The 72,089-nt window shown below is 41.1% G+C and overlaps 1 protein-coding gene across 1 annotated transcript; it reads left to right on the top strand.

The window, feature by feature from the left end:
* The first annotated feature begins 18,181 nt into the window (after nucleotides 1-18,181).
* DCT (dopachrome tautomerase) lies at nucleotides 18,182-51,087 on the top strand. The gene is made up of 8 exons (XM_030336706.1): nucleotides 18,182-18,572; nucleotides 27,819-28,118; nucleotides 29,962-30,062; nucleotides 30,196-30,362; nucleotides 32,583-32,762; nucleotides 34,432-34,567; nucleotides 47,049-47,250; nucleotides 50,915-51,087. Exons 1-8 carry the CDS (start codon nucleotides 18,182-18,184, stop codon nucleotides 51,085-51,087), a joined length of 1,650 nt encoding a protein of 549 aa, XP_030192566.1.
* The last annotated feature ends 21,002 nt before the right edge of the window (nucleotides 51,088-72,089 follow it).

The raw sequence follows: 72,089 nt of genomic DNA, 5'->3' as shown, positions 1-72,089 counted from the left end.
TTTAGCTCTCTTCATGCTAAATTTTATTCAGGAGGGTAAATGTACAGCTCCCAAGATTTTCTCCTCTGATTTATTTACTTACGTTTCTTGGACAACCAGGGGATTGAACGGATAATCAGCAAAGTCCCTCTCATTATGCTGGGCCTGCCTGCTCTCTCTCACTAATGGATTAAACATGGCACTTAGTGTCTGGTAGGGTTCCCTCTACACTTATCTACATGCAGCTCTTGATACGCCAACCTTGGTGGTCTGACTCGTCCAACATTGTTCCCTTCCTGGGGGGAAATGAGACTTGTGACTGTCTTGCTGTTGTCCTCTATCCTATGTTTGCTTCCTGAGAATGGCGGCTCTATTTAGGCCTCCAAAAGATAACCTTGTTCTTACAATTTTGGAATCTTCCCATCTGAAAAGTGTAAAGCAGGTGCATTAGTCAGGGCTCTGCAGAGAAACCGAACCAATAGAATGTGTGTGTGTATGTGTGTGCATTTATACATGTAGAGAGATGTGTATATTTCTCTCTATACATATACACATGCATATACAGATACACATATACATTTATCTATGTCTATATCTATATACACAGTCTCTTATCTATCTATTATCTATCTATCATCTATCATCATTTGTCTATCTATCTATCTATCTATCTATCTATCTATCTATCATCTATCTCCCTGCTTATCTTCCTATCTATAGAGATTGTAAGGGATTGCCTCACATGGTTATGGAAGCTGGCAAGTCTAAAATCTGTAGGGTGGGCCAGCAGGCTGAAGACTCAGGAAATAACTGACGTTGCAGTTCAAGTCCAAAGGCCATCTACTGGCAGCATTCCTTCTTGCTCAGCAAAGTCAGTCTTTGTTCTATTAGGGCCTTCAGCTGATTGGATGAGACCTACCCACACTATGGAGAATAATCTGCTTTACTCAAAGTTCACCATTTTAGTAGAGATACATATTCCTTATTTTTCCCTGGCTTATCAACTGAGGTTGTTTTGACATCTTGTGACATGCTGAAGTGAAATTTAGTTTTAATTATGTTAGCGTCTGCTGTTTCTCTTTACAATTACCAAGGGAGAAGATGGATATAATGGGGAGAAAATTACACAGGAAGCATTTTGTTAAAAGAGTAATTAGAAGGAAACAAGTGAAGCAAAAGAAAAATGCAGTCAATGTGTAAATCTGGTTGGCTCCATTTTTGAGACCATTCTGGTTCTGAATAATTTTCTTGGGTTCTGGCCCCGCTGAGGTCTTTTCTTCTCTTTTCCACCAGATTTTCTAACACTTCTGCAACTTTGAATCATTCCTAGGAGCCTTGAGAGTTTTCATTTGTAAAACTTGGGCATTTAGCTTTATTTGAAATCTAGAAGGTCCACCTATGTTTTGGCAAACAACAAGCCAACATTTGGCAGGGGCGTTTTAGAGCCTGACCCACTGCCCCAAGGTACTGGGGATCATGGTGATCTGGGGTAATTGGAAAACCAGCCTAGGGTGATTTGGCTGGCATACAACTGGCCATTCCATTGAACTGGTAACCTTTGGAAATCCGTGAGCGATAGAAGGTAGCAGTAGGACTTTGGATTTATATTGGTAACTGACTGCCAACCAGATTTCACACAACGTTGCCATCTTAATGCTTTGGAAGCTAAAAAGGGATGCTCAACACATCAAATCCAAAATACACCATATGCAAATATCTTCTCTCCTTCACGGCTACTGTTTCTATGCCTTAGCACATTCAAATTATGCACCTTACCACCAGCTCATACTTGAAGGAGATCCATGAGATCTGTACATGCCATTGTAACATCTCTGAGACGGGTGAAAGTGTTGATAACATGCCAGAACCCGTTCCAAAAACAACTAGCGTAGAAAACACCTCTTAAGCCCTGATTTGATTAATCTGGATTGCACTTTACAGGGTTCAGAACAAGGTCAGAAGATAGGGTTGGGCAACAGCATCATGTCGTTGAAGGTAAGTGAAGGTTGTTGACAGAATGAATGGAGAAGGAGAAAGGCAGAGAGAAGAGTTGATTGGCAATGCTCAGAGGAATGCAGGTGTGTTACACCCTTCTGGGAGAAGCATGCTATCTAGGCCTTCTTTCATACCACAGACTCACCATGCAAGGTCCCTGGGCCTTTCAGACTAATCTTTGCCTGGATTCTGAGAAGGTGCCATGTTACATTATTTATAAACAGGTTTAAAAGAAAGGCTTAGACAGTGAAACCATGTTTCCCTCTTGCTTTGAGGCACGGTTACATCTTCTATTCTCTACGGCTGTAGAGTGGTTAATGTAGAGTGGCTAACAATACACATTTAATGGAAATATTATACTACCAATGTCATGACATATTCCATTAGAGTCTCATTTTATATTCTTACTTTCTCTCCAAATTTTTGCATCTTACACTTTGACAGGCACTCTCCAACGCACTGAAGTTTACACTCTGGTGTGTTTTTTGAGTTTTGGTTTTAAGGATGAAATCACTTCTTGGGCACTTGTGTGCTCCACTTTTGGGAGTGGAGATGATGCAATCATTCAGGATTGATTTGGAAACATATAACAAAAACATTAAAAACAAACATGTATTTCAACACAATAGTCCTACCTCTAGGCATTCAACCTTGAAAATGATCGGAGATGAATATAAAAGTTGATTGATAATGATGTTTGTTCCAGAATTATTAGTAGGGTTGAAAAACTGCAAACAATACTAAGTGTTATAGGGGAATCAATTAAAGCAATTATGATAACATCAAAATTATTTATTGTACAGTGAGCTATTGCATAGCCCTTAAAATCAGATGAGAAAGTGCAAATAATATATTGTTCAGTGAAAATAGATTATACTACAGAAAGTAATATGATCACAGTTTTGTTTAAAATTATGTTTATTTCCTGAAAAACGATTGAAAGTATAAATATCAAAATGTAAACCACAGTTATCTTTTTTAAAAATTTTTTTTTTCAACGTTTATTTATTTTTGGGACAGAGAGAGACAGAGCATGAACGGGGGAGGGACAGAGAGAGAGGGAGACACAGAATCGGAAACAGGCTCCAGGCTCTGAGCCATCAGCCCAGAGCCCGACGCGGGGCTCGAACTCACGGACCGCGAGATCGTGACCTGGCTGAAGTCGGACGCTTAACCGACTGCGCCACCCAGGCGCCCCCACAGTTATCTTTGAATAAAGGAATAATGGGTGAATGCCTTCTCCCTTGACTTCCTTAATACATTATAACCTTTCTATCGTGAAATGAAGCCTTCCTTCCTTAGAGGGTAAATGTGAGGTCAGTGCTAGAGAAGGTCACACGAAGCCAGATGGCAAAAAGTTAGACAAGATTTCATACACAGATGCCTTGATTTTGCTGCACAGGGAGAGGTGGGTGTGCATGAGGAAGGGGGGAAGGAAGGCAAGATCAATGAATAATCCCAATGAGGCGTTCTTGAGTAAGATGCTGCCTAGGAAATCTCCAAATATAAAGAGGAGAAACAAGTCTCAGGGAACCCTCAGTGAAATGTATGAGTCAGACTGCACCTAAAATAGACCTAAAAGAACCCAAACAGAAGGATGGAGCCTGGACACAGGCTGACACAGAAAGGAGACCAAATCTCCAAGATGATGTTTCCTGGGGTCTGTCAGGAGCCGGGATGCTGGGACCCCAACCCCACAAGGCAGGTGTCACGGACTGTAAGACTTACAGGGGCAGGGGGCGCAGGGTATGTGGGGCAAGAACTGGTTGTGAGAGCTTGGGGGGTTGTGGGTGGATTTAATGCGGAGTTCCTGGAGTTCCTGGTCTTTTGGGATGAGCTTGAGATTTGAACTTTGAGGTGCAATCTCCTCATTTTATACCTGTTGGCATCTTAAAAGATTTTTTTAAATGAATAGACTATTTGTTTAGAGTAGTTTTAGGTTTACAGAAAAATTGAGCAGAAAATAGAGGGATTTTCCATGCACCCCTTCACCCCGGCCTCCAGTTTCCCCTATCATTCACATCTTACATTAGTGAGGTACATTTATTACAATTGATGAGCCAATACTGGTACGTTAGTATGACTAATGTCCAGAGTTTCCATTAAGGTCCAGTCTTTGTGTTATGCATTCTATGGGTGCTGACAAAAGGTCTGACTTCTTTCATTAAGCACAAGGGAGGGGGAGGCATTTCCCCTGGATTCTGTAGAAGTCTAAATTTCAAGAAGTTGGCAAGTCTCCTGAGGATGCCGACTAATAATATATAGCCAGAGATTTGCCTTAATATCAACTATCCCTTCATTAAATATCTCCTTATATTCGCCTTTGGTTATGAAAATAGCCCAAACTGTTTTTTCCTTCCGAGTCATGTTGCAAAAGAGTCTCCACTCTCTTTAGTACAGACACGAAGCATTTTCAGTCTAATACAATGAACCTTCCAAGCGCAGTGGACCCTCCGGATGCTGCCACTTTCTGTGACTGCCATGTTTTGAAACGACTGACATGATTTTGACTGAGTGAGGCTTTCAGCCCTTCCTTAGCTCTGTACTTTGACAACTGCAAATTGTGGAAAAGCTTTTTTGTTGTATAATTAAATGGAGAATAACAACGGATTATTAAAATGTGTGTACTATAATTCCAATTTGATTAAAAAGACTATTGAGGAAATGAATAGTGATATTCATCTGGAATGATAAACAGCAAAAGATTTATTAGCATTTTTCTTAATGGTGAAAACATGAGTGATATAAATTTTCTTCTTCATCCTTCTGTGTGTTTTTTAAATTTTCTGAAGTGACTGTGTGCTGTCAGAAATAGCGTGAAAAAAAATTTTATATCGAACCCCAAATTTGGGCTTTTGATTTGCAAGAAATCAGCACGTTATTTGGAATAGTTCCCATCTCCAACTAACTTGAACCCTAAGGCAACGAGAATCATTACTTATCATCCATCAGTCATTCATTCACTTACTCCTCCAACAAATATTTTTTATTCACTTGCAGGGTGCCACGCTCTGTGTTAGATGTTGGATATAAAGATGGGGCACGTGGGTGGCTCAGTTGGTTAAGTGTCCGACTTTGGCTCAGGTCATGATCTCACGATTCACGGGTTCAAGCCCTTCATCGGGCTCTGTGCTGACAGCTCAGAGCCTGGAGCCTGCTTCGGATTCTGTGTCTCCCTCTCTCTCTACCCCTCCCCCGCTCACACCTGCTCATCTCTCTATCTCTGTCAAAAACAAATAAACATTACAAAAATAAAATATAATAAAGATGAACAAAATAGTCACCCCTTTCCCTTGGAAAGATCTTTCTAGAGTTAGTCAATCAATTATCCAGGTCACATCACTGGTTTGAACAAGTCAGTCAAGAGAGGTGATTAAGATTTCAACTAGGAAGTTGGCCTTGAACGGGAAGGAGAAATGTGCTGCTCTTGGTTCCCAAGGGTGTGAAGCCACTACGATGGCAAGTGATGTTCTGTATGATGATCATGCTGGTGCTTCCATCGGTCAACCGCAAACACCAGGAAGGGCCTTCACAGTGATTCAGGGCAATGGCAACTTCTGTTCTATCAGTGCGCATGCCCACTCCATTATTCTAGGGATTTTTTAAAGTTAATTTTTACTTCATGCTACTTGTGGATTCCCATGCAGTTGTAAGAAATAACACAAGGAGATTCCATGTGCCCCTTAGCCAATTTCTCCTACTGGTAACATCTTGCAGAAGTCTAGTACAGTATCACACATCCTAGAGAGTTTAATGCTAGGAAAAGGGGAAAAGAGACAGCTTTGACTCCTCATCAAACTTCAAACATAGCAGGTGCCTCTTCCTTTCTTAGCAGGATTCTGCAGCACTGGCTCTTTCTCTCATACTTTAATAAAGGCCTCCCTCAAGACAGATGTTTCTTTACATCTTAAAACATTTAAATATTTCCTTAAAGGGTTATGTGGCAATCTGGATCCTTTTCTTGGGTGAAGTTAACATGTAAATGTGAAAGAACACCAGGTTCTGGGGACCCTGGAAAGAATAACTTCACCTGTGAACAGTTAGTATAGTCGAAGGAAGGAGAGTGATGCAAGGAATATTCCTGAAGGAAATCATTCAGCTGTGCACAGTCTCCAGGGAGCCTTAACAGTGGCAGCCAGAAGGGGATCCAGTCTCCAGCCACTGCTGTGGGGCCATACACAAGAGAGCGGCTCTTTCTTTTGCAAGAAGATGAGAAGCCACACTTAGAGACTCTAAAGAGTTCAGTTCCAGGCAAAAATCTAGGAGGGGAAGAGAGGGAAAGTGGTCCTAGGAGGAGGCCTACCCACCTCCCAATTCAGAAGGAAGTAAAAGGAAGTCCCTTGGTCTTTCCACAGCGGTGGAGATGAAAGCAAGTCAGGAGGCCACTTGGATGCTCAGCGGGAGTTTTAGTTTTAAAGTCACAGTGCATCTTTGTTCTCATTCACAAATGTATTTAATAAATAGTCTTGAGCAGATGCTATCCGTCCATCCCTAACTGTTGAGTTGGCAGAGAGACAAGAATTAAGAGTGACTTTTAAATAGGACATGCTTGAGACAAAGATGAGAGAGAAAGAAGTATCCCTATCAGGAAGGTGATATCTCATATTTTACTTATCCTGATTGCCTAGCGTCAGGAAAAAGCACTGCACTGTGGACCAGGAGACGGAGGCTTTGTTGCTAACTAGATGGGCAGGCCTTGGTTTTCTCAATGGAGAGTCTTGGTCTATATGATTTTTAAACTTCTTATCCAAATCGATAATTGATGAGAAGATATAGGTCAGAGACCATGGGTAGCACTAACTGTAGAATAAAAGGAGCTCCTGGTACTGCCTGACTCAGGTTCACCTTTACAGAAGTAGGCTCCCCTCCACCCAGTCTGGAATTTTCAATGAGACTAAGCAGAGTTCAACATGTCACTAGAAATTAGCTAAGGCTTGCATGATGGTGTCTCCCTGACTTCTCTTTAGTGTCTCTTCCCCATCCGTGTGACCCACACTAACTCTCCATCTAAACCCAAAAGTTTGAGCATGTGGTGAGGGTGACCTAGTTGTGAAAAGAGAATGAGCTTATAAGCTTTGGCGCCCAATTTTACCACTGAACTGTGTCCCCTGTTACCAAACTTATATGTTGAAGTCCTAACCCCAGTACCTCAGAATACACCCCTGCTTGGAAATAGGGCCACTGCAGATCTATTGAGATGTAAGATGAAGTTGTATTCGAGTAGGGTGGGCCCCTAAGCCAATATACTGGTGTCCTTATAAATACGGGAAATTTGGATACATGTGCGCACATGAGGAGAGGGCCATGTGAAGACTGAGTTGTGTTGCCGGAAGCCAAGGAACCACCAGAAGCTGGGAGAGAGTCCCAGAGCAGATCCTTCCCCGTTGCTTTCAGAAGGAGCCTAGCTCTGCCAACAGCCCGATCTCCAACTTCCAGCCTCCAGAACTGTGAGAGAATAAACTTCTATGAGTCGAGCCGCTCAGTCTGTGGTACTTAGTGTACAGTAGTCAAACAAAGAGGTCATTGGGCTGAGGTGGCTCTAATGCCTTGGTAGTCTATGTGAGCAACCGCAAACCTAAGCCAGAGCGAGTGCCTGCAAAAGGTTAGGAAAAACCAGTCACAGATAGCCAAGGGGTCTTTCCCAAAGGATGCAACCACGTAAGCTATAATCAATCAAATGATTTCCTTGCTTTGCTTCCCCATTTTCTGTGTAAATGCCTTGTGCCTAGGTCCTGCAGGGGGAGTGCTCCTAACCACTTCCAGTTTGGGGTTTTGCAATGTGAATCAATGTTGACTCAAATAAACTCTTAAAACTTTTTAAAAGCTTCAGTTTATCTTTCAATAGTTCCTCATGACAGCCATAGCAAACTAATATACCATCTGTGCGGTCTTGGGCAACTCATACAAATTCTATGAGCTCAAATTTTCTCAGTGGAAATTGAAGACAGACAGGGAGGTTGTTTTTTCTTTCATTTTTTTTTTTAATACAAGGTGTTGTTTTTTTGAAAGAGAGAGTGCAGAGAGGGAAAGGGGGGCAGGCAGAGGGGAAGAGAGAGAGAGAGAGTCTTAAGCAGCCTCCACACTGAGTGTGGAGCCCAGTGTGGGACTAGATCCCCACGACCCTGGGATCATAACCTGAGCTGAAACCAAGAGTCGGACACTCAACCCACTGAGCCACCCAGTCACCCTGATGTAAGTATTTTTCTTCAATGTACTTTATTTACTCTTTAAGTCTTCACCCTCCATGGTTCCCAATCCCCTTATGCACCGTGACTTTGCTTGTTCAAGTGCAATTTTATATTTCCTCAGGCCTTCAGTGAGGACAACCATGTTTCCACCAACAACAGTGCTTACCCCTCCATCATTTCTGCATCTTCTGCTGAGTTCTGACCTGGCCTGCAGATCACCGCGCTCAAGATGGAATCCATTTCCGTGGCGTCAATTCAATAGATTTTGTGACCGTAAAAATAATGCTATTATAAGCTTCTTTCATAACTAAAGTGAAACCAAAACCTCCATGAAATTATCTTGTTTTGTCTGTTTTCCTTCTTAGACCAGAACATTTTTTAGAAATGAAAACTTCATAACAGAGAAATTTACATTTAGTAGGCAGCTGTCTGCCATGATTTGCAAGAACATATATATTTTTTTATAGCTCATGAAATGAGTTGGAAGTTTAGAATTATTCTTTTAGGCTGTGTGTGTGTGTGTGTGTGTGTGTGCATGCGCACTTGGCTTATTAAAAGTAGCTGAGGGGCGCCTGGGTGGCGCAGTCGGTTAAACGTCCGACTTCAGCCAGGTCACGATCTCGCGGTCTGTGAGTTCGAGCCCCGCGTCAGGCTCTGGGCTGATGGCTCGGAGCCTGGAGTCTGTTTCCGATTCTGTGTCTCCCTCTCTCTCTCTGCCCCTCCCCTGTTCATGCTCTGTCTCTCTCTGTCCCAAAAATAAATAAACGTTGAAAAAAAAAATTAAAAAAAAAAAAGTAGCTGAATTCGTGCAGCTGAGATTAAATGAGGAGGTCATTTTCAAAGAGAATATCAGACAGACATCATGGTTAGATGTTTTTGACAGCAGTTATAAAATAATGAGCATGGTATGAAGCACCAGATTCAGGTCAAGTATTTTTTTAAAGAAGATTTATTTATTTTTCTTATTTTTAATGATAGCTCATTTTTATCAGCTCTTAAAACTAGTAAGCATGGTTTCAAATTTGGTTTACCCATAGTCTATGTGGCTTATTTAAGATTTGTTCATACATATATTTGTTATAATTGATTCCTAAATTCCAAGGCTAAGAGAATTAGTATACCTATAAACACAACATATTATTTAATTACTCTTGCAGACTCTAAGAAAAAACAGTTCTGGGGCACCTGACCGGCTCAGTTGGAGGAACATGTGACTCTTGATTTCAGGGTCATGAGTTTGAGTTCCAGGCTGAGTGTAGAGATTATTTAAATAAATACAACTTAAAAAAACTTAAAAAAAAACACAGTTCATTTCATTTCTAGGTAGTAACATTGCATTATGGATGAGAACATTTTCCATATGCCAAAGTTAGAAGCACTGATGTAGTTTCCAGAAGGAAACATATTATGAAAAGTACTTATAATTAGATTCTTGGATTAAATGTGTGTATGTGTATATGTATGAATGTGTGTATGTATATATGTGTATTAATTGATAAATCCTGGGATAAAGATTCAGTGGGGAGGAATTTTTAGTATCCTAGTGGAATTTCCCCCCACCTTCCTGGTTGTCCATTGAAATAGAGGAATTATGGGCTATTGATTTAGAAGGTAATGGCTCTCCAAATTAAAAATGACATAATAGGTCAGACTGCAGTACAGAAATTTAAAAGGTTGGCCGTGGCACCAATGGATTCTTCTATGGAAATAATAGTAATTACAGTCACTCTTTGCTGAGTACCTACTGTGTGCCAAGTTCTGCAAGGCAATTTATATGTGGGGTCACTTTTAACCCTTAAAACTAAACTTGGTAGATATTATCATCTTGGATTGATGGATGAGGAAGCTGGGGCTAAGAGAAGGTAACTACGTTGTCCAAGGTCATTGAACTAGGAAGTAGCAGGGTCAAGATCAATAAAACCAATCTGGGTTGTGCCAAAGCCATAGTGCCTTTACTACTTACAGAAAAAGTTCCTCTACATAATGCCATCCTCACAAATGCCCATCATTCTAAATCTTTTAACTTAAGATTTTTAACGTATGATTAAAAAGATAAGTACTGTATAGCCATGATTCAAAATCCAAAATGTACAAAAGAACAAAATAAAATAAGTCTCCTTTCTTCTCTGATTTCCCAGCCTTCTAAGCTCCCTTCCCAGAGACAGCCACTCACCTTGTTTTCTGTGTTTATACACTACATTTACACACAGATAGGCACAGTCTCTCTCTCTCTCTCTCTCTCTCTCTTTCTGTCTTCCCCCCAACACCTTCACATGTAAATGCCAGCACAACGAATTCACAGTTATGTACCTCATGTTTTTCACTTGACAATATATTTTGGTGATCCTTCTAGGGCCCAAACAGTCTTAGTCACACATTTATAAACTCTGGTGGATTTGTTAGTACTAGAGTTGTCCAGAAGAGTTTACATTTTCAGCCTGTATAATTTCTTGCAAATTTGTAAGTGGTATTTGCTGGGTTTGATAAGAAGTGCGCAGGAAAGGGAGTGATTCCCTTCCTTCCAGAGATCCATATTTTTATGATTTTTAGTTTATTTATTTTGAGAGAGAGCACACATGAGCGTGAGTGGAGGAGGGGCAGGGGGAGAGAGAGAAAGAGAGAGAGAGAGAGAGAGAGAGGATCCCAAACAGGCTCTGTACCACCAGTGCAGAGCCCAACTCGGGACTCAACCTCACAAACCACAAGATCATGACCTGAGCCGAAACCAAGAGTCAGATGCTCAACCAACTGAGCCACCCAGATCCCCCACAGATCCATATTTTGAAGGAAGAGTAGCTATATTACCTACCCAAGTAAGTCATTAAATTATACAGGTACACATTAAAAAATCTAAGTTGAATACCTGTTACCAGGGTGAAGGATAAAACCCAAAGGATAAAATAGGACTCGGGGGGCACCAGTGTGCATAACAAATGAATATAAAGATGTGCAATGCAAAATCTGAAATGAAAAGATGTGTTTGATGTATAAACACAGCCTTAAGGAAAGACTATCCAAAAATGCACCCAGTAGGGGAAAACTGCATCCCACTGAAATACCAGAAAGCCACACAGCTCAATCCTAACCCTTAATTCCTCTGAAGAACAATTTACACCACCAAGAAAAGGAAAGCTCTTAGATGTAGAAAGCAAAACCCTTATCAGGACAGATGCCCAGCATTTAGGAAACCATTTGGACACAGGGGAAAAAATAATCTCTTTCCCGCATGATATGGCAGCAGAGAATAGATCAAAAAGCGTTGGGCAGAGGAGTCCAGCAGGGACTATAAACTGGGAGGATTTTCACATTCGGAGACATGCCGAAAAGAGCAGGCAACTCACTGACAGGCAGAAGAAAGATGCGAATAATTTTTCTGTCTTAGCCTTAGCAACAGCTCTAAAAACATTTACAGACCCATTGGATTACTTACCAGGCTTAGAGACGTGTGTGTCTTCCTCCTTTGAGTGTATGAAGCAGGCTTGCATCCTATCTGCAAAGTTTTGCGAACCCATCCTGCCCCATTGACTCACAAACTCCCCAAGCATCTGATTCAATTCACTTCCAGCAGCACACACGGAATCCTTCCACACGCAAGCAGGTTCTAGGGGCCAAAATGCAAAATGGAAATATGTAGGACATTCTTTTCATTAAGATGCTTCCCTCTACTGTAAAACAAATTGCTTTTTAATAAGGTACTTTCTACTTTCAGATTACTTAGCTCTATGATACACAGTCTCCTTCCTCTCTACTGGGTTTCAGAACATTTCTTAGAATAGTCCTTGATTCTATGGCTTCCACTAGCTGTAAATGATCTCAGTTTGCCCATGAGATATCTCCTCCTGGATTCTGCTCTTTAGTTTCCAGCAAAGACTTTTCCTTTTGTAAATAAGGCAATATATAATTACAGCTATGCCCACGATGTGACAACGTCTTAGCTTATCTTGGCTTGGTCCTTAGATTTCTGATTACTTACACCAACTTCTCAGGAATTCTTGGATTCTTCTCTCACCCCTGGTTTGCTCACAAACAACGACTTGGCTGCCTGTTTATTAACTTTGGACTTACACAGGAGTATGTGTGCATCTATCTATTTACCTCTCTCTCTCTCTCTGTCTCTCTATCCTATATATATACATACATACATACATACATATATATATATGTATATATATACATAGTTTAATAGAGACAAAAGTGAACTCTTGCATTTTGACCCTGTTACGGACTGAACTGTGTTCTGTCGAAATTAACATGTTGCAACCCTATCCCCAGTACCGCAGAATGTGACTGTACAAGGAGTCGGGGCCTTTAAAGAGGTAAAGTGAAAATGAAGATGTTGGGGAGGGTCCCAGCCCAGTCTGATGTGTGTCCTCATGAGAAAAGGAGATCTGGACACACAAGGAGACATCAGGGCCTGTGTGCACAAGGAGAGACCATGAGGCGAGACAGCGAAAGGACAGCCATTTGCATGCCAAGGAGAGAGGCTTCAGATGAAACCAGCCTGGTGGCACCTTGGTCTCGGACCTCCAGGCTCCAGCACTGTGAGAAATAAATTTCTGTTTATTGCCAATAGAATGTGAGCAGAAACGAGCGAGATAGTGGCCCATCACTGACTTCTTTGTCAGAAGATGAACAGTATCAAGGGAGTAAGGAAAAAATTCTTCTTTACCCTGAGTCCTGTGGGGGTGGAGGGAGGGGAGGCATTGTGGAGCATAACTAGAGCTGATGGGTGGTAGACGTTGTTTCACAAGCCAATGAGATTTTTGAGGTCTTAACTGCCACGTGACTTAGCTTGGGCTAACAGATACAAAATTGATGAGCGATATGGCTGCTAAGCAAAGCTCATGAGCTATTTTTTTACGTTCATTTATTTATTTTGAGAGAGAGAAAGTGAGAGAGCAAGTGGGAAGGGACGGAGAGAGAGGGAAAGCAAGAATCCTAAGCAGGCTTCATGCTGTCAGAGCAGAGCCAAATGTGAGGCTTGAACACGTGAACTGTGAGATCATGAGCTGAGCCAAAATCAATAGTCAGATGTTTAACCGACTGAGCCACCCAGGCGCCACCCACCACATGAGCTAATTTGTTAGTCGTCTTTACTCAGATTGTATCAGGAACATTGATTTAACTTATGGGAAACATGCATGAAGAGGTCAAATGGCAAACTGAATTTTCCAGAAAAAAAGAGTACAGGCTAATGGGAGGATTTAAAATTAGGTCATATGAAGGGAAAATGGAAGGAACTGAAGAAATGTGGTCTGAAAAAAGAGAAGATAGGGACAAAATTCTATGGAAAATGGACTGGACCCATTCTGGGGGAGTTGGGGGGGGGTGGGTTATTTCCCAAGGGCTTTTGATGGAAACATTGGTGAAGGAAATCTTCCCTATTTATATTCAAATTCAAATTATGTTAAATTTTAAATATGAAATAGTTATTAAAAAGGAAGAATTTCCTAACCTTTAGAACTATTTCTTCAACAGATGTTGGCGAGGATGCAGGGAAAGAGGATCTCTTTTGCATTGTTGGTGGGAATGCAAGCTGGTGCAGCCACTCTGGAAAACAGTATGGAGGTTCCTCAGAAAACTAAAAATAGAACTACCCTATGACCCAGCAATTGCACTACTAGGCATTTATCCAAGGGATACAGGTGTGCTGTTTTGAAGGGACACATGCACCCCCATGTTTATAGCAGCACTATCAACAGTAACCAAAGTATGGAAAGAGCCCAAATGTCCATCAATGGATGAATGGATAAAGAAGATGTGGTATATTTATACAATGGAGTATTACTCAGCAGTCAAAAAGAATGAAATCTGGCCATTTGCAACTATGTGGATGGAACTGGAGGGTATTATGCCAAGTGAAATTAGTCAGTCAGAGAAAGACAAAAATCATATGACTTCACTCATATGAGGACTTTAAGAGACAAAATAGATGAACATAAGGGAAGGGAAACAAAAATAATATAAAAACAGGGAGGGGGCAAAACAGAGGAGACTCATAAATATGGAGAACAAACTGAGGGTTACCGGAAAGGTTGTGGGAGGGGGGATGGGCTAAATGGGTAATGGGAATTAAGGAATCTACTCCTGAAATCATTGTTGCACTATATGCTAACTAATTTGGATGTGAATTTAAAAAAATAAAAAATAAAACAAGTTACTAATAATAAAAAAAGAACTATTTCTTAAAGGGATTTCCTTCCTAGAGGTGTTTAACCAGACCCTGGTGATGGATATCTCATCAGAAATAGTAAGGGGGGAATTTGTTGTTGGTGGTGATGTGGTGGGGACCAGTGGTGGAGTGCTAGATCGGACATTTTTAGCAGTGTAGCAAATCTTATAAGGAACTTTTAACGTGACAGTGGTATTTAGTAGTCTACATTTATTTTATATAGTCATAACATGTAACTTGTATAAAGCCAGTCACTATAATGGTGAGACTCTTCTAATGAACATAAAAAAATTGAAATGAGCATAATTACTCATCAACTGTTATCAAGTAACTTCTCTTTGCCAAGCACTGTTCTTAGCATGGGGGAAAGACAACATGGCTAAGTTTCTTGCTCCCCTGGAATTTATACCAGAATAGAAGAGACAGACTGTCAGCAAGTAAACCAATAAATTCATTTTAGATAGTGCTAAGTGCTCTGAAGGAAAACAGTGCCAGGTAGAGTAGGTGGCTGGATGTGGACACAATAGAGTGAGAGGGTCCTCTCTCACATCCTAACGTGTGAGCTGAAACCTAGGTGACAAGGAGGATCGTGAATAAGAACATTCAAGGCGGAGGGAGTGGCAGAAGAAAGACCAATGTGGAAATGAATGCAACATGGTTGAATACTAGAGTAATTGCTGTGTTCTGTGATCGCAGAACAAGAGGGAGAGAGAGGTGGGCAAGGCACAGATCGTGGAGGACCTTACAAGCCAGTTCTTCTCAAACTGTCCATGGTGAAGAACTTAAAAAATAGTTAAAAAATTTTTTCAGCCACAGGCCAACATGCAATCCAATGTGACTAGTCTGCAGCCTATGCTACCAGATCACGTCCATGCAAGCTTGGCAACCCCCTAACTAGACCTCCTCTTCAATGAGATGAGTCCACAGATCACGTGCTTGAACGTTGTGCCAATGCCAAATTGCCATGATAGTTTCTAAATCCTGACTCTCAATTTCTCTCCTTATTATATTTATTTTGATGCAGACCAGGAACACATGTTTGTGGATACATGGCCCACACTTTGATTAGTGCATGGAAAGGACCTTGGAGTGAAATCCTTATGATGACCTTGGATTTTACTCTAAGAATCCAGAACCACTAATGAGATGGTGGTGGTGCTCTTGACTAAGGTGAGGAGGACTAACGGGGAAGAAAATTGGGTGGAGAGAGCAAAAGTTTACTTTGAAACGTTAAGTGAGAAATGTCTAGGTCTCCGAGTGAGAGGCCAAGTAGGAAGTTAGTTATATGAGCCTGGGGCTCCCAGTTGAGGTCAGGGCCAGAGTTGTAATTTTGGGGAGTCATGATAGCCTGTATTTAAAGCCACAGACTAGGTGAATTACCTAGCGAACATTGTTATGAAAGAAAAGAGAGCCAAGGGCCTAGGCTTGGGGGCATTTCCACATGGGAGTTGTTGATTCCATCAGCGACATTATCTAAGAACTTTGAATCTGATATTTTTGGAGCCAAGGCATCACAAAACATAGAAGGGAATCTCAAAGTGGCACAATGCTGACATGAAGTGGGTCAATAAATGAGTTCAACAACACCCTCCCAACTCTGAGATATTGCAATTCTTATGTTATTCAAGTTTCATATTCATGACATAGAGGGTTGAAGAGTGGCCTCCAAGAAGTTATGTCCATATCTCAGAACCTGTGAATGTGACCTTATTTGGTAAGAGGGTCTTTACTGATGTAATTAACTTAAAATGTCAAGATGAGACCATCCTGGATTATCCAGGTGGGCTCTAAATCCAATGACAAGTGTCCTTACAGGAGACACACAGACGAGAGGCACAGACAGAAGAAGAGGGGCCATGTGACAACGGCAGAGGTTGGGGTGAAGCTGCTTCAAACCAGGGAAACAAGAACGGAGGCAACCGCCAAAAGTTGGAAGAGGCAAGAAAGATTCTCCTCCGGAGCCTTCAAAGAATACAGCTTCATCAACACATTGATTTTGGACTTCTGCCCTCAGAATTATGAGAGAATAAATCTGTTATTTTAAGCCACTATGTTTGTGGTAAATTGTTAAGGCAGCCCCAGGAGACTAACACACATGGAGTCCCTCAGCTGACTCAGTTCCAACATTTCTTCAGGAACTGTGCTTTATTCTAACCCTGCGGTTTTCTACTGTGGCTGCACATTAATATGGCTTAGAGAACATATAGCAAATACTGCCCTGGCCACACCCTCAGACATTCTGCTTCCATGGGCTCGGGTGGTTGGCTGGCATCGGTGTGTAGTCAGAGATGAGAACTGCTACTTAGTCACAATGTCAAGGGCATGACACAGAAATACACAGGGGAGGAACATCTATACAAAAATTGTTTTAGGGGCCCCTGGATGGCTTAATTGGTTATGCGTCTGACTCTTGATTTCAGCCCAGGTCATGATCCCAGGGTTGTAGGACTGAGCCTTGTGTCTGACTCTGCACTGAGTGTGGAGTCTGCTTAAGATTCTTTCTCTCTCTCTCTCTCTCTCTCTCTCTCTTGCTTGCTCGCTCCCTGCCCCTCTCCTGTGCTCTCTCCTTCTAAAAAAAAAAAAAAAATTTAACTTTAGGAATTTTCTTCGGAACGTTCTGTATCTTTATGCCCAAATATAAAGTATTCTTAGAAACTGTCTGAAGCAGTGTCACATTGGCTGTCTACACAGACTCTTAGGGCAGCAAGTCAGTCCTGTTTCCACCATGAAGGGGTAAACAGAGGCTCTAACAGTAGCCATCATTATTGATAGGATGCTCCTCTCGCTGCCCTCAGGAGCACGGGGGAGGCATTGTGTTCTAGGTTGAAGTTTGACAATGCTTAACTTTAAGATAAATCAAAAGCTGCCCCTTGCCACCCCTGGCTCCAAATTGTTCCACTGCCTTCTTTACAATCAGATCATTATAATTTTGAATTTCTGGTGGCATGCTACTTTGTGTAATTTTTCAAAATCTGCTGCCTCGATGTGCTGAATAGGAGAATAGTACATTCTTATTTGGAGGGAAGAGGGCCCTTAATTGTGGAACAAAGCAATTCCTTGTACGTCAGCCCTAAATAAATGTTTCTTTATTTCTGAAGTTGTGTGACCTCCTGTAGTGGTCTTTCCAGCACGTCAGCGAGTAGTCAGGAGTGAATTGTAGTTAGCTATGCGCGCTTGTCTGTAAAGGCCTTTTAACAACAACGGGGAACTCACTGCATCTACTGACTCCCCGGGAAGTCTGAGGTCACAAGTTTGGCCGGGGCACATGAGCCCAGATAATGAAGATGGTTTTGCCCTTTTGAGACAAAGCCAGCAACTGTATGGACTTCATTATGCACTTCGGGTCATGTGCTAACAATGAGGGTTTCTCTAATACTAATCCCCCTAATGATGGCTTCTCCCAGCCCTTACAACAAACCTCACAAGGCCCCGTGGTTTGGCAAGCCAGATAGAATAAAGGCAGCACGGTGTTTGGCTTTTGAACTGAGTTCAAGGCAATTAAAGTTATGGGCTAAAGAGGAAAGGAGGGGGTTTAGAAATACCAGTATAATAAGTAGGATGACTGCAGTACCCCGTAAATTAACTCAATTAGACAAAGCCTGATTTAACGGGGGAAAGATGGTGAGAAGCGCTACCCTCATTAAATCTGGCTGTTAGAGGTGCTCCTAATGGCTTTAAATTTATTTTAGCTGTTTGGATCATATAAAATAGTCTGTGCGTGTGCACGTACACACGTGTACACACGTGGGCTCTGCGATTTTTGTAGGTATTTTTTAAGGAGGAGAGCGCTAGAACGCCAAGCAAAACAATATCAACTCCCTCACCCTCAAAACCAAAAATCAACGGAATGAATGCTCAAGAGCTTAAGAGTGGAAGACAAGGAGAAAGGCAGAGTAGAATCAGGGAGTGGAAAGCAAGAGCAGGTTCTTCTGCTGATAAAGCCATGAGCCCCCTTGGGTGGGGGCTTTTGCTCGGTTGCCTGGGCTGTGGAATCCTGCCTGGAGCCTGGGCACAGTTCCCCAGGGTCTGCATGACCGTGAACAACCTGGTGAGCAAGGAGTGCTGCCCGCCACTGGGTGAGGACCCGGACAACATCTGTGGCTATCTGGAGGGCCGGGGCCAGTGCGTGGAGGTGCAAGCTGACACCAGGCCCTGGAGTGGTCCTTACATCCTACGGAACCAGGATGACCGAGAATGGTGGCCAAGGAAGTTCTTCCACCGGACCTGCAGATGCAGAGGTGAGGCAGGTGGACAAGACGCAGGCATGCTCTGAGCCGGGTCAGGGGACCCCAGGTGGGAAGGGAGCCCCTTCTCAGAAAGAGAAGAGGCTCTTGAAAGTGTTAGACCAGGCTTTAAATGGCCGGCCAAGTTTGTTTTTCATAGGCAACGAACTGGGTAAGACTGATGTCTTGGTTATATTTTTCACACCCTCTAGGACATCTAGTTATAGAAACCAAATGAATATTCCATGGGCCAAGCCTGGTTATGTGAACTCATGCCAACATGCCATTGGCTTGTCTGTTGGAAGGGGAAGCTAACGAGCTCCAGAGTCAGCTTTGAACCTCAGAGCAAGTCCTTTCAAGATTGGTTTGGTGGCCTCTCCTTCTGAAATGGGTTTGCGCTTGTAGAAGAGGGGGTGGGTAACCTTGGCATCTAGAAGACAGGAGTCAAAGGCAGGTGTTCCGCAGTCCTGGTCTCAGTGTTTCTCATGTTTTGAACGGGGCTCAAGCAGAGTACATCTTGCTAGCTAAGGTTATGCTTGGGTTGTCACTTGGGCAAAGTTGGAGGGATGTGGTGGGACCGAGCTTCAGTGAGCTGGGGAAGGAGAGTCATAAAATAACAATGGCTTTTTCTGCTCTTGCCTGGGTTGGATGTGGGCATTTCAAGATTTGCCCCGTGTCCCTCTTTCAGACCTTGGTCTCTCTTTTGCCTCATTTCTTTGAAATCTCTGGGCATTTCTTATTCCTCTGGCTCTTCTGAGCCTTCCCAAATCCTTTTCAGTAGTGCCTCTCTGTGTTCAGCAGCCATGCACAGCGGTGATAAACACTCAAAGGCTGGCAGGGCATTTGAAACACAGAAAACACAAGTGGTAACTTTAGCAAAGCCCTTGGCCACTGTTCTACAGCATCCAGCTGCATAGGAAGCTTTCCTTTTTATTATTATTTTTCATTCATGTTCTCATGTGATGCTGGCACATAGGAAATACAGATAATTGAGCTATGCAGGAGCATAAAAACATAAACTCAGGAAATGTACAAAGGACTGTGATGTCAATGTAGGAATGATGTTAGTTTTTCTAACTTGTAAAAAATTCTGGCTGTACACATCATTTTGTAGCCATCTTGCTAATTCTGTGATTCAAAGCAACCGTTAGGTTTGCCTCTGGTATTCACTGTGACAAAAGTTTTAAGTAGCATGTTGAACATATACTATCCACTTTTTTTCTGAGCTAATTGAGCATTTGCTTCTGTAGACATTATTTCACGGATTCTCACGGCCTTTGTCTGAGAAGCAGCAGGTTTCATATTACCTGTGTGATTGAAACCACACTACATACTAACTTCTTTGTCTATGACTCAAAAATTCTTCTAGAATACTTATTTCTAGGCCAACCAATGATAGAGTGGCACGGCTTACAATGGTTGGGCATCCCCATTTATAGAATCTGGGAGCAGAAGATATTAGGCAATCACATATAACTCTTACTTCTTCTTATCATCATCTACTTTATATTTTTGACCTGGCTAGCAAGTGTTTTGTTTTGTTTTGTGTATTGTTTTTTTTTTTTGTTTATTTTTTTAGGGGGATGGAAAGGACAGAGAATGGCAGAATAGAAGGGGTAATTTTAATTTCCCTTTCCAGAAGAAATGCCTATAACTAGTTCTCCGGAAGTGACAGGAAATTCAGGTAACAGTGACCTGCTTCCTAACATGAAAAGAGATCTCCTGCTCTGAGGAGGATGAACATATGCCTGAGAGGCAGTAGGTCAGAAACAGGGTTTGGCCTATAAGTTCAGACAGTAAGGACATCACATGTCTGTAGACCAGTTCAAGGAAGCAGTTTTCTCAGTGTGTATGGTCTTTGTTTCCTCCTCCATGATTTGATCTGTGTAGACTCATTGAGGACCATAGCTCTTTCCATATGAACGTTGGATGGCTCCACTTATGTTGGCCAGGCCAAGTCCTAGTGGCTGAGCTGGAAACCAATTTAGTATAAACAGTAATCACCATTTTGTGATGTGTCATGAGTCCCAAAGCTAGCCACATGACCTTCATTCAGCTTATTCTCCCCCCAGAGTGAGTTGCTTGTCTTCCAAGGGAAGTTTTTGTGGTTTGGGAGGCAGTCTTCAGAATCTAAACCTGACCTTGAACACCCAAAAGCCCTCCTCTCTGGTATCCTCATAGCTTTTTGTAAATAGGGATCCTGGGATTCTTCTAGGTCACTCAAAGGTTATTAAAAAAAGAGATGTAGTTTAGCTATGGAAAGCAGACTATTGATGACCCTGAACTTTGTTAATGCAATGGAAAATTAGATGCATCATTTACCTGTCAATGGACATTTAGATTTTTTTCCACATCTTGGCTCTTGAAAGCAGTGGTGTAATAGACATGGGGATGCTAGTATCTCTACAAGATCCTGATTTTCATTCTTTTGGATAAATATCCAGAAGTGGAATTACTGGATCGTATGGTAGTTCTGTTTTTAATTTTTTAAGGAAGCTCCATATTGCTGTTTCCACAGTGGCTGCACCATTTTGCATTCCCACCAATAGTGTTCAAGGATTCCAATTTCTCTGCATTTTAGCCAAGTGGTACATACGTCCAACTGAATACTATGCCGTCTTAAAAAAGAAGGAAATCACACAATACGTGATAGCATTGATGAACCTAGGGGGCGTTATACTAAGGAAATGAAGCAGTCACAGAAATACAAATGGGCTACTATTCTACTTTTGTGAGGTATCTAAAATACTCAAATTCATAGAATCAAAGAGTGGAATGGTAGTTACCAGGGGTCCGGGGAGTGAGAAACAGAGAGTTACTAGTCAACGGACACAAAGTTTCAGTTACGCAAGATGAATAAGCTACTGTACCACATTTACCAAGGGTCAACAATAATGTACTGGACACTTAAAAATGCGGTAAAGGGTGTAGAGTTCATGTTAAATATTCTTACCTCCATAAAATAAAGTTAAAAACTAAAAAATACCCCATAGTCTTCACGAACTCGTAGCTGGTAAATGATTATTAACCCAGGAAAGAGAAATAAAAACAAACTCTGAAGGGGGAAAAAAACCCTAAATTATGTGTTCGAGTTCTCTGGAGAGAACTTCTCTATTCTCCGTAGGGATACATGGAAACCAAAAAGTTGCCAAATTTAGTGGTGAGGAAGAGCTGAATTTCAGGAGAAGATGGCGTTAGCTTTTCACCTTACGAGTCTTAGAACATAGCAATTGCAGCTGTGTATTTGGACTTTTGGAAAACATGCACAGCGAATAGTTTTTGAACTGTTGTCTGAGAGCTTCTTGTTTGTACACGAGACTAAGTACCTCCATTTTCCAATCTCTAAAATGGGGATAATGATGAAACCACACTTGTAAAACCTTTTTGAGCTCTGTAGATGAAAGGCTGTATGTGAGCATGAAGTATTGTTATTAAAATAATAGAATCTCTAATTAAAAGGAATAGGCTATTTAGAGCTCCTTGTAAATTCACTAATCGGTGGTCTTTAAGCTTATTTAGTCTAATGGCTTTCTGAGGTTGAGCTGATACAGTTCATGTAGGAACGTGCATGGCTTGGTTTTTCTAACTCTCCATTTTTATCCCAGTCCTAAGTAGGTCTAGGACTTTGTCTTTTAAATTTAATTTTTGCCCAAGGACGTATTCAGTGGTAGATAGATTGGTATCAAGGGACCCTTTCATTTTTTTTCCCCTCTCCATTTTCCAGTAAGATAATGCAATCTTTTCTAAAAGGCCCATCTTCTTCTATTTTTTGCTGCTGCTATTGGTAGATTAGGGGAAAAAATGAACTCAGGTTAAATTGATGTAAGAAACCACTAGGGAATCTAAATTAGAAACATAAATATTTTGTGTGCTGGGCTCTCCCGTTGTTTCATTTTTCAGTTGTCGTCAGCATTTTAACGAATTCTTTAGACCGGGTTTAGAAGCTCAAAACATCAAAGGGGTCTGACTGCAGAGCTTTGGGAGATATGCTGGAAAAGGAATTTTTTTACTGAATACATTTCTGGGTTATAGGTGAGCTCAGATGCAGACAGATGCTTTCTTTTTTTACTTATTGGGGTACAGTTGATATATAATATATTAGCTTTAGGTGTACAACATAGTGATCCTACAGTTGCACAGACTACAAAATGAAAGTTAATACAATAATGTTGACTATATTCCTCATGCTGTACATGACATCCCCATGACTTACTTATTTTGTAACTTGAAGTCTGTACTTCTTAATCCCCTTCACCCATCTCCCCCCTCCCCCCCCCCACCCCAATTCTTTCTTATTGGGAAAATTAGGACCTCTGTGTTGCTTTTCAGAGGCAAGTATGGCTTTGTAATAAGAAACGTCTTTGCTCAACATAATTGTGAAACAGCTCTGGTCTCCTGAGTCAGAATTCATCATTTTGTCTTTTGTGTTCTGTGGTGTTTGGGTTGTTCCTCTGTTTTCACTTTTCCCGTAGTTAGACTTGCGTTGGTGTTTCACTGCGCACACATCCTTCCTCTTTTTCCCCCCCTCTGTTTTATTATTTACTTATTCCAAGTTTTTGTTTAAATTCAAATCAGTTAACATACAGCGTAGTATTGGTTTCAGGAGTCCGACCAGTGATTCATCACTTACATACGATACCCAGTGCTCATCCCAAGTGCGCTCCTTAATACCCCCCACCCATTTAGCCCATCCCCCCAATGTTCTTCATCTCCTGAATGGTGGCATTGTACCTTATTTGCATTTGTATCTCCTAGTGCCTAATGCTTTTTATGCAATTACTCATTGATTCATTCATTACCCGCCCAACTGATGTTTATGTAGCACCAGTTATGCTAGACCCTTCAGGTACAAAGAGGGAAAAAAACCCAACATGATTTTGAAGGTGTCTGTAGTGTAGCGGATGGAGAAGACAGACATGAAGCCAAATAGTTCCAATACTGCTTGTTAAGTGGCATCTACTAATAATGACACTTAATATAGAACTTACTCTGTAGCAGGCACTGTTCTAAGTGCTGGATATATTAACATGCTTGTTTCCCATAAGAACTCCATGAAGTAGAGCTCTTATCCCAGTATGACAGGTCTGGAGAAGTTCAGTCCAAAGTTACAAAGCATGGCAGCTTCTCTGAACATACCAAGTTGGGAGCCCAGAGAGAGGCATGCTGAGTTCTGCCTGCCCTTTAGGGAGTAGGTGTTAATAAATTATCTGTTGAATGAAAAATGGGGGAGATAATTAGTTATTGATAATTTTGTTTCTAGCAACCAAAAATAATTGTGGTAAGGGAAGTGTAGGAATATTACAACTCATGGCATAAGTTATGAATTACTCAATTTCAATAAAACTCATAGACAAGTTTTACGCATTTAAATGTAGAAATGTATTGAATTATTAGAAAATTTAGGTGTGTTATTCCTTAGCATTTTGAAGGAGGGACTCACTCTCCTATTGTAAAGCTGTGACTACATATTCATCTCCAATCATCTGCCTATAGGGGAACAGCTGGAAAGTTGGGTATTTAGTATTTTTTGGATGCAGTTTTTTCATTCACTCCTCAAAAGATACTCTAATCCTGTGAGTGTTGCCAGAGAAGGTGATACGTTTTAATCAAAGGTGTTTTGAAACAGATCTACAATTTTAGTAGGTACCATAGGGGAAAATAACCCTGGAATATGTTGTTTAGCATCTGGGAATATACTAGTTGCTCAATAAATATTTATAAGTAATTTGTATTTAAGAGCTTCACTCTAGTAATCCGTGTAGACTTTAACTTCACTTGACAATATAAATTTAACTTGTAAATTTAATTGAAACTATTCAAAAACATGTTTTGGTCTTGGGACTAGTAGGATTTTTTCTTTTTAGTATTTTTTATTTATGTTCTCATACAGTGTTAAAACATACAGATAACTGAACTATGCGAGTATAGACAGGATATTTTGTATGTTACAAGGAGCATAGAACCCAAATAAATTACCTTAAGAAATTCTTCCTACTTATAATATTTTTAACAACATCTTCTTTAACCATCGAAAAATGCATTGTGTAGGGGCACCTGGGTGGCTCAGTGGTTAACTGTCAGACTTCGGCTCAGGTCACAGAGCCTGCTTTGGATCCTGTCTCCGTCTCTCTCTGCCCTTCCCCCACTTGCACTCTCTGTCTCTCAAAAATAAGTAAACATTAAAAAAATCCATTGGGTTAATAGAAAAGGAGGCCTGTGCATTTTTTTCTTATGCAGCACAAGTGCTAATCATTTTGTTTCATGCTGTTGTAAATTTTTCTTTTTCTTTAGAAATTCAAATAATCCTCTCTCTACTATGGTCATACTATTTTTTACTTACCTCTGTTTTGGTATTTATAGTTCATCCAAATGATTTACCGGGCCTGCTTTTCCTTTTAATCCAGAAGGATAGGGAGAAAGAGGAAGAAGAAATTTTACGTGTATTAGATTATTTACTACATGCTTCATACGCTTTTGTTTTTAAATTTTTTTCAAAAGAAATTCAACTTTATTGAGGTATGACTACAAATAAAAGTGTACAATTTTTATTTTATTTCATTTTGTTTTGTTTTATTTTATTTTATTGAGAGAAAAAGAGCATGAGCTGGGGAGGGGGCAGAGAGAGAGAAAGAAAGAGATAGAGGAGTGGGGGGAGAATCTTAAGCAGGCTCCACACTGAGCGTGGAGACCAACAGAGGGCTCAATCCCACAACCCTGGGATCATGACCTGAGCTGAAATCAAGAGTTGGACGCTCAACTGACTGAGCCACCCAGGTGTCCAAAAGTGTATGATTTTTAAAGTGTACATTGTGGTAATTTGGCTTTATATTTTTCTTATTTATTCAACAGTCATTTTGTACAAGGCCAGCCACAGGCTTAGACAGCAGGATAACTGCCTTCTAGCTGCCTGTCTCTGAAGCAAGTCAATAATTGTGATAAATGCAATGAAAGGGGAATATGTGGTACCAGGGTTGCTCAGTGCAGAAACATCTGACCTTGACATGTAGAGTCAAGGATGACCTCGTAGACCACCCGCTGTGAGGCTGAAAACAGTAGTAGATAACCAGGCAAAGAGGAATTTAAAGAGATGATGAGGGAAAAGTGCTGCAGGTAGAACGGGAAGCAAGTAAAAAGGTCTGGGAGGATGGGGAATAGGAGGAGAGGAGGAGTAGGGGAAAGAGGAGGGGAAGGAGGGGCAGGGGAGCAGAGTTGGTCTCCCACATTAATGCTTTCTCTAACCCCTCTAATGCCCTGGGAGATAAGCATTATGATCCCCTTTTGCTTCAACATTTTGCTCCAGAAATATTACAACATTTACCCTCTAATTTACCACCACCTTGGGAATGAGGTGTTGGTCATACCAAAGGCAATAATCGAGGCTAAAAAGGGCAAAGTCAAGAACAAGCTGAAATAATTTCAACTGTAGATGCTGATCAGAAAACTCTTTAGCTCATAGGACTAGTACTCATTCCCTGGGTTGATAAAGCAGAGACATTTGTGCCACAGACGGGGAGCCCTGCAGTGATTTGTACTTCTCGATATCATGGCAGCTAATTCACCTTTATGACCTGCCAGCCTCCATTGATTTTGTCTTAACTCTGTCTCCTTTGTGAAATAAACCAGCTTTGTTAATGTTAGATTTCACCTGAATTCCTGGCAACCAGCTTATTTATTTGGGTTCTGCCCTGAGCTTGGTGTATATTCCCTTCCTTCTCTAAATCAGTGAACCACTCTGGGTCGGCCCATCTGTGTGTGCCACAGGATAGCGGGGCTCAGCAGCGTGCACATGTAAGGCGGGGTTCAGTAGCGTGCATGTCTGAGATGGCTGTGCAGCCTGGGGGTGGGGGCGTGGGGGGGACACGGGGTGGGGGGACGCTTGCATGAGAGGAAGGAGAGCTTGGAAGGTGGCACATGTGTATTAGTTTGTTAGGACTGCAGTAACAGAGTGCCACGGACTGGGTGGCAAACAGAAACTCACCGTCCCGCCGTCTGGAGGCCCAAAGTCCCAGGCGTTGTCAGGGTTAGATTCTTCTGAGGTCTCTCTCCTGTTTTGTACGCAGCTGTCTTCTCCCTGTGTCTTCATATGGTCTCTCTGTACCTATTGCCGTCTGAATTTCCTCTTCTTACGAGGACACTAGTCGTGTTGGAATAGGGGCCACCTAATGACCTCATTTTTTTTTAAATTTTTTTTTTTTTTTTTTAACGTTTATTTATTTTTGGGAGAGAGACAGCGCATGAACGGGGGAGGGGCAGAGAGAGAGGGAGACACAGAATCGGAAACAGGCTCCAGGCTCTGAGCCATCAGCCCAGAGCCTGACGCGGGGCTCGAACTCACGGACCGCGAGATCGTGACCTGGCTGAAGTCGGACGCTTAACCGACTGCGCCACCCAGGCGCCCCCTAATGACCTCATTTTAACTTAATTACCTCTTTGGAGATTCTAGCTCCAAATACAGTCATCACTGAGGAACTGGGGGTGAGGACTTCAACTTATGGATTTTGAAGGGACACAGTCCACCCGTAACAGCATGTGACGCCTTTCATATTCTGTTTCTTTGCTGGGAGTATTTCTTTTTGTTTGTTTTGAGAGAGAGAGAGAGAGAGAGAGGGTGCATGAGCACGCATGTGAGACGGGGAGAGGAAGAGACAGAATCCCAAGCAGGCACAGTCAGGGCACAGAGTCATCCCAATGTCAGGGCACAGAGCCCCACTTGGGGCTTGAACTCACCAACCGTGAGATCATGACCTGAGACGAAACCAAGAGTCAGAGGCTTAACTGACTGAGCCACCCAGGCGCCCCTGCCGGGGCTATTTCTACAAAACTCTCTAGCACTCAGTTCACTTGGAGATGGCAACATTTCAAGAGGAGAATAAGGGGGGGGTGGCGCCTGGGTGGCTCAGTCGGTTGGGCATCCGACTTCAGCTCAGGTCATGATCTTGTGGTCCGTGAGTTCGAGCCCCGAGTCGGGCTCTGTGCTGACAGCTCAGAGCCTGGAGCCTGCTTCCGATTCTGTGTCTCCCTCTCTCTCTGCCCCTCCCCCATTCATGCTCTGTCTCTCTCTGTCTCAAAAATAAATAAACGTTAAAAAAAAAATTAAAAAAAAAAGAGGAGAATAAGGGAAGGAAATCGGTTTTCCTTGCCTTCTTGTAAACACCTTCAGTTTCTCCTCACTATCCCAGTGTTCAGATTCAGAAATTTCTTCCATGTTACCTAAACTGACTTCCTCTTCTGTCTCTCCTTTTTCTTTTGAATATAAACCAGGACATTTTTATGGGTACCACTGTGGATTCTGCAGGTTTGGCTGGACCGGCCACGATTGCAACGAAAGGAAACCCCTGGTTGTTCGGAAGAATATCCATTCCTTGACTCTTCAGGAGAGAGAGCAGTTCTTGGACGCCTTAGACCTCGCAAAGAACACCACACACCCTGACTATGTGATCACCACACAACACTGGCTCGGCCTCCTGGGGCCCAACGGGACCCAGCCACAGATCGCCAACTCCAGCATTTATGATTTCTTTGTGTGGCTCCATTATTACTCTGTGAGAGATACATTATTAGGTGGGTTTTCCCCTTAGCTTAGGGTATATTCCTATAGGCTTGGGGCTGGGGGTGGATGGGCGGGAAGTAATCAGGCAGGTGAATTAACAAGAGAACAACCTTTAGGGAAGGGTTAGGCTTATGAAAGTCATCAGATTATCAAAATGCTGCCCGAAGTTGGGATGGAGCAGTTTCTACCAGTACGTTGGCTGACTTTCGAAAACGTTTTCTCCTGGAGTTCGTGTTTTGGGTTCAAAGTCTAAACTCTCCTCTGTGAAGCTATTTCCCCTCAAAGGCAAGAGTTGGTGGAGCGGAGGAGGCAAATTCCTTTTGATTCCAGAAGAAAACATTCTAAATCTGGCCATGGAAGCCCTCTCTGACCTTTTTCTTCAAATTAGAGGAATTAACTGAACACGTGCTAAAGCACATGACGCTTCTCTGTGCAGAATTAGAGTGTGCGGAGAGAGTGCGTTTCATTAAACTCGCATGTGTTACTCTTTAGACTTTCAGATCATCATCATTCATGGTGCCCATAATATGGTGTACTCCAGCTGGGATTGAGTCAGTGAATGCCGCAGACATCAGTACATTCCAGGGGGGTGTGAATCCATTCTGAGTTCTGCTTAGTGCAGTTCTGAAACATTGGCTCTACCTATCACCCCCACTTTTGGGGTCCCTGGTTAGGGTCAGGGCACATGAAGACATCAAGTTCACTTTGCATAGTCAGATTCCCACGGGAATTGCCTGTCTTTGGGTTTATCACTGGTTCCCTATTGCTGGATTTTGCGTCATTAGTTTGGGGAATATTAAACTGCGTTCTGAATTGAAACACTTAAAAAGGATGATGTAGCCATCATCCGTGACAACCATTCTTTCCTCAGTGTGAGTCCTTTAAAATCTTGCTCTCGGGTAAGCATTTGTCTTTCTTTATCGATAGATAAGGAGGCTCTTCTGGCTATAAACCTGTGTAGTTTTCCTGTCATCACTCTGAGGAATTTTTGCTTTATGAAAGAGTAGTCTCTCTGGAGGGACAGAAGACTATAATTTCTGGTTGGATCTAGGAATTAAATTTATATTTGTGTCTGTTCAGCTTTCTGAAGTTATGATAGGCACTTTGAAAAAGAACTAAAGTTAGCTAAAGTTTCTACATAACCACTAAAAGCTGTTATGAAAGACGAAGAAGCATAGAACAGGCAGTAAGGAGGTCATTAAATTGCCCACAGCTTTTCACTACAATTGGCAGTTCCAATGGCCAGCCAAATTGGTTTGGATGTATTTCTCTCTCTTCTAGTCTTGGTGACCATGCTTGTCAGCTAGTGGTTTTAACTGATCAATGGCTGAGGCAAAACCCAAAAGAACAGAAAGTTCTTCCCAGTTTCATAAACGCCTGAATTAGGACTAAGTGCAGTTGAAGTTACTTTACTATTAATTAATCCCTCCATTATGAATGTGTGCATTTATAAGGAACAGGTTGATAAATGTCTTTTGAAAACGTATTTCATTGAGGGCTTCGTGGTCTATTCCTTTGGATACCTTTATTTCATCTTAATGAAATGTTGCTTAAAAATTAAATATATGTCAGGGCTCTCAAAGCTGAAAGTGACCTGAATTTCTCTCGATCTCTGTTGACAATCAAACTTCTGAGAGATGAAGGAGAATTTATCCTAAAAGTGTTAGTTGCTTCCGAAATTGTTCTGTTGTTGCTGTTGTTGCTTTCAGAGGGATAAATGACAAAACCAAACAATTTTTTTCAATTAAAACAGCATGGACTTATTGGCTCTGTAGACCCATCCCAATGGGGTAAGGGTTTGACATTTGAAAAATTCTATTCCACGATCTTTAGCATGTTTCCCAATTGCTTTAGGACCAGGGCGCCCATACAAGGCCATAGACTTCTCACACCAAGGACCCGCCTTCGTTACCTGGCACCGGTACCATTTGCTGTGGCTGGAAAGGGATCTCCAGGTTGGTCAAAACTATGCATTGGGTACTTTTAATTTTGCATTTGGTCAAGACCCATAACAGTCTTTGCTTTCCATGCTTTCTTGTTGTATTTGATACTATGAGTTAAATAACTAGGCTTGCCCTTTGCTTTTAGCGCCTTATTGGCAACGAGTCCTTTGCTTTGCCCTACTGGAACTTTGCCACTGGAAAGAACGAGTGTGACGTGTGCACAGACCAGCTGTTTGGGGCAGCAAGACAAGATGATCCAACTCTAATTAGTCAGAACTCAAGATTCTCCAGCTGGGAAGTTATCTGTGATAGGTAATGGCATATATACCTGCAATGGAAATACAGAGACCACATTTTCTTGTGTCTGAGAGATGGAGAGGCACTTTATATTTCTATTTCTAATGTGTGTTGAGTTCTGTTTCCGTGTTGCTGAAAATTATTTTCCTGAAGGAGGTAGGATTTTTAAAAATTCTAAGCCCCTTAATAAAAAAAAAATGCAGGTATGGAATTGAATGTGCTTGGTCATAATTTCTAGATCAAGTGTTTTCTTCTTTTTTTTTTTAATGTTTATTTATTTTGAGAGTGAGAGAAAGAGGGAGAGCACGAGCAGGAGAGAGGCCCAGAGGGAGAGATAGAACCCCAAGCAGGTTCCACACTGTCGGCGCAAAGCCAGATGCGAGGCTCAATCCCACGAACTGTGAGATCATGACCCAGGCCCAAATCAAGAGTCAGATGCTCAACCAATGGAGCCCCCCACCGCAGGTGTCCCTAGATCAACTGTTTTAAAATTAGAAGTAGTTTCTGCATTCAGCCAAACATTCTTAAGCACTGATCATATTCCAAGCAGTGAAATAGTACTGGCAATACAAGGATGGATAAAAGAGCTTCCCATTTGACTATGGTTTTATGTTTACAAAGGCAGATTGTGTGTAAACAAATTACAATACAGCGTGAAAAGTATCATGATAGGTATAAGTGGAAAGCCAAGAAGAGAGGCAGGGAAATCCTCTAAGATGCGGAGGCACAGACCTTAAGCAGATGTAGGGTGGGGTGGTGAGTGTGTCCTAGGTGGAGGGAACATTATGTATGAAGCTATAGAAGTCTCTGGAAGCAGTCTGATATGGCTGGACCATCGGGTGATGGTGAGCTGAGAGGGACCAGGGATGGGGCAGGGGAGAATGATCTCTGAAATACTAAAGAACACATAAGCAGATGAGCAACCTGCCGCCCGTGGGGAACCCTGTCCTCCATGATCCCTTAGATTGGTTTCTTTTCCCTGGCACACATCTCAGGAAAAATTCCCCACAAGGCTCTTCTGCCTTCCTTTATTCATCTGTTTCCTCCAAATCCTCCTGTTTTTAACCAGACTGCTCTAGCTCCCCCGCCCTGTGTCTTTCTCCTGCTCCATGGCATCGAGCTTCCTTGTCAACGCCCCCAGTGTGGGTGTGCACGTGTCTGCAGGGGTGCAGGTCAAGCTGGCAGGGATCCTGTCTCCTCCATTCTGAGCTTTTCCTGCAGCCCCCCTACAACATGCAGGGATGTAAGAAGTGCTTTTTGACATGATGCCATAATCCCATAAAGCCCCATTTCTCATAGCTCCTTGGGGAATTAATAGGTGGTCCAATCAAACACATTTAAGGAATGCTGAGTTACAAAGGTTTTACATTTTAGAACATCTCCGAGACTTTCCTATGGAAGTGTACTCTTAGAAGGAGCCTAAACTCACCCAACTCTGACACACTTACTTCACAGACTGTGTCACTGGCACACACTTGGGAAATGCTGCCTTGGAAGCCTTTCTGCCTTGTTTTTTGGTACTGGCCTCTTTCATCCTCACGTGTGCGCTGATTCTATTCTCACAGACCCAGGACTATCCCCTTACCCATTAAAACCCACACAGAAACATCTTTGATATTTTATCTCCTGCAGTGAAATAATGCTCTACTGGTGGAATTCTAGGCCACAACAAACTTGTAGAGTGTAATCTTTTATGGGTGTGGAACCTTCTCAGCCTCTGTGTTTACCACATAGCTATCCCTGCCATCTTGGAACACTTTCTCATGCAACTTTTTTCTTAATATCTCTCCTCTACCTAGTTTTGTCTGTTTTTACTCTGGTGCCCTTCATTTGCCTTCAGTTTGCCTAAAATGTTCTCCTAGCCTTACGCAGCCATTTCTGCCAACACTAGCTTAGCTGGGTATAAAACAGGTCACCCTGCTCTCTCTTCAGTTACTCATCATTCAAATGCACCTCCTAGGAGTCACCATCTTGCTTATAAACTTTCTTACTTTCCAACGGAATGGTACTTTATCTTCATATATATATGCATATTTTATGCATCTGGTTTTTTGAAACTCTTTAATCCATAATTACTTTTGGAGATAGTACTTTTACCACATATTTTTGACCCTTGTAAGGTAACTATAATAAGATTTTATTATGACTAAGTTTTTGCTTGGTTTGCTTGGCCCAAAGTTATGATAGTAGCCACAAATTAAAACATACTATTTTCACTCTCCTTACAACCCTTAGCCTAGATGATTATAACCGCCGGGTCACCCTGTGTAACGGAACCTCCGAAGGTCTGTTGAGAAGAAATCAAGTGGGAAGAAACAGTGAGAAATTGCCAACTTTAAAAGACGTGCAAGATTGTCTGTCTCTCAAGAAGTTTGACAATCCCCCTTTCTTCCAGAACTCTACCTTCAGCTTCAGGTTGGTGCTCTGAGCTCTGTTAGACTGGCAGTTTACAATATTTTAGATTTTCATGCCTGCGGTTGTAATGAACTGGAAGGAAATCCAGTGTTGGGAGTCATTTACAAAGCTAAGTAAGGGCTTGATGAGCAAGGATAACAAGGAGCCACTGTTAGGAAACTCATCATCCACCCACTCTAATGGGTAGTGTGGTTTTAATATCTTCTAACTTAGCTATTCAAAACCATCTTTTGTATTTCTAATTATGGCACATATATAAGCACTGTCTTCAGAACCAGGGTACTTCATTAAATATAGTATTTAAAAACATTTGCTCGTGCTCTTTCTTTTTCTTTTCTTTTAAATTTATCAGCCATAGACCGTAACAGTGAGGTCTAAGATCTCCGAGGAGTATTACAGACGAAATTCAACTCAAATTATAGCACAGCAATGACATTACAATACTTGAAATTTAAAGGCCAACTAATAATTCTCTCCCTCTAAAAAGACTTTAAGAATTGTAAGAAATAAGTACGGATGTAAATAAGATTTTAAACAAAGATGAATGGGGCTCCAAAAAGGCACGGTGGATAGATTCATGGTCTTCCAAACCAGGGTCTCTCTAACTGTGTGTAAATTATACAACCGATGTGTTATTTGGGTCTGGACAGGAATAAACTGAATGTAAACGCAGAGGCTGTGCTAAGTGCAGCAGAGCTCAGAGTCTGCGTTGGCATTAGACACAGACCTCAAGTAGTGTCCAAGGTCATGTAAAGGCTGACACCTAAGACGGTTTGAGAAGGAGTATGCATTCATTTTTTTCCTGTAGTAAACATGCTGTTGAAATGGAGTGCAACCTTTATAGATTTGAGTTAAAGGAGTGGTTATCAAGGTGTGGTGCCTAGACCACCATAATGGGCATCATTTGGGAGCTGGTTGGAAAGACAGATTGTGAAACCCAGCCCACACCAACTGAACCAGAAACTCTGAAAGTGGGGCACGAAATATGTGTTTTTCTTCAGTGATTCCCATGTACGCTTAAATCTGAGGATCCTTGAGTTAGGATGAAGACAATTTGAATTTCCTACAAAATGGGGAGGGGAAAAAGACAAGGGTAAGAAAAATTTGGAGATATGTTTCGAAGACTGAATATAACTGATCACAGACCATGAATCTATCCATCATGCCTTTTTGAAGCCCTATTCATCTTTGTTTAAAATATTATTTACATCCATACTTATTTCTCACTCTCAAGCCAGAGGTCTGTTTAGTTGAGAAATGGGAATATAAGATTTTATATTAATTCAAAAAATATTTCTGATCACTGGCCATGTGCTGGGCATGGTATTGATCCCTGGCAATAAAAATCACAAGAAAACACAGTCTGTGTCTTCTAAGAGTCCATAGCTTGGCATGGGAGACAGATATGAAGGTAAAAATTGGTCATACAGTACACATAAAAGAGGTGTAATCCCACTGAGCAGTGCAGTAGTAGCAGTGATCAAGAGTTCCCTCCCCTTATTAAGATCATTATTAAAGGTTGGGACTAAGTTGCAGTTAATGAGCTGTGACAGAGCTTCCCCTTTCCCTGCCCCATCTCAAGTTAGAAGACTATTATTTAGGTTGGAAACGATAAAAAGAGACCTTTATCAATCGTGACTCTCGTTGCTGACATATTGATTTCTCTCAGGAATGCCCTGGAAGGGTTTGATAAAGCAAACGGGATCCTGGACTCTCAAATGATGAGCCTGCATAACTTGGTTCATTCCTTCTTGAACGGGACAAGCGCTTTGCCACACTCTGCTGCCAATGATCCCATTTTTGTGGTATGTTCAAAGGCTCAGAATAGATGGAAAATTTTCTAGATAATACGTTGGATGTATTTGCTTCTCAGAAAGATTAAGGTTTTGTGTGTGTGTGTGTGTGTGTGTGTGTGTGTTTTCTCTGTGTGAACATTGGGATGTATTCATATGTGAATTCATTTTACTCTACACCACACAGGTGGTTATATGGCATTTAAAGTCCCCTCTTTAGAAACCCATGCTTTAGAGATGATTAGCTTTGGAATGACCCCAGACAGGAGTTTATAGTCCAGAGGTGGATTCATAAGTTAGCATAATGATATTATAAATCATATCACAATTTAGCATAATTTATATAATAAATTAGTAAAATGGAAATAATTTTTCAATGATCAGATGAGTGGTGTTGAAGATGAACGGTGGGACCACCATGACCCTTGCATGGAACCCAACCACTTGGCAACTTCGGAGCAGCACACAAGTCCACGGCCCTGTTTGGCATTTGGTCCTGGGCCCCCTGATTTTGCAAAGCATTCTGCCTATAAATGAGCTGCTCCTTTTTTTTTTTTAAACTATTCTTTTTTTTTAATGTTTATTTTATTATTTTTGAGACAGAGAGAGACAGAGCATGAATGGGGGAGGGGCAGAGAGAGAGGGAGACACAGAATCGGAAGCAGGCTCCAGGCTCTGAGCCATCAGCCCAGAGCCGACGCGGGGCTCGAACTCACGGACCGCGAGATCGTGACCTGAGCTGAAGTCGGACGCTTAACCCACTGAGCCACCCAGGCGCCCCTCCCAACAATTTTTAGTAATTGAGAGAGCAGTGGCAGTCGCTCGTATTAGCCAGGAAAGGGCTAAAGTTCATGTTAGGTATTTTGCGGTTTGGACACTGTTCACTTTTGTCTGCACTCCGACGCTGGTGCAGAATTGCCTTGGTTTTGTCCTGATCCATCACGGAGGGTCACAGGGTGACTTTGTCTGATGTTGATGTCCCATGATTGTTCTACCTTCGGCAGAACACCCGGGCCTCCCTGATAGTGCCAGGTCAGCTCCAGGTTGTCCAGAGGCTGCTTTTCCGCCCCTCAAGTACAGCTTGCCAGCCTTGGTGTAGAAGCTTTAGACATCTTAAACATTTGTATCTCAGCTGCTGAACCCCTAAAGCAGTGTCTCTGCTTTACAGATACTTAACTGACCATCTACTATTTTAACCCCGTCTTCAAGGTTGTGTGTCCTGGAGAGAGAGTTTCTAAGTAATTAGAAGAAGAAATTTCACCACCGTTCCTTTTTCATTTTGTCAGTGCTTTGAATTTAAACTCTTATCTAGTATAGATTGTATGTTGTAGCAATAACTTTATGTTATTTTTTTCCTAGAGTTTTTCTCACCTTAGTATTAATCTTAACAATGGGTCTTAGTCAGCTCAGGTTGCTGAGTTCTGGAGGCTGAAAGTTCAAGTTCAAGGTGCTGAATGATTTGGTTCCTGGTGAAAGCTCTCTTCCTGGCTTATAGACCACTGCCTTTTGGTGATGTGTACTTAAGTGGAAAGAGAGGCAGTGAGCTCTCTAGTGTTTCTTCTTATAGGAACACCAGTCCCATCCTCTCAGGGCCCCACACATATGACCTTATTTAACGCTAATTACCTGTTTATCGGTCCCATCTCTGAATACAGTCACATTGGGGGTTAGAGCTTCAACGTATGAATTTGAGGGGGCCGTAATTCAGTCCATATCACAGTGTGTCCTGAAACTGTATCCATCAGTTGATAGCAGTTTGTTTTTCTGGACTCCTGGAAGGCTACATGGCATAGTCAAAAGAACAATGGATTGTAAGTCAAGTAAGTTGTCTTTAGTCCTGAATTGTGCAACCTTGGGAGTCTTACTGAATTATATGGAGCACTCTGCAAAGTGCAGGTCACGGGGCTCGGTCCAGTGTCGGAGGAGGGTGTGCTCATTAATGCAACACTTAATAGATTAGAATAATATGAAGCTGCTTTAGAAACTGCCAAGTACAACACAACAGTTATCGTAAAATAACAATGTGTTTCATGGTTGTTGCTGGGAAAGAATTAGAGAACTATATGTTGGCTTTGAATTGCTAAACCTTAATTAAGGTTTTTTATCTTGTTCTCCATAGCAGACAGTTGTGCCCTAAGGCAATTTTACTGACAAGCACAAAGTCAGAGTTATTTCAGAGGTGATTTATTATTTTTACTCCACCCAAGGTACAAAAAAAAAGGAGATATGAAGGAGGGTAAAGGTATAGCTCACAATGCTCTAAGCTTGCATGATGGTGTGAGGGTCTAGATAGCTTTCTGGGCTCCCGGATGGATGAACTCCTGGCAAGGGTGAGTTATAGGAGATCTGGATACAGAGTAGTGGATGGAGCTGTTTCTTTTTCCCAAAAAGCGTTTCTGCCCTCATATTTGTGTGTAGGAAAACACGAAGGGGTCATCAGAAATGTGGACTCTTAGTCCCAACCTCCAGCAAGGTGGGGGCTTCTGTTTAAAGCCTCCACAGCTGTTTTCGCTCTTCTGTAGGATGCTTGCCTCATTCATGGGTTCTGACTTGATATTTCACATCATTTTTCTGGCTCTTGTCTCAGCCATCAGCCTATGCCAAGGAGTTCTTGTGTCTCCCTTCTCTGGTATATAACTTCACATCTCGTTACCGATACTGTATTTCTCTAAATAAGATTTTATAGAGCATACGTTTTCAACAATATAATGCATACACACTGTCCCTATTCATGAGGAAAAATGTGACACCACTCCTTACCCAGTACTCCAAAATGTTAGGGGGAGAACAGCAGAATCTTCTGACTGATTACGGATTATACACCCCCACATGACCTTTCTCTCCTAGTAAAGGAAATAAAGGCGATGCTGGTAATTTGCTTTTCAGCATCCTAAGTTTCAAGGATTGTTACCTCTTATCTCCTTCTTTGGAGGATGCCTAGTAAGCATGTAGGGCTTCACTCACTTTTCTGTGAATAGCCCTATCGATAGCACATGTTTTAGGGTTTGCAGGCCAAATGATCTCTGTTGTAACTACTTCACCCCTGCCACTGTAGCGTGAAAGCAGCCATAGACAGTACATGAATGAGTGAGTGTGGTGTTCTAATAAAACTTTATTTAAAAAACAGGTGGTGAACTTTGTTTGGCCTACAGGCTTTTAGTTCGCCAACTCCTGCTCTAAGGAATTAAATGTCCCTTCTCTGTAGGACTATCTCCTTAGTCTGTTTCATTCCTGCTCTAGCTGGGAGCTCACATTATGGCTTTATGGATGAGGAATTCTAATTCTGTGACTTACATGTGGCTCAAAGTTACTAGATGTTTAATCATCCTTATCTTCATTACTTTTACTACCTTTAATATTTAAAATTCTGTTTTTCTTTGGTATCTGTTGTCATGTGCATGTAAATAGACAGAAAGCCAAAGCCTCTCTTTGCAGGCACGGAAGGAATAATGTTTGGGCATGAGTTCCAGAACTCACAGTTTCTTTAGGCTACTTACCTAGGGTTTCATGTTAAAGCTAATTCAGCCTTAAATAATTTTTTCACATATTGAGATCCAGGTTAAAGCATTTCAATTAAAAGAGTGATAGCTTCTAGAATTTCAAATTCATGAGGCAATTTATGCAAATATATTGCATACCACACTTATTAAAATTATTTTCATGAAATCTCTTCAAGCAAGAGAGGTACAAAGTTGTATGTGATCACAATAATGAGTAAAAGATATAATGTTAAAATACAGGAAAAAACTCTGAACCAGTCTCTGAAGTTCTAATAATTCATAAGGTAATTGACGGAAATGCACACATTTATCATGGAAAATAAGATTAGGTCACGGAAATGCTAAGTAGTGCTGTCTTCAATACTGAATTTAGATATTATCTAAGCGGCGGGGTGGGGAGGGAGGAAATCCAATAGACCCTAAAGTTAAGTAGCTGAGTTACTTGCCAAGAAAGAAACTATGTCAGAGACTTAACATTTTCTTCCCAATTTCAAAGCTATTATTCGTAGGGCTGTATTTGGATGTTCTCCTTTTAGAAAGGTACATTTGGCAAGCACTAATACTTTCAATTTCAAGTGGCTGGGGGATTCATAGGTTGCACGTACAATACTCACTGCACAGCTCATGTGTTTGTCACCTTATACACTGAAAATTCTACAGGGGATAAGATGTATAAGTAGTGTTATCATCATTTGCGTTTCTTAACAGTGAGTAATGGTTGCGTAAGATAGCTCCATTAATTTAGGAATATAAAGCAAGAAAAGAGAAAATGAGTTTCCCCAAACAAAAATCTAATGGACTGCATGAAGTTAATTCCCTTATTAATGGGTCATTAATTAGGTCATCATGACCTAATTAATAGGTCATAACAAGTATAAAATGTTTCTCATTTAGTATGCGTTTAGTTAAAAATTTAATTTAATTTATTTTTATTAAAAATGTTTAATGTTTATTTATTCTTTAAGAGAAACAGCAAGCGGGAGCAAGGGAGGGGGAGAGAGAGAGAAGGGGACAGATGAACCAAAGCAGGCTCTGTGCTGACAGCACAGAGCCGGATGCAGGGCTCGAACTCACCAACTGTGAGATCATGACCTGAGCCAAAGGCAGATGCCTAACTGCCCAACTGACTGAGCCACCTAGGTGCCCCTAGTTAAAAATTTTAAAAAGATGTATATAGGACATTTTGCTTCTCTCTTCCCAAGAGTGAAGCACTTAGAAATGGATGCATTTAATTTATCTTTCTTATGAAAGAAAAATCATAATTAGGCTAATACCTTGAGTATTTAAATTATTGTTGTTTTACATCAACTTTAAATTTTTTAATAGCTTATGATCCCTAATGATTTATAGTTACAGAAATATTGGCAAAAAAGTTTTTACATGTCCATAATTCCATCTCAATTTTCTGCTTATTTCCTCTCATAGTCTATGTTTGCACAATTGCAGTTATAATGCACACATTTTAGGTTGTTACATAGTTTCCTAAATGTTTTCATTTAAAAATTTAAAAATAGATAATACTCATAAGAGGTTCAAATATAAAAGACATGAAATGAAATGAAGTCTCTCTAGGCTATCCATTATCATTTTTTCCTATTCTTCCAGATATATTTTATGAATATACAAATATGTTATCTGAATGGTAGCATACTATAAACATTCTGTGAATTCATTTTTTTGTGTTTTTTTCCTTTCCTTTTCTTTTTTTATACTTATTCTAAATTTTTCTGTATCCATTTATGAAGGGCATTCTCATTCCTTTTTTATGACTGTATTGTATTCTACAGTGCAGATTTATCCTGAAATTTTTCACCAGCTTTTTATCGATGGGCATGTAGGTGGTTTCTAGTCTCTTGCTTTGCAAGCAATGCTACAGTGCATGAGCATGTAGGGTAAGTGAGAACAGAATTGCTAGGTCAATGATTAAATAAGTGTATTTGAGGGGTGCTTGGGTGGCTCAGTCGGTTAAGCGTCCGACTTCGGCTCAGGTCATGATCTCACAGTTCACGGGTTCGAGCCCCACGTCAGTCTCTGTGCTGACCGCTCAGAGCCAGGAGTCTGCTTCAGATTCTGTGTCTGCCTCTCTCTCTGCCCCTGCCCCGCTCACACTCTGTCTCTCTCTGCCTCTCAAAAATAAATAAATGTAATAAAAAATTTAAAAAAAATAAGTGTATTTGAAAGGTCACTAGATATTGCCAAATGGCCCTCCTTAAGGTTGAATAATTTTCCCTCCAACCAGCTATGCAGCAGAGTGGCAATTCCCCAACTCTCTCTCATTAATCCAGTGTGCTATTCCACTTTTTCATCTTTGCTAATGGGATAGGTGAAAATGGTATTTCAGTGAGCTTTAATTTGCATAATGAAGTTCAGAATCTTTTCATGAATTTACGTTTCCTTTTGTGATCTATCTGTTCTTGTCGGATAATGACTTTTGGAAAGACAAAAAAGAACAACTAAAGGTTCATAAGAGAATTAGTGAAAGCGATCTGTTCTCTATGTAAGTCAGTAACAAAATACCACATCTTCTTCTGACATTTTAGTTGTCCCGTAAATCGAATTCTCTGTTCATACAAAAATGTAGTTTCTAGGTTTCACTAGGGTTTGGGAAGTCACTTTGATCATTGACACCACACCCAGGGTCTAGAACAGTACCTGGCACTAAGTTGGTGCTCGGTGCGTTTTGTTAGGAGACTGTTTACATTGCTAAGCATCTGTTAATGTGCCAGTCTCTATAGTAGGCATCATGCAAACACAATCTCTAACTTCACAAAACTGTGTGTACTAGACTGCCCTCCTCATGTTAAATATGGGGAAAACGAAGGTCAGAGAGGCTAAAAAAATGTGTACAAGAGTGTATGAACCAGTAAGTGGCTGAACAGAGATCTTTAGATAAGTTTCCTACTCAAAAATTTCCCCACGTTCGAGGAAAAATGAAATAAAAGCAGAGAAGGAGGCAGACCATAGAGATGCTTAAATATAGAGACCAAACTGAGGGTTGCTGGAGGGGTGTTGTGTGGGGGCAGGACTAAATCGGGGATGGGCATTGAGGAGGGCGCTTGTCAGGATGAGACTGGGCGTCATATGTCATGATGAATCACTAAATTCTCCTGAGACCATTATGACGTATTTGTTACCTAGCTTGGATTTAAATAAAATTTAAAAAATGCTATAGAAAAGAAAAAAAATTTCCCTGTGTTGAGTCTTCTAGCTACAATCTGCTTTTTGTCAGTTTAGACAATCTTAATTTAATCCTTTCACAATAGCTTTTATTATAGCTGAGGAAATTTAGTCCTGTTAGATCATGTTAATAGGAATTAACACTAATTGGTGAAGGGCAAGTTTGAATAATTTTGCTTGGCTTTTGAAAAGAGAGGGCATTGGTTTTATCATGATTAAATGTTCTAGTTTTTAAAATGCTACATTTATTTATACAATACATGTATTTTTAAACGTCTCAGATAAAGTCACTAATTCTTAAGTAGTGTAACATCTTGGTGAATTTTATGAGAGCCGAGGTATTGGTGGCTGGCCATCCGCTTGAGCTGGGCCTCCCAGGGTGGCAGGATTTCTGTTCGCTCAGTCTGGGAGATAGTTTGGCTTTGGAACTTGGCAGGAGCTAAAAGGTACCTGAAGAAATTCCTTTCAATTCTATACTTTATATGGATAAACCCATGCTCTATTGAGAGCTCAACCTATACTGAGAAATGAACTATATACACTTCATTATGGATGAAATTAAGTAGCATAATGGCAAACCACATTTCTATGTAAATCTAAGGTGGTTAGACCATTGATGTGGGTTCCTTTCTCCTAGTGCTTTCGTGATCCCTTAGACACGCATGCCCTGGGAGTACCTCAGTTCTTATCTAGAATCTCTTCTAACATCCCTGTGGTTCCCTCTTTCCCACCTGCTTATGACATACAATGACTTCTTTTAAAGCTGTCGTCCTAATAGCTGAACTTCTTGTAGTCCTCTGTTTGCATGGGTTCCAAGTTTAATCCTTGAAATATAAGCTTTCTTCCTCAAAGGCTCAACTGATATTTCTTTTTTTTTTAATTGAGATATAACTGACAGGTAGAATTAAGTTAGTTTCAGGTGTTCAACCTAATGATTCAATATTTGTATATATCACAAGACAGTCACCTCAGTAAGTCTAGTTACATCTGTCACCATACATAATTGATATTTCTTTTTAAATACATGCTTTTAAATGAATTATGCTATATATATTCTAAGTATGCTTATGTATACTGTGCATACAATGCTATAATACAAGTATATGTGGACCATCTACGGGACTCCTTCAAAATGCCCGAAGATGTCTTCCATTCTGTCTGCTCAGGATGCAGTGAAAGAGTGGCTAGGGAAGGATAGGGAGAAGAAGTATGAGCAAAATGGAAAACACACAACATCCTGGCTGAGCACTGCCTGCAAGACTATTAGTGCTGAAATGTCCTTTTTTCTTATGACTGTTTCTTGTCTCACTAAATGTGCTGCGTATGGCATCTCCGCCTCCTTGTGGCACAGCGTAGTCTCAGTGGAAGCTGGGTGTTGTTGAACTATTTCATGCCTGTTACATATGGTTTCTTTAGGGAAGTGTGAAACCAACATTCTGATCGCATATTGCTTCAGATTCTTGCTAGAACAAGGCAAGAATACATACATATTATCATAAAGTCGTAAGCGGGATGAGATCTCATTTTTTTAGGAATTGCAATCAGGAATTCTCTTATTTAGAAATTCCGACCTAACTTTTATTTTTTCTTAAATGTTTATTTTTGAGAGAGACAGAGAGACAGAGTGTGAGCAGGGGCAGGGGGTAGACAGAGAGAGATGGAGACACAGAATCTGAAGCGGGCTTCAGACTCTGAGCTGTCAGCACGGAGCCCGACACGGGGCTCCAACTCATGAGCTGTGAGATCATGACCTGAGCCGAAGTCAGCTGCTCAACCGACTGAGCCACCCTGACGCCCCCCAACCTGACTTTTTATTTGTGCCTTCTACCCTAAGTTCTAAATTGGAACCTCCCATATGAAACTCAGGGTCTATTGTGTGACTTCCGAGGGATTACATATGAGTTCTCAGACGAGCAGAGCATTGTCACAATAATACTGACTTTGAACATGACTGATGTCTTCTGGAAATCACCAGCACCAGTGTGCTGGTCTTTGGTGATGTACCAGTGTCTTTGTGGTCATTGTGGCAGGAATCCGGACGTGTAGACATCTAAGTGAAGGTTAGGTTTGATAATAACTTTATCCTTCAGTGATCCCGAAAAAGAGAAGCTTTCCCTGTATTTTATCCCAGTTTCTTTATGTCTATAAGCACAACAGCCGTTGATTGATTGCTTTCTTCTGCAAGGGTTGCATTTAAAAATTTTTACCTTGAAAGCCCACAGAATCACATTTTCTTCAATACTGCCTCCAACGTGAAACTTTTTTCTTCCTGTACCTTCCTTAGTTTGTTGGAGCAAGAGAGACTAGGTTTGTGTACCAAAATTTGTAACCGCATTTCTGAAACACTCAATTAATTTTATCATTATTATTTTTTTATTTTTAGAGAGAGAGAGAGAGAGAGAGAGTGCAAGTAGGGGGGAGGGGCACAGGGAGAGAGAGAATCTTAAGCAGGCTCCACACTCAGTGAGGAGCCCAACACAGGGCTTGATCCCATGACCCTCGGATCATGACCTGAGCTGAAATCAAGGGTCAGACAGTCAGCCAACTGAGCTGCTGAGGCACCCCTGAAGCGCTCCATTTTTAATTCGGAAATATAGCTATGTATCTCCGTAGCAGACATAAGGCAACATCGGTGTACTGTTAGTTTACTTTTGCTTTTATTTGTTACCCTCAAATTACATTTGGCCCTTAAAGAGAGATTAACCGAGCTCGCTTTTAATTCGTGTCAAAGATACTATTAGCTTCTCAAGAGCAATTGAAGGCATCTTGTTCAAGAACAATGTTCACAATTCTAACAAAAATACCTATTCTACAGCTTGCATGACTTCTTATTGTGGGGGATATGTTATTGCTTGTGGTATTGTGTTTATCGCATTCTTTGCATCTCGTTAGCACACACTCGCCTGTTTTTACTACATTCTATAAATTGGCTACTCTGTGTATAGCTCCTACTAGAGCATTTATTGTATAATGTTTTTATAGCCCTGCTGAGACCTATAATCTCTCTTTATTACTTTTCTCCTGTTCTTTTATCTCCCCAAATTATGAATTGCTGCAGAGTCTTGTCTCCTCCTTAATTATTTACACTTTGCACTGGGTGAATTCTGGTGCTTTCCAAGAGTTATTTGCCTCTTGCAGTACTGAATCTGGATCTTTCCATGTCTTGAGAATCCCTTCTCTCTTTCCCTAATCACAGTTTGATCTCTGACTTGAACTCAGACAGTATCTAAAAGCTCGAGATATTGTGTGGCTTTCTTTGCAAAATGCACTCTGGTACACCCCTAGATACTTTTTCTATGTATCACGTAGGGTTTGGTTCAGCTGCTTAGAACAGAAAACCTGCTATAGAAGTCCAAGCAAAAAAGAGGTTTATTTTTCTCTTTATGTAAAAGAGCCCCAGTGGCGGGCAGTCCAGGGCTGGTGTAGTATCTCCACAGTCATCATGGACCCTTCTGTCTTTCTGCTCTACCTTCCTTGGTGAGTGACCTCTTTTCCTAACTTTGTTAGTTGGCTGTTAAGATGCCTGCGACAACTTCAACCATCACATCCATGTTCCATGAAGCAGCAAAGGCAAATGGAAAGGGAAAGGGGGACACTCTTAAGCTGAGACCATGACCTTTAAAGAGCTTTCCTAGAAGTCAGATCCAGAGACACCTAGTTCAATCTCAGGGATAATATGATACATTGCTTCACTCAAAATACAAAGCAAGTTACAACGGAAGAAGAGGAGAATGGATGTTTGGTAAGCAACCAGGAGTGCTTGCTGTCCTTAGGCATTCCACCCCTACTGCGTGGGCTCCATACTTGCAGTGAAAGCTGTGTTTAAGCCTGGCAGGCTCCCCAGGTTACAGCTAGAGGAGGAAGCACATCTTCTCTCCCTGGGAACCTTCTAACCTTATCCGGAGTTCCCAGGACATGAGGAACCTTTTCAGGGACCTACACCAAAGCTAACACATAATCCTTTTTCCAGGGCTGATGCCCCTTCTCAAAGATGACTTTTTCTAAACTCTACTTGTAGGAAACATTGATCATTTGCAATATCACGTGTCTTCCAAAGCTGTTGCTTTAAACTTTACACCTTTATTTCTTTGAAACTTCAATTTTGCTACTCAAAGCTGAGACTTCAGAATTCACAAAAATCTTTTATCTCTGCAAAAGCCCGGCCTGGGTCTTAACATTTGATGTTTTTGTTTTAAGATGATTGTCTTTGCCATGAACCGTAAAAAATCCATTCAGGGGAAAAAACTATCCCTTGAGTAAATGCCTTGATTCCTTTCACTACCCTCTGTGTATCCATGTGAGACAATACAGGCAGAAAGTTCTCGCTGTTGCCTGATAGGGACAACTAACCACCAGGAGCCTTGGGTAAGATTTGAAAATGTTATTGACTAAATTAACAACAGTAACATAAGCCAGGAGGACAATGCAGTTAAAGGTGCTAAGTGCAAAGAGCTATGAATTCAGACTGGGAGCCATGAGGGAAGATACTCAAGGGCAGGAACCATTGCATTGGTCCTTGATGAACCGATGTCAGAAAACAGATGAAACAGCATTGCAAGCTGAGGAAACAGCACCAGCTAGAAAAGGGCCTGTTTAGTTGAATTGTACAAAAGATAAAACGACTTTTCCCGGCACAGTCTTTAGGCAACAACTTCTTATTAAACATCACCTCTGTCCAGGTTGCATGCTAAGGTCATGCTTCAAAGGTAGAAAGACCTGATCTCTGACTTTTAGGAATTAAGGGTCTTATTGAGGAAAATAGATAAATAAGTAACAAGTTATAGTAAAATTTGACTAGTGTTCTAATTGGAGTACAAGGAATAATGGTGGTTGGGTGAATGAATTCATTTAATAAGCATTTATTGGAATAAGTACCTCCCTGCGCCCATGTGACAGGTTCTCGGATGACAGTCACTTGGGACCCAGGGGAAAAGAAGGGGACAGTGCCCATAAGTCCTTGAACTTACAGTCTGAGAATAAAAAGAGGAACCCAGCATAAAGGTTCAGCTGAACTCTCACATTTATGTCCTGTTGCAAAATTGGGGCTATAAATGTGGAAACTTTGCTACTAAATATTTTAAAACATGAAATAATTGCTGTATTTGAAAAGGACTTTAATAGCTTCCTTGAGGAAATAAAAATGAGCACTGTGCACATCACAACATTTTTTAGATTCTCTTTTGCTAGCATAACACCCAAAATCCAAATGAGAGGGTTACAAAATGAGTATATAGAAGATTGGACCTGGCGAGAATAATTTGAAAACCTATTTTGAAGATTTCCTTCCCCCCTTCCTTCCTCTCCTTCCTCCACCTCTCTCCCTCTCTCCCTTCTCTCTCTCTCTTTCTTCCTTCCTTTTCTTTCTTTCTTTCTCTCTTTCTTTCTTTCTTTCCTTCCTTCCTTCCTGTCTGTGTTGCAACATTGTTAAACACAGCTTCTCTCTCTTCTGTTAAAACCAAAGCTTCTGAATATTGAGTAGGATATCTATCTTGTCATACTTGCCTTTATTCTCAACTTAATAATTAACACTTATTTACTGAAGGCATCAGATGTTCCCAAATGAGTGTTAAATCTGCAAATGAACTTTCGTTTGTTCACTGACAAAGAGGTTTATGATCCTGTTTGGAGAGATGCCATGCAGCCTTGAAAACTGAATTAAAAATATCAGTGGTTATGTCACTAAGATAAAGTTGGGTATAAAGAAGTTCCTCATGTCAAGAAGAACACCATTCCATTTTAAAGAAAGCTCCAATCTGATTGGCCTGATTGGAACAGACAGGTCAATGTCAAATGCCATGTGTCCAACTGTCTTGTAGGTACTTCATTCCTTTACTGATGCCATTTTTGATGAGTGGATGAAAAGATCCAATCCTCCTGTGGATGCCTGGCCTCAGGAACTGGCGCCCATTGGCCACAATCGGATGTACAACATGGTTCCTTTCTTCCCTCCCGTGACTAATGTGGAATTCTTTTTAACTGCAGACCAACTTGGCTACAGCTATGCCATCGATCTACCAGGTAATGAATGCAACTTCTAAGTGGGTAATTCATGCATCTTCTAAAGAACTTTTCTTTCTTTTTCAAAATATAAACCAAGACCTTACACTGATGTACTCAGGTTTGGTTAAGTCAGTTGGCAATTTTCTACAATATATATATATATTTAGCAAAATGTGCCTTGGAATGACCAATTAACCATCAGAAAAGGGACTGGTGGGATGACTGAATTAATAAATAATAATATGTAATAAATAAGTAATCCGAATCAATAAAATACCAGCCATGGTTTGAAAGGTCTACCCAATAAAATCAAAATGCACTAGGCCCATGTGGACAGGGATTAGCAGGACTTAGCCGTCACTTAAAGAAGGGCTGCGTGCGGGGTTAGGCAAGTGCAGTACTTGCCCTGAGCACAGAGTTCAAGGGGAGACTGAAAAAATTCAGGAATTGAGATAAATAATAATGCAATGCAATATTTTTCAGAAATCAAAGTTAATGCAAAAAAGATGAATACACTATCAAAATTTTATTAAAGACAGGATTGTGTTGTTTGTTCATCCACTCCTGCATTATCTTGTGACAACACCAATTGCTTCCAGTTAGCCCATATCACCCATGCTGGGTGGGTTTATGAGATTGATGTTGGCCTGCCAACGCATTGGACTACATGGGGCTTCACCTGTGTTCTTCATCACCGTTCTTTAAGTCATGTTTTTAAGCTTCAGATTTTTTATTAGCTTTTCCCACTTGTAAGAATACGGGAGGATATTTTGATAAGTGTCTATACACAGGCACCTATTTTTCTATTTGCTGAGACCCCAGTATGGCGCCACGTGCCATTTAAACCATCTTAGGACAGGCTGAGAGAGAAAAGGTAAAACAATAAAAAAAATCTTACTTTGTCAAGAATCCCCCAAAACACACAGCCCATCTGCTGGTGAGTTTTCCCTGTTTGTGTCTATTTCTCTTCCCTAAATCTCAGCCTACGATGTAATCACAATGACTTCTGAGCTCACATCTCTCTCTGATTTCAGAGTCTTTCAGGCCCTGGAACCTGTCCCTTGTTTTTCCTTCTAGTCCTGCAACTTTGCCTACTTGTTCTCCTTACTTATTTGAAGTTTCCTTTCTTTGGACAGCTGAGATATCTTTTTGAAACTTCATTTTTTTCTCTGGAATTGAACATAGTAATAATCAAAAAGTTTGGGATGTGCATTTGCCCATTCTTCCATTTCCTCTGACATCAGCTAATTAACAGGTATAGATTGAGAGTCTAAATATGCCCAGAAGGCATTAACTCATTAGAAGACACAAATTAACGTTTCACTTAATGGTCTGACAAAGAAATTTACAATCCTCTCTGAGGAGACATAACTGTAACCTAAGGTCGGAGAAGGGAGTGGAAGATTTGGGAAAGGCTTCTTGAATCAGATTCAAAGATGTGGGGGATCTTCTGAAGGTGAGGTGGAAAGAAGGGAGCATTTTCGACTGAAGAAGGGCAGGGACAGAGCTGTGAAAGGTGCAGTCTGTATAAAGGACTGTGTGAAGACGCTTGGTCGGAGAAGAAGGCTTGGGGAGAAGATTACCCGCATTAAGTTCGGATCTGATTACTGGGGACCTTAAAAGCTAGGCAGAAACCACAATGAGATGCTACTTTCCACCCAATTAGGATGGCTATTACAGACAAAGCAGTAAATAACCAGTGTCACTTAGGCTGTGTGGAGTAATTGGAACCCTCCTGTACTGCTGGGGGGAATGTAATGTGGTATATAGCTTCTGCGGAAAACAATATGGCAGTTTCTCAAAAACTTAAGTATCAAATTACCATATGATCCAGCAAAGATTCGAAAGCAAATACTCCAACAGCTATTTGTAAACCTCTGTTCATAGCAGCATTACTCACAATTGACAAAAGAAAGAACTCAATGTCTACCCAGGGCTAGATGGATAAACAAATTGTAGCATATGCATGCGATGGAACACTACTCAGCCTTAAAAAGGAAGGAAATCCTGTCCTATGCTATGACATGAAGGAATCTTGAAGATCTTATGCTAAATGAAATAAGCCAGTCACAAAACAGCAAAAACTGTATGATTTCACCTATATGAGGTATCTAGAGTTGTCAAATGTATAGAGACAGGGGCTGGGGGCTGGGGGATTGGGGAGATATTATTTCAGTTTTGCAAGGTGAAAAATATCCTGTGGATAGATGGTGGTGAGGTCACACAACAGTGTGAATGCACTAACGCCACAGAACTGAGCATTTTTTTTTTTTAATTTTTTTTTCAACGTTTATTTATTTTTGGGACAGAGAGAGACAGAGCATGAACGGGGGAGGGGCAGAGAGAGAGGGAGACACAGAATCGGAAACAGGCTCCAGGCTCTGAGCCATCAGCCCAGAGCCCGACGCGGGGCTCGAACTAACGGACCGCGAGATCGTGACCTGGCTGAAGTCGGACGCTTAACCGACTGCGCCACCCAGGCGCCCCCAGAACTGAGCATTTAAAAATAGTTGTGATGGTTAAATACATGTCATGTGTGTTTTACCACAATTTAAAAGAACGATCATTTTTTATTCATGAGCAAAGAAATGGCAGAATAAAATCTGTGTTTTAAGAATAAGGTTCTGGCAACAGATGTTGGATTGTAGCAGGAGGAGAAAAATTACCGACAATCTTCTTGGAGAAATTGCTTCAGGGTGAGTAGGGGCCATCTGTGGAATTGGAGGAAAATCCTAGAAGGAGGATTTTACATTTAGGCAAATGCAGGATGTAGAGTAAGAACCCGGGTCAGAGAAATCGAATTTAAGAATAGCTGGCCAATGAGGTGCCTGGGTGGCTCAGTCAGTTAAGTGCCAGACTTCAACTCGGTCATGATCTCACCTTTCACAAGTTCGAGCCCTGTGTCGGGCTCTGTGCTGATGGCTCAGAGCCTGGAGCCAGCTTCAGATTCTGTGTCTCCCTCTCTCTGCCCCTCCCTCCCTGTCTCTCAAAAATAAATACAAGCAATAAAAAATAAAAAAAAAAAAGAATAGCTGACCAAGGAGAAGGGGATTTTTAAAGAAATGACAAACTGGCATAAGTATATTAAAATGAAATCCATTAATTTTGTGGAGAGTGCTTATAAAATAGATTTAAGTCAAGTATTAGATTTATCATGTGGAAGATTCAGATTACATTCACAACTATTTAAATGGGCGCAAACTTCATCTGCTTCTGCTATTGAATGTCTCCTGTTATAATAGCCAATCTGACCTGTCTCACACATTTATCATCCTATTAACAGGTAGAGAAGTAACTGAAATTCTCCATTTGAGGGCTGTATATTTTGCAGTTCCCCAGATACTATTTTAGCATACACTTTAACAAATGAGATTCTAACTCACGAAAGTAGTCATATACTTCCTTGGAGGGTTTATTCTGTATAAATGTTTGTCGTAAGAAATTTAAAAATGCAATCAGCTGTATGTAGATAATCGAATGCCATTTCCTCAAGAAAGACAATTCTGGATATGACAAAGTGTTGGTGGGGAAGGGAAAGATAAATTTTATCCTGGCCGGTAGAGTTTTGCTTTATCAACAAAAATGCACGTGAAAAACAAATTGGTGTATTCTTTTCTTCTCTAAGAGTATTCAGCTGATGAAAATCCCCATTGTCGACCCTTCTTTTCTGCTTTTATTGCAGTTGAAGAAACTCCAGGTTGGTCCACAACCCTCTTGGTGGTTATGGGAATGTTGGTGGCTCTGGTTGGCCTTTTTGTGCTGCTGTTTTTCCTTCAGTATAGAAGACTTCGAAAAGGCTACACACCCCTAGTGGAGACACATTTAAGCAACAAGAAGTACACAGAAGAAGCCTAGAGAGCTCACGCCTTTCCCTAGAGAAGCGGCCGTAGGACCCTGCTGATGTACAAACGAATCCTCGCTGTCCCTCCTTTAGTTGAAGATGTTTGACACGGTTCTTCCTATTGTAGTGATTATCCCAACACAGAAGACGCTTAGCTGTAGTTGCTGGTTTACTTGTTTAACAGACTCAAACTGGAATGTTTGAGGCTATTTCTCTCACCAAACTAAGGTAGAGCTAACAATTTATGGTATCTGATAATAACTTCCACACTGATTAAGCCTCCTCATGTTCTGAGAACACACACACATGCACGTGCGCACACACACACACAATTGATAGAGTGGGTTCATTTTAATTTGCAGGTCAGTGTAATTTGAGACCTGGGCAAGATCGTGGTTCGATTTTTTCTTAGCCCAAGTGTCTTCATTTGTAATGGGGTGGGGGTAGGGGGGGCAGGTGCTTCCTGAGTCTCCATGAGTTTAGCTCTAAACATCAATGCTTTTAGGTGCCTTCCCGATTGTCTTTCTGAGGCCTGCTGTGTCTTTTCTTCTGTAGCCTTTACAATGTGCTTGAAAATCCTATTTTCCAAATAGGATGGAGAATGACTGACTGAATGAATGAATGATCAGTTTGATTCTCTTTCGTAAATTAGACTTTCCAGAATTTGTCAAAACCTGCAGTTCTTGACAGTAGACATATCATGAGATTCCATAGCTGGATAAACATTGATCCTATAGTGATAAATAGATGAAGGGTTAAGTTATAGAGTTTCCTAATTAATATACTGTTTTAAGTCTACTAACAAGTATAGAAACACTTCTTCGAGGAAAGGCTGACTGGAAAAGGCTGTGAGGCTAGAATCCTGAATATGGGACAATTTGATTAGAGTTTCATTACTCTGAGGTCTCATTTGGCTGATCCTGAACGAATTACTTTACCAAGTAAGCCTCTCAGATGAGAAATTATTCATGTATAATGCCGTTGGTTTATTTTTAAGAGTTGACTTTAGATTTACTAATGCTGCACTGTACTGACAGTGACCTATGGATGCTAATCAATTAAGTCTTATCATTTTAAAAGCAAACCATTCATACAAAATGCGACAATGCAGAATTAAATGGTTGTGTTCCACTAAGTAATCATTGTATCATGAGACATAAGAATGGACAATCTTTACTAAGATACACAGACTTACCAAGATGACCCCTACTTCTGAGAAGTTAACAGTTACTGAGATTTCAAGGTAAATTTCCTCTGCTCATATCTGGCACCTGTGCTTCAGGAGTGAGGCCAGAGTTCTAGAAGGTAGCCTGTGTGTCCACTCATTTCAACTCCTCTTTACTGGAATGGATGTGTGTGAAGAATGGGTGGGAAGAGGACCCTGGAGCCAGATACTTTCTACATAGTGGGGGTGTGGTGCTAAAGGGTGTAAGAGTCATCAAGACTCAGTGTTATCCCCTGGAATGAGACTGTGAAAGCCAGAGAAATGGACAAGGCCCATTCTGAACTGAATTTGAGCCTGAGTCTCGTAAAGCTACAGGTATATCTGAGAGTGGGCTCAGCACATGAGAATCAAGGTAGCCCAGGGTCCTTTGTGGACCTTTTCTAGCCACAGCCACACATAGATCTCATTCCTGCCTTTAACAGTATCTATGGAAAATTCAGCAAAGTTTCATGAACGTACTCTAGTCCAGAAGGTTTACTCTCCGAACTTGGGGTTGTTGAGGAACACAGTTTTACATCCTCTTTTTAAGCTAAAAGAGAAACGTTAAAATGAAGATATAATTATGCATGGTAGGTGTGTTTCTGAAAAGTTACGTTTAAATCAATGATATGTTAAAAGTACCAGGGGAAATTACTTCTTATAGATGAACTATATGAATAATTCTACAAAGCAAATAACCACCTCTAGCTTACTTTTCAGGTACATCAGAATTTTCATTCATCATATTCCCACACGATTTATTTAAAGCAAGATCTATCTGAGGTAGAAATAGAGGGTAATCACTTACACTTAGCTACTTTTATCTATAGTGAATGCAGCTTTTTTACAAACATTATGTTTTATAATGTCTTCCTAAGAGAAACGATTTCCTAATTTTATAGTTCATAGAAGAGGAATAAAATTTTCTAACATTTTCTAACATCACAATAAATCAATGATGAATGCCTTTTATGAAATTTAAAGGTGGAGCGAACTTGTTGGAATGAAAAAGTTGGTATTTACTTACATTGAATATTATGCAAATAAAGTCAGAAAATACCGGGAAGCATTGTACGGTTGTATTTCTCAATGACAGTGGAAAAACTCCAACCTTGAAGAAAATGAATAGATCACTGTATATGTTTCTATCCTCAGTATTAGAAAAATTGTATGTAAATGAATTATGGTTTCGAAAGAAATGCTTTTATAAAGCAAACATTCAGAAGTGAAATTAAACCTAATAACTACCTTTCCTTTGTGAATGAAACTCTCTTCTAATTGTAAAATTCCTTGCTATTAATGTGCGTTCTGCTTAGGATTTAACATTGTTAATTGTAGTAATCCTAATGAGTAATTTTAATCTCATATTAACAAGAAGTAAAAAAAAGTATTAAAGAGAAAAATGAAAAAAAAAAAACACGTTGTTTTGCAGACTTTTGTCCATCTGTTGGGGGCTATTGTTTTTTAATTTGTGAACGTCAATTCCCATCTTTTTCGCACTCAATATACATATATTGGAATATGTGTGTGTGTGTGTGTGTATAAAATACATAATAACTACTTCACTTTTGAAAATAAGTTCTTAAACTGATGTTTCTACTATCGTCTGAGTTTCTCAGCAATTGCTACTTCTTGGCTCTCAATTGCAGGGCTAGAGAAACCAGACAGCAGCCTACTCCCAGGTGACGAGTTACATTCGATGTCTCCACAGTCTAAAGACTGATCTTGGGGTAAGGTAGGGGAGTAGGGTGGCTACTTGAAGTCACTGACTGGGGAGGCAAGGTCCTGCAGCAGCTAATTTGCTGATCCTCTTGCAAACTTGCGATCATTTTGTTGGGGACGCAGAAGAAAGGAGTTAGAGTCAGTGAAATATGTGGTGTTCGCTTCCATGTTTAGAATCTAAGCTTCTAAAGGTCAGGTTGGATGCCTCTCTGTTCAGCTTCAGTGCCATTGTATCAAAGCACTTTAAGTGCTCAGAGAATGTGGGTGGTTAATTGATACAGGCGCATAAAGAGTCAGTTCGCTCCCCAGTGGGGGACGTAATTACTCTCCTCAGTGCAATGGCAAAACCCCAAGTTGACCTCTTCCTATTTCTGCAGAGTCTTGCTCATCCTGAGTGCTCTATAAATATTTTTAATGAATAAACTGTTCTCAAAGTAGAACTTTTCATTCCCGGGCTCTGGCATCTGTTTTAACATGTGCCGGAGAAAATGTAAGATAGTGAGATCTTGAATCCCTGCCATGAAATTAATAACAACCTCTCTTTCAGATTCTGAGTTGTACATATGCTGTATGGAACTTTATTCCATCCAACCCAATGCAAGGGAATACTTTCAGCTGTATTTTCTTCCCCTCACCGTTGGCAAGCCCCAATTCTACCATTTACAGGGACAAGGATAGAAAGTGAAGACCTCATGGTATCATTTTAGGGCCTTGGACTATCCAATGTCTTAAAAGCTTTCTTTCAGCGGAAGGTGTTAGTGGCCAAATTAGCGCCTTTCTTATGCAGATAGACCCAGGAGTTTGTGCAGAAACTCCCCAAAGATGGCATGATACTTTGACTTTAGCTACAATGGCAATTCAAGCTGAAGATAACCACTGTGAATGTAATTACGCTTTGGCAGGTAGTTTAATGAAATCTTGAAAACAACATGCAAGAAAATGATGAGGAATGGGATAAGTTAAAGTTTTCTAAAAGAAAACAAAACAAAATTCAAGGTTCCTGTTGAAGACATGTACGTCTCTCCATTTTCATCAAGATTATGTCCATTTGGCAGAAACCGTTAACCCGCTTGTGTTATTTGCCCCACTGGCTCAAGTCAGACTTCATGAATGTAATTAATATGACTGAATTTGGCCCTTTCTCAAGCCATTCTCTGCTATAACTATCACCTCATCTCCCACATGGAATTGTGCTCTGTGTTGTAAACAAGGCCTCATAGAAAGACTTAAGCTTGTCCTTTATTAAAATAGTAGATATTCACTGCCAGAGTACCCACTCTGACTACTCATTCACTTTGTATGTTATTAAGCATTTCTGAATTTGTAATTAGCAGACCATCCTGATTAACAGCAGAGTAGAATTAGGCTGACAACAAAGCAAAAACTGCCCTCTTGTGTTTTATTAGAAAACTGCACTGTGTGGTAAAGTCCTAGCTTTTTTTTTCTGCACTGTGGTTAATTGCCTGGGGTGGGGAAAAACAAAACAAAACAATCCAGACGCTAAAAGATTTGCCATGAATTCAGAAATCAGGACAGATAAAGCACAATATTTAGAAGGAAATTATTTCCTGTGGAGGCAAGGTAATGATAATTAAGGCTCTTAGAATTTCCCTTTTAACAGATTTTGAAATGTTAAATGTTCAACAGTAAACTATAAAAGTTTCAGGGAACATTTCAGCTGCTGGGCAAAATTCTTTTATGCTTGTCAAACATACACAGGGGATATTTTTTATCATTTATCATACAATATGATTTATAGGATCATACTACAGCTGGAGGTTGGGGAAATTTCTTTTTCAATTAAAAACTGTTACCGAGAAGCTGGTAAATTTTGGGAAAGGTGTTAGGGGTCTTCTGAAAAAATACTGGATCAATGAATTGAAACCAGATGTAAATACTTGAGTTTGGGTGAGGGTGTGAACAGGGTCAGGAAATATCCTTCACTGTGGAAAATTCACTTTTCAAGACTAGACTATTGGCACTATGGCACCAACAGCAAATACTTATTTGGGTGCCCACAAGTGGCTTAGCTTATATTAGGTGATTGAAAAAGGGACTTAAGTAGTAAAGAAACCAAGCTTTCTTTAATTTTTTTTCAGCGCTTACTTACTTTTGAGAGACAGAGCGTGAGCAGGGGAGGGGCAGAGAGAGAGGGAGACACAGAATCCGAAGCAGACTCCAGGCTCCGCGCTGTCAGCACAGAACCCAACTCGGGGCTCAAACTCATGAACCACAAGATCATGACCTGAGGCAGAGTCAGACGCTTAACCAACTGAGCCACCAAGGCGCCCCAAGAAACCAAGCTTTCTATCTAGTTTTGTAAAGCTTCCCCTTCCAGTATGTATACCCAGGTAAAGATTAAAGGGAGAAATACAGGGCAAGGCTTCCCCCCACCCCACCTTATTCTGGGTTTCGTTTACATGAGAAAAGTGGGGGTTCAAAATTTTTCAGCTGAATCTACCTGTTTTCTCCATCTTTGGTGGTTCTCTCGAATGGGGATTCCAGACACAGTGATGGTAGCTGTTTTTATGGGGAGTAGGAAAAAGGCAAAAAACGAAACAAAACAAAACCGCGGAGTCAGATTTGAAACACTTAGAAAGCTGCCAGAGGATGAAGGCTTCTCTTGAAGGGAATCATCAATATGTGCCCTATTGATAAATATGTTATTATATGACACATGTTGCTGGAAACCTAATTCTCAAAGCGGCAAATTTATTAACGTTTCCACTGAAAGCCTCGTTTCCAATATTTTTATTTGCTTCTTTAAATAGCAAGCTTTGACTTGACTGTTGACAGTGATCCATTCTTCTCTTCTTAAAAGAGTATCTGTATTTCAAAAGTCTTGCACTTGGCACCAAAGAGGCACACTGAGCTAGAACGCATATGTGTTGAAGCTTTAAGTCACAGACCTATTTATGCAACAAGTGACCAGCCTTGAACACAGACAGACATGTAATCTCAGTCATAATCCTACAGTACTGTCTTGTGCCTCTGTCTCTTCTTCTGCCGTGACAAGCATACAACCTCCAACCTCTACGTCTCCGAAACTCTCATTTGAGCTACACATTTTCTTTTCGTTTTGGGCATTTTACAATTCCGAGGCTTGTAACATATTATAAACTCAACGTCGTTTTCCTTCACTCTGTGCATTTCTCTCCTCTCAATGTCCTCTCATCAAGATGCCGGCTTCTTTGTGTTTTTAGCACGTTTACTTGAGATAGCTCAACTCTTTGATCTTGTGCTGACTCTAAATCTTTTGCTGTCAGCCACCGGGCGAAGAGATCTGGTGCGTCCCCAGTGCCCTGTCTGCCAGAGCTTGACGGCATCATCGGGAGTCTCCCACAATCAAAGGGCTCTTCCAGCCCAGGAACATGCAAATTTGTTTCTTTTCTACTTCAGTATGTCACAGTCCACATTTTGCAGCTTAGCTGCACAAGAGCAGGCATGATAAAATCATTCTGAGGTTGACACCGGGCGTAATGGATGTCAATTCATTGTTTTCGAGCAACAGCCAACAGAACATCAGATTACTGTGAACTCACCTTGCAGCTAGATGGCTACCTCGGACCTTTCCTCCACTTGCTGGAGACAGGATGCACCGGCGCGTGGCTTTTATCACAGAGCAATCTGCTCAGCTTTGTTGTAGCTGTCGGGAGGCAAGATCCCTGCTCTCTGGAAGGTTTGGCTGAGACTTCTGGGTATGTACCTCACTATACATAGTCACAGGACAAAACAGATGCCTCAGCTCATTCCCCGCTTATAGCTGTCACCTGCCCCCGCTGGAACTGTTCCCTTCTCTCCACACTAAAAATGCCACTGGAAAATATTTGTTAAAAAGCCCACTATTTTTTTCCCATTCAAACCACCAGTCAGTGACTTGACCTTAATTATTTCCCTGCGTGAAATCTCTGGCAGTCTAAGATAAGGGTTCTCTGCTCTCATGAATAGCATGGTATTTCCGCAGCCCTGTCACAGGCTGGTGTTCAATACAATCCAAGCATAATTCCTGTGTTGACATTTGGCAGGTTTCCTTTTAGCCCATTGGGCCCCGTGCTGGTCCAGTGGGGAGGGGGGCTTCCCGAGGGCTAATTTCAAAGGCAAAGGGGCACGCTGGGGATGAAATACCGACCGGCTTCAGAGGGCGTGGAAGTGAAATGCATTAAGAAAGTTTTTTAATTTTATTTTTGAATTACTTTAGTTTTGTGTGGCAAAATATGTATAATATACAGTTTGCCATTATAACCGTTTTTAAGTGGTTCAGTGGCATTAAGCGCATCCACAATGTTGTTCACCGTCTCCACCGGCTATTTCCAGAACTTTTTGGTCAGCCCACACAGACACTCTGTGCCCATTGAAAAAGAATTCCTCATTCTCCCCCTCCCCCGAGCCCCTGGAAACTTATTTAACATGGTGTTAGGAGTCTCTCCCATCTCAATCCTCAGACCCTCAGCTCTTGTGTTTTGGGTGGGAACCTTATGGTCTTAAATCAGTTACTCTATTCCATACCCCTGGCTGCAGTGTCTCAGTCATGAGTATAAAACTGAAAGTTGCAACGTTGGAAAGGAATCTTTGCTGAGGTTTCTGGGAAGGAAAGCGGAAAGACAAGGTGTCACCTTTGAGTGGCATGGTGTGAAAACACGAAGTCTGGAATCCCAACAGCCATTCTGTCTCCTTGAGGGAAAGTTTGAAGGTGAGGGGGCACTTTTTTTTTTCTTTTAAATTTAGGCCCATCTGAGCTGGGGTTTCTCTTTCAATATGAAGATAAATTCATCTGTGGGGAATTTTAAAATAAAGTGAGAAAACAGAGGAGCTGGTTTACTTGTTTATTTTCAGACACAATTATCCATTCCTTTATTGAGTAAGAAAATTTTCTTTGTTCCTTAAAGATTGCAAGAAAAACAGTGCTGCACAAGTAAGGGCCCTCTGAAGGCAGAGGGACATCCGGGATAGTGGTTCGTTCAGTATGTGGTCTCTGGAGCCAGAGTATAGGCATTGAAATTCCAGCTCAATCACTTATTTACCACCTAATCTTTATTTTTAACTTCTTTTTTTAAACTGTTCTGGGCTTTAGTTTCCTTGTCTGCAAAAAGGATATTAATAATGTTCCTCCAGGGGCACCTGGGTGGCTCAGTCGGTTAAGCATCAAACTTTGGCTCAGGTCACGATCTCACCGTGGGTGAGTTCAAGCACTGCGTGGGGCTCTGTGCTGACAGCTCGGAGCCCGGAGCCTGTTTCCTATTCTGTGTCTCCCTCTCTCTCTGCCTCTCCCCTGCTGGCACTCTGTTTCTCTCTGTCTCTCAAAAATAAATAAATGTTAACAATTAAAAAATAACAATGTTCCTCCGTCTCCAAACATACACAGGTTGTTGCAGGACTGAGTTGAGTGCGTATATGTATGTTCTTCAGAACACTGCCTGTATAATAGACTGGGTGGTTTACACAAGAGACGTTTTCTCAGGGCTCTGGAGGTTGGAAGCACAAGATCAAGGTGCCGGTAGAGTTGCTTTCCCCTGAGGCCTCTCTCCATGGCCGGCAGATAACTCCCCTCTTGCTTCCTCTTCACATGGGCTCACCTCCAAGGGCACGCGTCCCTGGTATCTCGCCATGTGTCCAACTTCCCTCCTCTTTTAAGGACACCAGTCAGATTGGATTAGGGTCCCCTCGCCCCAGTTGCCTCATTGGTAACTTAATCACTGCTTTAAGGCCCCATCTCCACATATGGTTACATTCTGAGTTTGGGGGGGTTGGGATTTCAACCACAGAAATTGGGGGCAGGGGCATAATGCGGCCGACAACAGCATGCAACAGAGAAGCCGCTCAGTGAGTGTCGAAGTTATGTGTCAGGTCTCTATGGAACGCCTGGCACGTGACACCAGCGCTGTGGGTGAGACTCCTTGATCGAGACGGGCGATCACAGCTCTGAAACTCAGAAGCAGGCTCTGCCGAGTTCGCAAAGGCATCTGCAAAGCTAACCAGGGCCCTGGTGTTGGATGGTGTCTCTTTCAGGCGGGAAGGGCCTGGGTGATTTCTTGGTGCTCCGTCTGGGGCGGGGTGTCCCTGAGCCACAGACGGTTTCCACTGGCGTGGAGTCCTCTCACCGCTGAGCCAGGAAAAGGGGGAAGGGAGACAGTGACAGAGTGAGAGAGGCACATCCGGGAGGGAGGGAAGGAACCAGGCCGCTAAGCCCCAAAGGGCACCGCTGCCTTTTTCACTTGGTGGAGAGAGAACAGGAATGCAAATGGTGTGTGAAATGTTAAATGTGAGTGAACTTTAAGCAATTGACACGGTGCTTCTGCTTCATTACCAATTTCTTTCTTTCTTTCTTTCTTTCTTTCTTTCTTTCTTTCTTTTTTTTTTTTTGCTAGGGAAGCCAGAGCAAATGTTCCGTGTTTCCTGCTCTTTCTAAGACATGAACTTTACTGTCAGGCTCAAGTTGGATTCACCACAGGTATACCTGGGAGCCTCAGATCCTGCTTTTTCCTTAGTTTGCTCCCTCGGCTTGGCTTTGAGCCAGGAAAGAAACAGAAGGGGACTGTAGAGTCGGGAGGGGAAGGGCCGACTAACTCCCCACCACTCTCAGTCTGGAGCGGGAGGTATTTACTCGCTTCCAGAACAGTCTAGAGAAATGAAGAGATTTCCCCCTGCCTAACCACATGCCTCTCTGTAAAGTGTTTCACTTTATAATTTTAACCTTCCAGAGGTCTTTTTCGGTCCTTCCATATTTCGTCTGTTGTCTTTCACATATTTGACTGCTGTAGGACATATTCTTCCGAAAATGATGCATTGATGCCCTTAGACTGCCTTACAAACCGCACATGGGATTTGCATATATCATCGAACCAATGAAAATTGTGCACTACACCGCATAGGGGCCACCCGCCGGGAGCCAGCTCAGTCTCCACAGAGCTGTTAGGGTTTTCTCCTTGCACTATTTGCGTACTTATTTGAATATTGTTTTTATTAACATTATTTATTTATTTATTTTTATTGTTTTAACTTAGTTTTTCATTGTTTATTTATTTTTGAGGGAGAGAGAGACAGAGTGCCAGTGAGGGAGGGGCAGAGAGAGAGGGAGACACAGAATCCGAAGCAGGCTCCAGGCTCTGAGCTGTCAGCACAGAGCCCGAGGTGGGGCTCGAGTCCACGAGCCTTCGAGCTGGGAGATCATGGCCTAAGCTGAAGTCCTCAAAGACCTCAACCGGCTGAGCCACCTAGGTGCCCCAGTATTTATTTATTTTTGAGAGAGAGAGAGAGAACATGAGTAGGGGAGGGACAGAGAGGGAGGGAGACAGAAGATATAAGCAGGCTCTGCACTGTCAGCACAGAGCCTGGCGTGGGGCTCGAACCCACAAACTGTGAGATCATGACCCTAACTGAAGTCAGACGCTTAACCCACTGAGTCACCCAGGCACCTCACTTATCTGAATATTTAATTCTATGTTCACGCCTTAATATCTTAGAAAAGTGAGTGGAAAATGAAACAAACAAACAAGAAAATAACACTAGTGATAAACTTCACAAATGTAATACATCTGGGTCAAAGAGGGGAATCGAATGGGGATCGATTTAAACCCAGCAGGATGTAAGCTGGTTAACCGTGGGTTTGGCTGCAAAAGAAAAGCGTAGAAAGAATATTAAATATCCTGAAAATACATGCTCAGACATTATGTGGAAATGGTGAGGTGTACTTAGAAATTCACAATATTGTTTCACTCCTTGGGAATATGTATTTACTGTGGGCTTTCAACTTCAAGTTCTTTGGATATTTACCATCCTTAGAATTAGATTTGGTGGCTGTCAGGTAAATGATATTCGGCCAAGGCTAATTTTAATCTGCACTCATAACCCTGGACTATTCTGTTTCATTAGGCTCTTAAACATATCAGAATAAGTACATATCTATGTACTTAAACTCTTAAATCTAAGCAAAGTGAACTTTATTTCCACCCCTCCCCCTGTCCAAATGATATACTTACTGAACAAAACTTAAACAAAGGAAATATAATTTGGCCCTTTTATCACTCATCACTGTTAACAATTCAATTAATAATAAAAATTAAGGGCGCCTAGGTGGCTGAGTCAGTCAAGCGTCTAACTCTTGATTTCAGCTCAGGTCATGATCTCACGTTTTGTGGGTGGAGTCATGGTTTGTGAGATAGAACCCGCCCCCTCCCCGCCAGGCTCTGTGCTAACAGTGTGGGGCCTGCTTGGGATTCTCCCTTTCTCTGCTCCTCCCCCATATGCACTCTCTCTCCCTCTCTCTCAAAATAAATAAATAGACATTTGAAAAAATAAACAGAAGCTATATTCCTAACCTTAATTAGAAAGTCTTTTTCTGGGGCGCCGGGTGGCTCCATCCGTTAAGCTCCTGTTGATTTCAGCTCAGATCATGATCTCCCGGTTGGTGAGTTCAAGCACTGCATTGGTTCCACACTTTCAGTGCACAGCCTGCTTGGGATTCTCTCTCTCCCTCTCTCTGCCTCTCCCCTGCTCTTGCACGCTCTCTCTCTCTCTCTCAAAATAAATAAATAAAATGTAAAACAAACCTTTTTAAAAGTCTCTTTCCAAAAGCAGTAGGCATGACTGAGGGTGCAACCTTGGGGTCCAGAAAGGATCATGTTTCTTTTTTCCCCAGGTATATGATACACGAAAAACTAGTAAGAAACCTGGGATTTCCATCTCGGGTTTCTCTCCTTTCTGTATTGCTCAGACCTGGTGGGGCGGATGTAGTCTTCGGTCTGACTTCATCCCCAAGGGAAAAAGCACTGGCAATTTGTTAACTGTTCCATTGATTCCCATGATACCATGGGAGGAGTTTGAAAGCTGGTTGTAAACAGTTAAGCAGACCACCGTGGTCCACCTTTTTTTTTAATGTTATAAAAATATTTTTAAAGGTGTTATTAAATTTTAAAAAGTAAACACGGATTTGACTTTTATATAGTTTTAAATTTGAAATTAATCACGTGTCTAATTTTAAAAATCGAGCACATTTTGAATATTCTAGAACAAAAAGTTTTTGAAGCAAAATATGAAAAAGAATTTACAATTCACACTGACTTTGCAAGTTTTATGAAAACTTATTGAAATATTGAATACTTTAAAAAATTTTTTTTAATCTTTATTTTTGAGAGAGAAAGAGACAGAGTGTGAGTGGGGGAGGGGCAAAAAGAGAGGAAGACACAGGATCTGAGGTAGGCTCCAGGCCCTGAGCTGTCAGCACAGAGCGGGTCGTGGGGCTTGAACTCACAAACTGCGAGATCATGACCTGAGCCAAAGTCAGACACTTAATCGACTGAGCCACCCAGGAACCCCAGAAATATTGAATACTTTAACTACAGTTCTATTGTATTTTTAATCCTCCAATCTTTACTATCAACATAAAGTATTATAAAGAAATCTAGATTATAAAACATATTGATTTTACTTAAATTGTGATAAAAGTTAATTTTATTAAACACATCAATGGAATATTTATGAAAAAACTTATAAATGTAATACGTCTCTATCTTATTACTCATCCAAATGTTGGTGGCCACAACCACAAGACTAATCATGCGACATAATAATTGAATTTAGTTATCTTTACTCTTTAGTTTACTTTCCATTATATAAAAGCCAGAGATTTGCACATATTTTTTAAATTTTGTGGTATTAAATGTATATTTGTTGTTTTGACGCAGGGGTTTGCAAACTTTTATCTCAGGAGCCAGATGGTTATGTTAGACATTGCAGGGAAGGACAGTTTCTGTTGTAACTACTTGACTTTGTTTTTCTTTTTTCAGGCTCTACAGTTTTTTTTTTTCCTTTCAGTGTATTGAGGCATTATTGACATACAGCACCATATAAGTTTAAAGTGTACAGCACGATGATTTGACTTAGACATAATGTGAAGTGATTACAAGTTTACTTAGCACCCATCCTCTTGTATAGATGTGGATGTCTAAAAAAAGGAAAAAAAAATGTCTTTTCCCTTGTAATGAGAACTTTTAGGATTTGCTCTCTTGGCAGCTTTCAAACATAACCAGAGGGCAGTGTTAATTACAGTGATCATGTACATTTCATCCCCACCCCTTATGTATCTTTTAACTGGGGGCTTGTACCTTCCAACCACATCCTGCCTGCTCGTTACTGAAACGGTCTGTGTGCTGCTATCCTTTGAAGGATACTGTCCTGTTTCCACTGCCCATGCTGCAGTTGGGTGAAGCTCTTTCAGGGACTTGTGAAGGCATCTCCCAGGGTACCAGCTGCCCTGGGAACCTGGGGTTTGACATCAGACTAGCCTTGTTTCTGAACTCCCTCACTGTCTCTTTCCCTGAGGAGGAAGGAGAGTGTTCCCCTCAAGATCTGGCAGCTTTTCCTTTACAAACCTTAGAACACCAGATGTGTGATCTCACTTCTTCCCTGGGACAATGGCACTACCTTGTCCCAAAAGAAGCTAAATTTGGAACCTTTCATGGGTCCCTACATTCACTCCTGCAGAGGCCCACATTCAGGACTTGCCTTCCCTACGACACCTGGGTGACCTTCAGGCATCCTTTTCTTTGAAACAGAGAACACAAAACCAACCTAACACAAGAAGACAGATTTAGCTTCTGCTGGAATATCTGATTCTGTAAGTCAACACCGATCTTGAGCCCAACTCTTCCAGGATGGCCACAGCCTTCCAGAGTTTGTGAATACTGCTTATTGACTTTCCAACAAAATTCCTTTTTTTTTTTAATGTTTATTTATTTTTTGAGAGAGAGAGAGAGACAGACAGAACACGAGCAGGGGAGGGGCAGAGAGGTTTCATTCTTATTGATCACCGAGTAATATTCCATTGTGTATATATATATACACCACATCTTCTTTATCCATTCATTAGTCAATGGACATTTGGGCTCCATACTTAGGCTATTGTTGGTAGTGCTGCTATAAACATCGGGGTGCATGTGCCCCTTTAAAACAGCACTCCTGTATCCTTTGGATAAATACTTAGTAGTGCAATTGCTGAGTCATAGGGTAGTTCTATTTTTAACTTTTTGAGGAACCTCCATACTGTTTTCCAGAGTGGCTGCACCAGTTTGTGTTTCCACCAGCAGTGCAAAAGTGTTCCCCTTTCTCTGCATCCTTGCCAACATCTGTTGTTGCCTGAGTGGTTAATTTTAGCCATTCTGACAGGTGTGAGATTATATCTCATTGTGGTTTTGATTTGTATTTCCTAATAATGAGTGATGTTGAGCATTTTTTCATGTGTCTGTGAGCTATCTGGATGTCTTCTTTGGAAAAGTGTCTATTCATATCTTTTGCCCATTTCTTCACTAGATGATTTGTTTTTTGGGTGTTGAGTTTGATAAGTTCTTTATAAATTTTGTATACTAACCCTTTGTCTGATATGGCATTTGTAAATATCTTCTCCCATTCCATTAGTTGCCTTTTAGTTTTGCTGATTGTTTCCTTTGCTGTGCAGAAGCTTTTTATCTTGATGAGGTCCCAATAATTCATTTTTGCTTTTATTTCCCTTGCCTCCAGAGACTTAAGTTGCTGTGGCTGAGTTCCAAAAGGTTGTTGCCTGTTTTCTCCTCTAGGATTTTGATGACTTCTTGTCTTATGTTTAGGTCTTTCATCCATTTTGAGTTTATTTTTGTGTATGGTGTAAGAAAGTGGTCCAGGTTCATTCTTCTGTATGTTGCTGTCCAGTTTTCCCAGCACCACTTGCTGAAGAGACTGTCTTTTTTCCATTGGATAGTCTTTCCTGCTTTGTCAAAGATAGTTGGCCATATGTTTGTGGGTCCATTTCTGGGTTCTCTATTCTGTTCCATTGATCTGAATGTCTGTTTTTGTGCCAGTTCCATATTGTCTTGATGGTTACAGCTTTGTAATACAGCTTGAAGTCTGGAATGGTGATGCCTCCAGCTTTGATTTTCTTTTTCAGGATTGCTTTGTCTGTTTGGTATATTCTCTGGTTCCATACAAATTTTAGGATTGTTTGTTCTAGCTCTCTGAAGAATGCTGGTGTTATTTTGATGGGGATTGCATTGAATGTGTCAATTGCTTTGGGTAGTGTTGACATTTTAACAATATTCGTTCTTCCCATCCAGGAGTGTGCTCATCTCTTTCTAAAGTATTTCCAGAGCTGAACTCATCTGTGTGGTTCCTCACCCAGACCCAGACCTCAGATTTTCTTTCAGTTTTTTTCTTTCTCTTTTCTTTTTTTTTTTATAGAGGAGATCATCTCAGAGCCTCTTAAAGTAACTGCTCGCAATTTGCCCAATGAACTATAAGTTAAGACCCCTGATCTGATAATCAGCACCCACCCCAGATGAACGACCACATTCACTATTTCAAGGGTTCATTATTCTCCAGGAAATGAGTCCTTATTTTCAAGACTTCCTTGTCTGGGTAGTGCATGCTTTCCATATATTACTCTAGAAGCCACACATGGGATCCAGGTGTATGGCTCACACCAGGCTGGGTGCTAGGGGTGCATCGTGGGTCTGTGACCTGTACTGTCCTGTGCTCAGAAGGGCCCTGTGCTCACTATAGTGCTCTGTTGTCACCATCTTGAAATTCCTAGTAGTTTTATCTTTGAACCTGCACTTTGTATGTAACGTCTGTTGAGACAGTGCAACATATATGTGAGAGGAGAAGATACACATAATATGTGCCTGCTGTTCCTTGCTACTGGTTTTTTTTCTTTTTAAAGTTTATTTATTTATTCTGAGAGAGAGAGAAAGAGCATATGTGCATGTGCACATGAGTGGGGGAGGGGAAGAGAGAGAGGGAGAGAAAGAATCCTAAGCAGGCTCCACACTGTCAGTGCACAGAGCCCAACACGGGGCTTGAACTCATGAACCGTGAGATCATGACCCGAGCCGAAATCAAGATTCAGACACTTAACCGAATGAGCCACCACTGCTTTTGCATATAGCACTGGGGATGCCCCATGAACACAAACCTCTCGTGGACCCGTGGTGTGGGAGGGAGTTCAGCAGGACACAAGGTGGGTACCAGCAAGCATGTTGCACCTGTGACAGGTGAGTAGGAACACGGATGAGCCTAAGGGCCACACTTTCATTTGAATGAGAACTCTCATTGAATGCAGAAAGGGGTGGATGGTGTTCCAAGTCACACAAATGGCCAGGGAACCTTATCACAGCTTTTCTCTATTAGTCAACCACTCCCTCTGACAATATGACACAGAAAGAAAAAGAAAACCAGAGCAATCCACCGCTCCTTTTCCTTCCGGCCTTCCTTACTTGTCAGTAAGCTGAAGGTACAGAGTGTTGGTAGAATGTGTGAGAAGTGAAATGAAAACAATTCAGTTAGTGTTAGTGTTTGCACTGTTCTGGTAAGAACAAAACCCAAATGCATAAGCTAGGAAATACAGATTGTGTAATTTCAATGGTTTCTGCATAAGAGTTCAAAGCGCTTATATTCCCATTTAAAACTCTCAATGCACAGTATAAAGATGAGCAATAAAATTCATGATATAGCTTAATTTTTTTTAACGTTTATTTATTTTTGAGACAGAGAGAGACAGAGCATGAACGGGGGAGGGTCAGAGAGAGGGAGACACAGAATCTGAAACAGGCTCCAGGCTCTGAGCTGTCAGCACAGAGCCCGACGTGGGGCTTGAACTCACGAATCACGAGATCATGACCTGAGCCGAAGTCGGACGCTTAACCGACTGAGCCACCCAGGTGCCCCATATAGCTTAATTTTTTAAGTGCGGTATTAAATAGCAAATTAAAAAATGCCATGCCAAGTTGGGAGAGAGATCATGGAAGAAAGGAAAACAGTTTATATTTTAGCACCTCGCACTATACCTTTTTCCTGGACAGGCCATCACACTTTTTCATTGTGCAGGGGATCTGGTAAATTATGTAGCTGTGCCTGCTGGGGATGCTGGCTGAGGGCGGAGAGGGATTCCCCATCTTCTTCAAAGACCTGCAGGGCATCTTTGGAATCTGCAGGCCAGCAAGACTCTAGAAGAATGCATTCGCATATTCCTTATGATAGCTCACTTCAGTCTCTCTTATGTCAGAGCAGAGTTATAGGCTGGCCAAGATATTGATTTTTCTCCACCCTCAGGGCTGTGGGCCCAGCCAAACTTGTCAAAAGCTCCAGGCAGGGCCCCTCTACCCTCAAGTGGTCTCATGTATTGACATCAGAATGCCACACGTGTGGAGGGAAAGTTGCTTTAGAGAGGTGCAGTTGTGGGCCAGATCAAAAGATTTTTTAAAAGTCTATATAATCTCAGATGCTAGAGAAGAGGCTAGAAGAATACCTTTTCTCTAAAATGGATGTGATTTTTTTTTTTTTTCAACGTTTTATTTTTTTTTTATTTTTGGGACAGAGAGAGACAGAGCATGAACAGGGGAGGGGCAGAGAGAGAGAGGGAGACACAGAATCGGAAGCAGGCTCCAGGCTCTGAGCCATCAGCCCAGAGCCCGACGCGGGGCTCGAACTCACGGACCGCGAGATCGTGACCTGGCTGAAGTCGGACGCTTAACCGACTGCGCCACCCAGGCGCCCCGGATGTGATTTTTTAAAAAGTGTATTTATTTATTCTGAGAGAGAGAACACATGCAGGAGAGAGGCAGAGAGAGGGAGATAGAATCCCAAGCAGGCTCTGCACTGACAGTGCAGAACTCAAGCCCACGAACCATGAGATCATGACCTGAGTTGAAACCAAGAGTCAGATGCTTAACTGACTGAGCCACCCAGCCGTCCCCAAAATGGATGTGATTTAACTGCAGGACCACTGCAGTGTTATCAGGTTTGGTTAGATTCAGCTAAGAGGGAGAATACAAAGTAAGCAATTCTTTTTTGGTTTGATTTACATGTATTGTGAACTGACTACCATAATATGTACAGCTAACACCCATCTTGTCACATAGACACAATAAAAAGAAAAGGATAAAGGAAACATTTTTTTCTCCTTATGATGAGAACTCTTAGGATTTGATCTCTTAACCACCAGGCTATACCCCATGGAGCCATGGTAGCTCTAGTCAAGTTGTCCATTCTGTCCCTTGTCCTTATAACTGGAAGGTTGGACCTTTTGACAACTTTCCCCCAATTCTGCATCCCCTCTGCTAACCACAAGTCTGAGCTCTTTTTCTTTTTTTTTTTTTTTAAATTTTTTTTTCAACGTTTATTTATTTTTGCGACAGAGAGAGACAGAGCATGAACGAGGGAAGGGCAGAGAGAGAGGGAGACACAGAATCGGAAACAGGCTCCAGGCTCTGAGCCATCAGCCCAGAGCCCGACGCGGGGCTCGAACTCACGGACCGCGAGATTGTGACCTGGCTGAAGTCGGACGCTTAACCGACTGCGCCACCCAGGCGCCCCTGAGCTCTTTTTCTATGGGTTTGTTTTTGGTGTTTTGTTTTGTTTTGTTTTGGATTCCATATACAAGTGAGATCATACAGTATTTGTCTTTGTCTGACTTATTTCACTTAGCCTCATGCCTTTGAGATCCATCCATGTTGTTGCAAATGGTAGGATTTCCTTTTTTTTTTTTTTTTATGGCTGAACTATATCCCAGTGTGTGTGTGTGTGTGTGTGTGTGTGTGTATCACAACTTCTTTATGCATTTATCCATCAGTGGACACTTAGATTATTTTTATATCTTGGCTATTATAAATAATGTTGCTATGAACATGTGGGTGCAGATATCTCTTTGAGTTAGTGTTTCTGTTGCCTTTGGATATATTCCTAGAAGTGGAATTGCTGGGTTATATGGTAGTTTCATTTTTCATTTTTTGAGGATGCTTCATGCTGTTTTTCATGGTGGCTGTACCAATTTATAGTTCCACCAACAGTGCACAAAGGTTTCCTTTTCTCCACATCCATGCCAGCATCTGGTATGTCTTGTCTTTTTGATGATAATCATTTCAGCAGATATTTCATTGTGGCTTTAATTTATATTTCCCTAATAACTAGTGATGCTGAGCATCTTTCCAAGTACCTGTTGGTTTTTTGTATATCTTTTTTGGAGAAACAGGTCTCTTGCCATTTTTAAATTGAATTGTGTGTGTGTGTGTGTGTGTGTGTGTGTGTCTTATTGAGTTGTATGTGTTCTTTATATGTTTTGGATACTAATCCATTATCAGCTATACAGTTCGCAAGTATTTTTTTCCCATTCTGTAATCTAAGTTGTCTTTTAACTTTGTTAATGGTTCCTTTCGCTGTGTAGAAACTTTTTAGTTTAATATAGTCTCACTGGTTTATTTTTGATCTTGTTGCTTGTGTTTTAGGTGTCATGTCCAAAAAATCATTCCTAAGACCCATGTCAAGGAATTTTATTCCCATGTTTTCTTCTTGGAGTTTCACGGTTTCATGTTTTACATTGTTTTTTTTTAAATGTTTATTTATTTTGGAGAGAGAGACAGAGTGCAAGTGAGGGAGTGGCAGAGAGGGAGGGAGACACAGAATCCGAATCAGACTCCAGGCTCCCAGCAGTCAGCACAGAGCCCGATGTGGGGGTTGAACTCATGAACCATGAGATCATGACCTGAGCCAAAGTTGGATGCTCAGCCGACTGAGCCACCCAGGCACCCCTTACAGTAAGTCTTTAATTCATTTTGAGTTAATTTTTGTGCACGTTGCAAGATAATGGGTCCAGTTTCATTGTTTTACATGTGAATATCCAATTATCCCACCAGTATTTATTAAAGAAGAAACTCTCTTTTCTCCATTGAGTGTTCCTGGTTCCCTTTAAAAATATTAGTTCACTGTATATGTTTAGATTTATTTCTGGGCTCTCAGTACTGTTCCATTGATCTATTTGTCTGTTTTTATGCCAGTGCCATACTGTTTTGATGACTATAGCTTTATAGGATAGCTTAAAATCATGAAGTGTGTTGCCTCCTGATTTGTTCTTCTTTCTTGGGATTTCTTTGGCTATTTGGGGTTTTTTAAAGTTCTATATAAGTTTTAGGAGTATTTTTCTACTTCTGTAAAAAATGCCATTGGAATCTTGATAGAGATTGCATTGAATCTATAGATGGCTTTCAGTAGTATTGACATTTTAATAATATTAATTCTTTCAATTCCTGAACACCAGATATCTTTCCATTTATTTTGTCTTCTTTGATTTCTTTCATCAATGCCTTGTAGTTTTCAGCATACAGCTCTTTCACCTTCTTAGTTAAATTTATTCCCACTTATTGCTTTTTATACTTTTATAAATGGGGTTGATTTATTTCTTTTTCAAAAATTTCATTACTAATGTATAAAAATTCTAACTATTTGTGTATGTTAATTTTGTATCCTGCAATTTTACTGAATTCATTGATTAGATCTAACAGTTTTTTTGGCTGAGTCCTTAGAAGTTTCTATGTGTAAAATCGTGTCTGAAATAGAGACAGTTTCACTTCTTCTTTTCTGATACTTTTTATTTCTTTTTTCTTGCCTGATCGCCGTACCTAAGACTTCCAGTACTATGTTGAATAGGAGTGGTGAGAGTGGACATCCTTGTCTTGTTCCTGATCTTAGAGGAAAAGCTTTTGTCCTTTCACCATTGAGTATGATGTTGGCTGCGGGCTTGTCATATATGGCCTTTATTATGTTGCGATGTGTTCCTTTTGTGCCTAATTTCTGAAGAGTATTTTTTATCATGAATGGATAAATGGATGTTTGAATTTTGTCACCTGTTTTTTTTTTTTGCATCTTTTGAGATAATCCTATGATTCTTTTCTTTCATTCCATTAATATGGCATCACATTGATTGATTTGCATATGTTGAACCATCCTTGTATGCCAGGGATAAATTTCATTTGATCACGGCAAATGATCCTTTTAATGTGCTGCTGAGTTTGGTGTGCTAGTATTGTGTTGAGAATTTTTGCATCTGTATTCATCAAGGATGTTGGCCTGTAGTCTTCCTGTCTAGTAGTGTTTTTTTTTTTTTTTTTTCTGGTTTAGGTATCAGGATAATGATAGAATGATAGAATTATAGAATGAATCTGGGAGTGATCCCTCTTCTTTGATTTTCTGAAAGAGTTTCAGAAGGATGGGTGTTAACTTGTCTTTCAATGTTTGATAACATTTGCCAGTGAGACCATCTGGTCCTGGGCTGAAGTAAGCAATTTTGATGATACA

This window comes from Lynx canadensis, chromosome A1 (genome assembly GCF_007474595.2).
Source record: "Lynx canadensis isolate LIC74 chromosome A1, mLynCan4.pri.v2, whole genome shotgun sequence".
NCBI classification, from domain to species: Eukaryota; Metazoa; Chordata; class Mammalia; order Carnivora; family Felidae; genus Lynx; species Lynx canadensis.
Note: the sequence above shows the minus strand (reverse complement) of the source record. Positions and strands in the feature narration are given on the sequence as shown.

Excerpts from the sequence above, each read along its gene's own strand:
- DCT (XM_030336706.1), top strand. The coding sequence starts at position 18,182 with ATGAATGCTCAAGAGCTTAAGAGTGGAAGACAAGGAGAAAGGCAGAGT. Across the intron at positions 30,363-32,582 it reads TGGGAAGTTATCTGTGATAG|CCTAGATGATTATAACCGCC; the intron begins GTAATGGCATAT and ends TACAACCCTTAG. Across the intron at positions 47,251-50,914 it reads CTATGCCATCGATCTACCAG|TTGAAGAAACTCCAGGTTGG; the intron begins GTAATGAATGCA and ends CTTTTATTGCAG.